We start from the raw sequence: 68,758 nt of genomic DNA on the forward strand, positions 1-68,758 counted from the left end.
ATGGCACTTTCACATGATTTAATTCTGCCTGTCCATGAACATGGGATATCTTTCCATTTTGAAGTGCCTTCTTCAATTTTTTTTCATTGTTTATAATTTTTATTTCAGGGGGTCTTTCACCTCCTTCATTACATTTATTAAAGGATTATTTATTTATTTTCTTGCTTTTTTTTTAGGCTATTGGGAATGGAATTCTTTCCCTATTTTTTTGTTGTTTCCTTTTTTTTAGCAGATTCGTTATTGATGAATAGAAAAGTTACTGATATTTCTTTGCTGATGTTGCATCCTGACACTTGACTAAACTCTAAAAGTCTTTTGGTGGAGTTTTGGGATCTTGTAAGTATAGGATCATATGATCTGCAAACAATGATAATCTGAATTTTCACTTTCCTATTTGTATCCGTGTTATTTCTTCCATGTGCCTAGTTGCTTTGACTAAAATTTCAAGTGCTACATTGAACAAAAATGGTGAGAGTGAACATCCTTGTCTTGTTTCTGATTTTAGAGAATATGCTTTCCATTTTCCCCCACTCACTATGATGGTGGCTTTGGGCTTGTTGTATAGAATAACCTTTGTGATGCTGAAGGAAGATCCTTATATACTTAGTTTTATTCGTGATTTTATCATGACTGGGGGGATGAATTTTCTCCAAAACATTTTCTCTGAGTCTTTTGAGATTAGTATGGGACTTTTGTCCTTAATTCTATTTATTTCATGAATTATATTTATTGATTTGTATATTTGGAACCATCCTTGCATAACAGGAAGGAAACCTACTTAATCATGATGTATAACCCCTTTATTGTGTTGTTGAATGTGATCTGCTTACATTTTATTTAGGAATTTTGTATCTATGTTCATCAGGGATATGGATCTGTAGTGTTCTTTCTTTGATGTGTCCTTATCTAGTTCTGGTTTCAGGGTGATTCTGGCTTCATAGAATAAATTTGGAATTGCTTCTCCTCCTCATTTCTATTTCATAGGATAACTTGGGAAGCACTGTCTTTAATTCTTCTTACAGGCATGGTAGAATTCACAGGATAATCCACGTTTCCTGGGCTGTACTTTTATGGAAGACTTTTAATTACTGCATCAATATCATTGCTTCTCTTGGGTCTGTTTGTTTTCTCTGTTCATGTGGTTCAATTTGGGTAGGCCATGTGTGTTTAGAAACTCAATTTCTTCCCGAGTTTTCAATTTATTGGACTATAAGTTTTCCCAAAGAGTCCATAATGATTGTCAAGATTTCTGCGATATCTTCTTTTTTGGTTATAATTTTATTAATTTATGTCTTCTTTGTCTTTCCTTTGACTGGTTTAGCTTGGGTTTGCTAATTTTATGTATCATGTCAAGGATTCAATTCCCTGTTCATTGATCCTTTGTATTTTCACAATTGATCCTCTGTTGCATGAATTTCAGCTCTGGTCTTAATTATTTCCTTCTGTCTTCTTTCCTTGAATTCATCATAAGGTTGTATATTGGGAATCTTTCTAATTTTCTCATGGAGGCCCTCATGGCTATACCTTTCCCCTCCCAATGGCCTTCACGGAGTCAAAGAGATTCTAATATGAGGCATCTCTGTCTCTTAATTGTAAGAATTTTAAATTCTCCCCTTTTTTAATGGCCCATCCAAATGTGTTTGTGTCATTTCTGTCATTTTATTCTTTCTCCTGAGTTCTAATTTCATTTCATTATGATCTATTACCATACAAGGAATTTCATAGAATGCTACATATTTACAAAACCTTGTTTATGGCCTTAAATATCGTCCATTTTTCAAAAGATTGCAGGGACACATGGAAGAAAATGCATTGAGGTGTTTTTGGATGAAATGCTCTGTGGATATCTGTTAGGTCCATTTTGTCAAAAATATATATTGGGTCCAAAAAGTTTTTACTGTAAAAATCACATTTCTAAGGAGGAGTAATCAGGGAGAGGAGAGGAACAAAAAAGGGGAGAGCAGGATACAGAGCACTGCCTACAGAGAGGGTGACCGTCTCCCCTTCATAAGCCTGGCAACTGAGTACAGGTCAGAGTCAAGCCACAAGAAGCACAGTGTGTCTGTGGTTCTGTCCACACACCTGATCAAGTCGGAACCTCTCAACGTCCTCCCTAGCCACTATCACACACTTCCAGGTGTTACTCAGAAGTCAGAGGGCTGGGTGAGAAACTTACCCAGGCTCTTCTCCCACTCCTCACATCAGGGGAGTGTAACACACACACACACACACACATACACACACACATGTGGGCGGCCATCCTTGCATGTGATTTGAGTTACCTCCTGGCTGGGTGAGAGGCGCTAAGACACAGCTGTGTTAGAACCTTCCCCACCCTTTTCCAGGTCTGAGGGCTTGTCCGTGCAGAGGCGTGCCTGACCATTGTTCTGAAGACCGAATCTTCGCCCCTGACCTTGGGATACTGCCCCCCTTAACCTTCATTGGATGGGATTTTTCCCTTGAATTTTTTGTTCCCCAATAAAAGCCCACTCTCTGGCGTGCTCTCCCTCTCTCACTAGTCTCTTTGTAAACCTCGCCACCACATTAGGTTGCTGGGGAGGAGCTAGGAGAAGCTGTCCCGGAGCTGGTATTAAAGGTAATGAGAGTCTTGTCTCTTTAATTTAAAACTCCCTAGCAATTACTCATGAATCAAACCTTTCATGAAGCCAGCGCTGGTCGTGTGGCAGACAAACACACACACACACACACACTCACGTGCACAAAAAGTAAGAGGGTGGTGTTTGAATAACTTAAGTGTGGGACCTTGCCGCAGTCTGGCTGGGCACAATTCAGAAGCCACTTGTCAAAAGAAACTAACTTTATTTTTAGAACCACACATGCCAAACAAAACAGCTCCTCAGGAAAAACCCTCAGAGCCCAACTGCCACCAGCGGCTTCCCCAAGCCTCTCTCACAACCACAAGCCTTTCCACCTCCCACAATCCTCCTGCTCTTAAGGCCGATTGGCTGGGTCGCATGGGCGGAGCCAAAAAAGTCCTCCAATGAGCAGCTCCGTGGTCTGAAAAGGTATGGAAACAGCCCAATGAGCATCACCGAAGAGGAGCCAATCAGCTAGATGTTGCTGGGGCCGCTGTGAGCCAGTCATCAGCCAGCAGCTGGAAGTTTGCTGGCAGCTGGAAGCCACAGCCGAAGGGGCCACTGTGAGCCAATCATCAGCTGGCAGTCTGAAAGGGCGGGGAAACAGCTCAATGACCATCTCCAATGAGCATCACCACAGAGGAGCCAATCAGCTAGATGTTGCTGGGGCCACTGTGAGCCAATCATCAGCCGGCAGCTGGAAGTTGCTGGCAGCTGGAAGTTTGCTGGGGCCCCTTTGGCTGTGGCTCTCAACATCTCCCCCTCTCTGTTTAAACAACAAGTATGTGGCTTAGGGACCGTGCCTGCCTTAGGTTGTCCAATAGTACATATGGTCCTTACCCATTATCGGATGAGCTGATCTCAAGGTGTCAGCATCCTGTCTTAGGTTGGTACCATTGCAATTGGATCTTACCCGTCACTGACTACCGGTGGAGTATACAGCCACACCTGTGGAGAGGTCTTTGTACCAGCAGTGGGGTGAGGTTCTTTGCCTCACCTCTGTGGGCCCCCAAATTTTAGCTGAACAATCATGACAAGCACCAAGCCAATTGACGGCTCCTTTTGGAAAAATTGTGCCACTGATGACATCATCAGCAAAAATACCCCAATGCTACCACAAGTCGCTGCACCAACAGATAGTTCACAATGCATACAGGTGAGTTCACAATGCATACAAGTCATACATAGTCCAGGCAAGTTCTGCAAGCAGTTCAGTGATGGCTATTGCAGAAGCTGTAGATTGGTTTTATCTTTGTCTTCACCGGCACTAGGATGAAGATAGGAATTCTGGCAATAATGGCTAAAGAAAAAATGATGTAACATTCCAGAAGGCACTAAAAGAAAACAATTTTCTTAACAATTTACATTATCTTGAACAGAATTATTAAATATAATGAAAAGGAAAGGTGAAAGTAAACAAACACATCTGTTAACCTCCTTTTTTGTTCTCATATTAAAACAATCTTCAACAGCTGTTTACCCAATTTAAATGAAACCATTTAAATCACGTGAAAAAAAATTTGCATCCATTTTTTCATGAGTGCTCATCATATATGATATATGGACATACGTACATTCAAACATATAACACAAAACACAAGTGTGCACACATAATATAATATGTACAAAACATAACATAATAGTAAAGGCCTGGTAACTTTTTACAGGTGAAATCTCCATTGCAATGTTTAAAAACTCTATAGTCAAAAAATAGAACTGATCAGCAAAACATTAACATTAAACATTTGAGCTCATTTGTATGAGCTCAAAAAACAAAATAGAACTTCATGATATGGGAAAGGGCAATAATAAAATAGATATTGAAAAAAACATCCTGGTTCTGTCGCAGATGTAAGGATAGCCAAACTGGAGTTTTGGATATCAGCTGTTATGGATTTGGGCCAAATCATCTTCTTTTTGGTCTGTAGAAATCACTTTAGTTAATCTCTCTGGAATCCAAATCAGCTGCTATTCTCCCTGTGGAAATACACAAACAGGCCCCCGACTCCAGACAATCACTGGGTCAGGTCCTTGGTTAATCTCTCTGGAATCCAAATCGGCTGCTGTTCTCCCTGTGGAAAAACACAAACAGACCCCCGACTCCAGACAATTACTGGGTCAGGACCTTTCCATTGTCCTGTTAGAATATCCTTCCAAAGTACCTTGGGCTTATGCACATTTTTTGGACACATATGCCTTTCCGCAGCACTAAGTCCTGATGAATCCAAATTTAAAAAGTTTAGAGTAAAAAGGGTTATTTTAAGTTCATCTTTGGGGGATATATACCCCTTCCCAATTCCCTCTTTTTGCTTTAATAAGTACATTTTAATAGTTTGATGAGCTCTTTCAACTATGCCTTGTCCCTGTGGATTGTATGGGATTCCTGTTATATGAGTAATGCCAAATGATGAGCAAAATTGTTTAAAAGAGGTAGAAGTATAACCAGGGCATTATCTGTTTTTAACTGTTTTGGAACGCCCACAGTGGCAAAATTTTGTAAGCAATGAGCTATAACATCTTTAGTTTTTTCTCCAGCATGAAGGGAGCCCATCAAAAATCCAGAAGAAGTATCAACTGTAACATGCAAATATTTTAATTTTCCAAATTCTGGCAAGTGTGTGATGTTCATCTGCCAAATATGGTTAGGTATCAATCCTCTAGGATTGACTCCAAGATGAACTTGTGGTAAAAAGGTCACACAATTTTGACATTGTTTTATTATTTGTCTAGCTTGTTCCTTAGTTATTTTAAAATGCTTTTGTAAAGTATTAGCATTGACATGAAACTTTTTATGAAAATTTATAGCTTCTTCTAGTGTAGAGAAAATATGTATGTCATGTGTAGTTTTATCTGATAAATCATTGCCCAAACTAAGGGCTCCAGGCAATCCTGTATGTGCCCTGATATGTCCTATAAAGAATGGATCTTTTCTGTCCCAGATTAGACTTTGTATAGTGGAAAGCAAAGAGTAAACAGTAGAGGAAGAGGAAATCCTACCAGCATCTTCCAGGGACACTATAGCATTAACTATATACTGACTATCGGAAAATAAATTAAATACAAAATCTTTAAACATCACAAAAGCTTGTAATACTGCATTAAGCTCTACCTTTTGAGCTGATTGTTTGGGTACTAAAAATGTAAAAGTTTGATCAGGTGTAACTATTGCTGCTGTACCATTATTTGACCCATCAGTGAATATATTTGGAGCATTCATGATAGGTGTTTTTCTTGTCATTTTTGGAAAAATTACAGGATGCAATGACCAAAAAGACAACAAAGGATTAGATGGTAAGTGGTTATCAAAAGAAACATTAGATTTGCACATGATTATTGCCCAAGTATTTAACTCATTAGCTAACTCATCAATTTGATTCATAGTAAATGGAGTAATAATTTTATTGGGAGAAATTCCAAACACTCCCTTTGCTGCTTTTATTCCTTTGAGTATTAATTGTCCTACAGCCTCAGGATACCTAGTAAGAATAGTGTTAGGAGAATAAGATAAATGTATCCACAATAATGGACCTTCTTGCCAAAATACTCCTGTAGGAATATCTAAAGCGTGTTTTACTGCAGCTGCCACAATTTGCCCTTGTTCATTAATTGTCTGTCATCTGAAGCCTGTTTTACTGCAGCTTCCACGACTTGCTCTTGTTCATTAATGTCTCTACATAATTTAATATATGTGTTTAAATCTTCATGTTTCCATTGTCTAATGATATCTCTACACCAACAATTCGCTTGGTCATAAGCCAGTTGTTTTATTAATGGCATTGCTTGTTCTGTATTCCCAAAAACTCTGGTAGCTGTTTGAATAAGCCTATCTACAAATTCAGCGTAAGGTTCATTAGCTCCTTGTATTACCTTAGATAATTGACCTTGTAAACCTCCATGTCCTTGTAAAGTCTTCCATGCCCTAACCACCTCTACAGCAATTTGTGTGTATACTCCAGGATCATATGCAATTTGTTGCTGCTGATCCTCATAAGGTCCCTTTCCTTACAACATATCTAGATTTCTCTGAGGATAACCAGCTGCTGCATTTCGCCTAGCTGTCTCCTTGCAAAATTCCTCATTGGCAACCTTCCACAACAGGTATTGACCTCCATTTAGCACAGCTTTACACATATTAGCCCAATCTGCTGGCGTCATGTTCAAGTTGTTAATGGATTCGACCAAGCTTACAGTGAAGGGTGCTTGAGGACCATAGGTTGTTACAGCCTCTTTTAGCTGCTTCACTATTTTGAAACTTAAAGCATGGTGAATTCACTGCCCTCCTACCTCAAATACAGGGCATGTTAGTATTTGAGATCCTGTCTCAGGATCCCAACTATCAACTGCGGGGGTTGGGGGCCTCCCAGCATATGGAGGTGGCCTTGTTAGTTGGACATTTACGTCCTCTGGTGATAGAGAGGTGTTAGTAGCAGTATCCTGTAGATGTGGCACTGTTGGTTGGACACTTATGCCCCCTGGTGATAGAAAGTTGTTAGTAGCAGTCTCCTTTTGTAACTTTCCCCCTGATGGCTTTTTCTGCTCTAAGCTTTCTTCCTCTATCTTTGTCTGAACTGAAGGCTTTGGACTAAGCAAACCAGATACGAACATCCACAATGGCAATGTGCCAACTGGCAGAGTCCCTGGGCTGTTCCATTGTGATATATTTAACAACTCCTCCTTAAAAAGCCATGGGCTACATTTTTGTATTGTATCAACATATGCCCTGACTGTTCTTGATTTTACTGAGATGCCTCCTTCCTCTAACAATTTACTTAACAGTCTTTCGGTTTGTTTTTTACTAATTTCTGATCCCATATTTCTACTATAATACAACCCAACAAGATGACGCCAAACAAAACCGAGACAGAATGAAATAAAAAAGGAACAACAAAAAGTCATTATAGCCTTTCTATCCTCCTGACATGTACATCCGTCCTTTCTCCCTATCTGTTCCTCAGACGTAAATAATTTTTCCTCAGATGTGAGCGGTTTTTCTTCTGTCTCACTCATCTCCAGGGACGGCAACTTAAAACAAAAGTGAAGCAAAACAAAAGAGGAATCTTAAAATGGCTACCCATCCTCTGGCCCTGCCCTCAGGGGTGAGCAGTTTACCTTATCACTTACCCTCAGTCGCTCCCCATGCGAGCCACCAAATGCTGCAGTCTGGCTGGGCACAATTCAGAAGCCACTTGTCAAAAGAAACTAACTTTATTTTTAGAACCACACACGCCAAACAAAACAGCTCCTCAGGAAAAACCCTCAGAGCCCAACTGCCACCAACGGCTTCCCCCAAGCCTCTCTCACAACCACAAGCCTCTCCACCTCCCACAATCCTCCTGTTCTTGAGGCCGATTGGCTGGGTCGCATGGGTGGAGCCAAAAAAGTCCTCCAATGAGCAGCTCTGTGGTCTGAAAGGGCAGGGAAACAGCCCAATGAGCAGCACTGAAGAGGAGCCAATCAGCTAGATGTTGCTGCGGCCGCTGTGAGCCAATCATCAGCTGGCAGTCTGAAAGGGCGGGGAAACAGCTCAATGACCATCTCCAATGACCATCACCACACAGGAGCCAGTCAGCTAGATGTTGCTGGGGCCGCTGTGAACCAATCATCAGCCGGCAGCTGGAAGTTTGCTGGCAGCTTGAAGTTTGCGGGGGCCCCTTCGGCTGTGGCTCTCAACAGGACCTCCTGACCTATAGTGACTGGACTGAATGTGAAACTGCTGTGAACCATTAATTCAACTTTTGTCTCCAAAGACAGAAGTTGCCTTATTTGGGTCTCTGAAATCTGAGATGTTGTTGAGAGCCACAGCCGAAGGGGACCCAGCAAACTTCCAGCTGCCAGCTGATGATTGGCTCACAGCGGCCCCAGCAAACTTCTAGCTGCCAACTGATTGGTTCCTCTGCGGTGATGCTCATTTGGCTGTTTCCCCACCCTTTCGGACCATGGAACTGCTCATTGGGGGACTTTTTTGGCTCCGCCCATGTGACCCAGCCAATCGGCCTCAAGAGCAGGAGGAGTGGGGGAGGTTGAGAGGCTTGGGGGAAGCCAGTGGTGGCAGTTGGGCTCTGAAGGTTTTTCCTGAGGAGCTGTGTGGTTTGGTGATGTGTTCTAAAAATAAAGTTCATTTCTTTTGACAAGTGGCTCCTGAATTGTGCCCCGCCAGACTGCAGCATTTGGTGGGCCACATGGGGAAGGACTGAGGGTAAGTGATAAGGTAAACTGCTCGCCCCTGAGAGCAGGGTGAGAGGATGGGTAGCCATTTTAAGATTCTTCTTTTGCTTTGTTTCACTTTTGTTTTAAGTTGCCTGTCCCTGGAGATGAGTGAGACGGAAGAAAAACCGCTCACATCTGAGGAAAAACTATTTGCGTCTGAGGAACAGATAAGGAGAAAGGACGGATGGACATTTCAGGAGGATAGAAAGGCTATAATGATTTTGTGTCATTCCATTTTGTCTCGGTTTTGTTTGGCGTCATCTTGTTGGGTTGTATTATAGTAGAAATATGGGATCAGAAATTAGTAAAAAACAAACCGAAAGACTGTTAAGTAAATTGTTAGAGGAAGGAGGCATCTCAGTAAAATCAAGAACAGTCAGGGCATATGTTGATACAATACAAAAATGTAGCCCATGGCTTTTTAAGGAGGAGTTGTTAAATATATCACAATGGAACCATCATGGTGAAGATTTAAAAAGAATAGAAAAGAAAAGCCCAGGGACTCTGCCAGTTGGCACATTGCCATTGTGGATGTTTGTATCTTGTTGCTTAGTCCAAAGCCTTCAGTTCAGACAATGGTAGAGGAAGGAGAAGACATATTGATTCAAGTAAAAGAGAAGGTCTCTCAAGTTAGTCAGACAGAGGAAAAAATTCAAGTGAAAGAGAAGATTTCTCAAGTTAGTTAGACAGAGGAAAAGATTCAAGTAAAAGAGAAGGTCTCTCAAGTTAGTCAGAGGAAAAGATTCAAGTAAAAGAGAAGGTCTCTCGAGCTAGTCAGACAGAGGAAAAGATTCAAGTAAAAGAGAAGGTCTCTCAAACTAGTCAGACAGAGGAAGAAAGTTTAGAGCAGAAAAAGCCATCAGGGGAAAAATTACAACAGGAGACTGCTACTAACACCTTTCTGTCACCAGAGGACGTAAATATCCAACCAACAGCGCTACCTCCATATGATGGGAGGCTCCCAACCCCCGCAGTTGATAGTTGGGATCCTGAGACAGGATCTCAAATATTAACATGCCCTGTATTTGAGCAGGCAGGAGGGCAGCGAATTCACCATGCTTTAAATTTCAAAAAAGCGAAGCAGCTAAAAGAGGCTGTAACAACCTATGATCCTCAAGCACCCTTCACTGTAAGCTTGGTCGAATCCATTAACAACTTGAACATGACGCCAGCAGATTGGGCTAATATGTGTAAAGCTGTGCTAAATGGAGGACAATACCTGTTACGGAAGGTTGTCAATGAGGAATTTTGCAAGGAGACGGCTAGGCGAAATGCAGCAGCTGGTTATCCTCAGAGAAATCTAGATATGTTGTAAGGAAAGGGACCTTATGAGGATCAGCAGCAACAAATTGCATATGATCCTGGCGTATACATACAAATTGCTGTAGAGGCGGTTAGGGCATGGAAGACTTTACAAGGACATGGAGGTTTACAAGGTCAATTATCTAAGGTAATACAAGGAGCTAATGAACCTTACGCTGAATTTGTAGATAGGCTTATTCAAACAGCTACCAGAGTTTTTGGGAATACAGAACAAGCAAAGCCATTAATAAAACAACTGGTTTATGACCAAGCGAATTGTTGGTGCAGAGAAGTCATTAGACCATGGAAACATGAAGATTTAAACACATATATTAAATTATGTAGAGACATTAATGAACAAGAGCAAGTCGTGGCAGCTGCAGTAAAACAGGCTTTAGATGCCAGGCCAAGAACATGATACAATTGTGAACAAACAGGACATTTTAAAAGGAATTGCCCCATAGGAGGAGGGTTTAACAAAACTAGGTATCAAAGGAGTAGAATACCGGGTTGCCCACGATGCCATAGAGGGAGACATTGGGCTAATGAATGCCGTTCTCAAACCACCATAGAGGGTACTCCATTATCAAAAAATGAATAAGGACCAGGTGTTTATTCACGATATCATGGAGAAAGGCATCGGGCTCCATTGCCACAAAATGGACGGGGGGCCCAATGCTCTGGGGCCCACGACCACAAATATAAGGAGCACTGGAGGAACACAGCAATCCCATCAGGGTAGTGCCCAGGACACATTGTCCATTAGATTCCTCATTAGACAAACCAGAGGGAGCGCAGGGGTGGACATCTGCACCTCTGCCAGATCAGTACTAACTCCAGAGATGGGAGTTCAAATCATTCCCACAGGGGTAAAAGGACCTCTTCCCAAAAGGAACAGTAGGCTTATTATTGGGACACAGTTCTTCTACTCTAAAAGGACTTATGATAAGTCCTGGGGTAATTGATCCCGATTATGAAGGTGAAATAAAAATTATAGCCAGTTCTCCAAAGGGTATATCAGTAATTTCACCAGGAGATAGAATAGCACAGTTACTAATAATACCCAGCCTACATGATAAATTTTCCAGGCCTGCTGTAGAAAGAGGTTCCAAGGGATTAGGCTCCACAGGTGTAGATTGGGCTATGCTTTCTTTAAATTTAGATTCTCACCCCATGCTAAAACTAAATATTCAAGGACATGAATTTAATGGGCTACTGGATACAGGTGCAGACCTTAGCATCATCTCTCGTCAAGAATGGCCAAAACACTGGCTATTACAAGAAGCCACTCAAATGCTTCGAGGCCTGGGAGTGGTGACTAATCCCCATAGAAGTGCAATGGTATTAGATTGGAAGGATCCTGAAGGATATGAAGGAACTAATCAACCATATGTATTGGATCATCTCCCTGTAAATTTATGGGGACGAGATGTCCTAGATCAATTAGGTTTGACATTAACAATTAAAATCAATTAAAATGCACCCACTATTATGGCTAGACAAGGTTTTAGGAAAGGAAAAAGATTAGAAAAACAAGAACAAGGTATAGCAGCACCAATACAAATAGATCAAGAAACAGAGAGACATGGGTTGGATTTTCAGAAAGGGCCACTGAGACAATAAAAATTACTTGGAAATCAGAAAGACCAGTATGGGTTCCTCAGTGGCCCCTGACTAAAGAAAAGATACAAGCAGCCCATGACCTGGTCAAACAACAATTAGCGGAAGGACATATACAACCTTCTGTATCTCCCCATAATATTCCCATTTTTGTCATCAAAAAGAAATCTGGTAAATGGAGATCATTGCAAGATTTAAGAGCCATTAATAATGAGATGGTTATTATGGGACCTGCTCAATCGGGGATTCCTCAATTGTCTGCTTTGCCAAAAACATGGTATGTTTTAGTTATAGATATTAAAGATTGTTTTTTTTTTCAATTCCAATTCATCCTGAGGATAGTCCAAGTTTTGCATTTACTATCCCTGCACTGAATCATGAAGGTCCTGATCAAAGATATGAATGGAAAGTACTCCCTCAAGGGAAGGCTAACAGCCCAACTATGTGTCAAATTTATGTTAACAAAGTAATCCAGCCACTTAGAAATCAAAATCCTGAACTACAAATACTTCACTATATGGATAATGTATTATTAGCACACAAAGATAAAAACACATTGCTAGAATGTTATGCCACACTTACAAACTTTTTGAAAATTATAATCTAGAGATAGCAATAGATAAAGTACAATTAAATTTTCCAATTAATTATTTAGGAGTTCTATTATCCTCAACCATGGTCTGTCCACCAAAAATTCAAATACAAGTAGATCAACTCAAATCACTTAACGACTTTAAAAAGTTATTAGGAGACATAAATTGGGTAAGGCCTCATCTAGGCACACCAACAGGAGAGTTGGGATCTTTATTTGATATCCTAAAAGGTCCATCAGATCCAAATTCACCCACAAATGTTAATGCCTGAAGCAAGAAAGGCATTAAAAATCATTGAAACATATATGGAAAATATGCATTTGGATAGAATTGATATACGTTTGCCTTTATTATTTATTGTACTACCAACAAAAAATATACCTACAGGAGTATTTTGGCAAGAAGGTCCATTATTGTGGATACATTTATCTTATTCTCCTAACACTATTCTTACTAGGTATCCTGAGGCTGTAGGACAATTAATACTCAAAGGAATAAAAGCAGCAAATGGAGTGTTTGGAATTTCTCCCAATAAAATTATTACTCCATTTACTATGAATCAAATTGATGAGTTAGCTAATGAGTTAAATACTTGGGCAATAATCATGTGCAAATCTAATGTTTCTTTTGATAACCACTTACCATCTAATCCTTTGTTGTCTTTTTGGTCATTGCATCCTGTAATTTTTCCAAAAATGACAAGAAAAACACCTATCATGAATGCTCCAAATATATTCACTGATGGGTCAAATAATGGTACAGCAGCAATAGTTACACCTGATCAAACTTTTACATTTTTAGTACCCAAACAATCAGCTCAAAAGGTAGAGCTTAATGCAGTATTACAAGCTTTTGTGATGTTTAAAGATTCTGTATTTAATTTATTTTCCGATAGTCAGTATATACTTAATGCTATAGTGTCCCTTGAAGATGCTGGTAGGATTTCCCCTTCCTCTACTGTTTTCTCTTTGCTTTCCACTATACAAAGTCTAATCTGGGACAGAAATGATCCATTCTTTATACGGCATATCAGGGCACATACAGGATTGCCTGGAGCCCTTAGTTTGGGCAATGATTTATCAGATAAAACTACATATGACATACATATTTTCTCTATACTAGAAGAAGCTACAAATTTTCATAAAAGGTTCCATGTCAATGCTAATACTTTACAAAAGCATTTTAAAATAACTAAGGAACAAGCTAGACAAATAATAAACCAATGTCAAAATTGTGTGACCTTTTTACCACAAGTTCATCTTGGAACCAATCCATGAGGACTGATACCTAACCATATTTGGCAGATAGACATCACACACTTGCCAGAATCTGGAAAATTAAAATATTTGCATGTTACAGTTGATACTTCTTCTGGATTTTTGATGGGCTCCCTTCATGCCGGAGAAAAAACTAAAGATGTTATAGCTCATTGCTTATAAAATTTTGCCACTATGGGTGTTCCAAAACACTTAAAAACATATAATGCCCTTGGTTATACTTCTACCACTTTTAAACAATTTTGCTCATCATTTGGCATTACTCATATAACAGGAATCCCATACAGTCCACAGGGACAAGGCATAGTTGAAAGAGCTCATCAAACTATTAAAATGTACTTATTAAAGCAAAAGAGGGAATTGGGAAGGGGTATATATTGCTCAAAGATAAACTTAAAATAACCTTTTTTACTCTAAACTTTTAAAATTTGGATTCATCAGGGTTTAGTGCTGCGGAAAGGCATATATGTCCAAAAAATGTGCATAAGCCCAAGGTACTTTGGAAGGTCCTGACCCAGTAATTGTCTGGAGTCTGGGGTCTGTTTGTGTGTTTCCACAGGGAGAACAGCAGCCGATTTGGATTCCAGAGAGATTAACTAAAGCGATTTCTACAGACCAAAAAGAAGATGATTTGGCTCAAATCCATAACAGCTGATATCCAAAACTCCAGTTTGGCTATCCTTACATCTGCGACAGAACCAGGATGCTTTTTTCAATATCTTTTTTATTATTACCCTTTCCCACATCATGAAGTTCTATTTTGTTTTTTGAGCTCATACAGACCTAGGTTAATGTTTTGCTGATCAGTTCTATTTTTTGACTATAGAGTTTTTAAACATTGCAATGGAGATTTCACCTGTAAAAAGTTACAAGGCCTTTACTATTATGTTATGTGTTGTACATATTATATTATGTGTGCACACTTGTGTTTTATGTTGTATGTTTGTATGTATGTATGTCCATATATCATATATGATGAGCTCTCATGAAAAAATGGATGCAAATATATTTTTTTATTCACGTGATTTAAATGGTTTCATTTAAATTGGGTAAACAGCTGTTGAAGATTGTTTTAATATGAGAACAAAAAAGGAGGTTAACAGATGTGTTTGTTTACTTTCACCTTTCCTTTTCATTATATTTAATAATTCTGTTCAAGATAATGTAAATTGTTAAGAAAATTGTTTTCTTTTAGTGCCTTCTGGAATGTTACATCATTTTTTCTTTAGCCATTATTGCCAGAATTCCTATCTTCATCCTAGTGCCGGTGAAGACAAAGATAAAACCAATCTACAGCTTCTGCAATAGCCATCACTGAACTGCTTGCAGAACTTGCCTGGACTATGTATGACTTGTATGCATTGTGAACTCACCTGTATGCATTGTGAACTATCTGTTGGTGCAGCGACTTGTGGTAGCGTTGGGATATTTTTGCTGATGGTGTCATCGGTGGTACAAGTTTTCCAAAAGGAGCCGTCAATTGGCTTGGTGTATCTTCCTCCCTCCTGCTTGTCATGGTTGTTCAACTAAAATTTGGGGGCCCACAGAGGTGAGGCAAAGAACCTCACACCCCCACTGGCACAAAGACCTATCCACAGGTGTGACTGTATGCTGGATTGGTAGTCAATGACGGGTAAGATCCAATTGCAATGGTACCAACCTAAGACAGGAGGCTGACGCCTTGAGGTCAGCTCATCAGATGAATGGTAAGGACCATATGTACTATTGGACAACCTAAGGCAGGCAGGGTCCCTAAGGTACACGCTTGTTCTTTAAACAGAGAGGGGCAGATGTTGAGAGCCACAGCCGAAGGAGCCCCAGCAAAATTCCAGCTGCCAGCAAACTTCCAGCTGCTGGCTGATGATTGGCTCACAGCAGCCCCAGCAAACTTCTAGCTGCCAACTGATTGGTTCCTCTGCGGTGATGCTCATTTGGCTGTTTCCCCTCCCTTTCAGACCACGGAGCTGCTCATTGGGGGACTTTTTTGGCTCTGCCCACTCGACCCAGCCAATCGGCCTGAAGAGCAGGAGGAGTGGGGGAGGTTGAGAGGCTTGGGGAAAGCTGGTGGTGGCAGTTGGGCTCTGAAGGTTTTTCCTGAGGAGCTGTGTGGTTTGGTGTGTGTGTTCTAAAAATAAAGTTCATTTCTTTTGACAAGTGGCTCCTGAATTGCGCCCAGCCAGACTGTGGTAAGATGTGGCTTGTTTAGAGAAAGTGGGCTTGATGTCCTTGTAATTCAAGGAGCTATGCCCATATCCATAGCTCAGTGTCAGCCCTCCTTCAAATTGAAGTCCTGGGACCTAGGAGACCAGGTAAATGCAATCTGCCTAACTCAGTCCCCAAGCTCCAGAAGTCCTCCTAGAAATAGTATCTAGCACAGCCTCCTCCCTCATAGACCACATGAAAGTTCCAAGGGCACATAGGTGTCCAGAATCTGCAGAAAATTCTGGCCAAGGTTGATTAAGACCTAAGAAGTCAGACATCTAGATCTGAGAATTGTGCCCCCCAGTCACACTTCCTGTAGACATGCATCTGTGTCCTGGGGTCATGAGTAGCTTGGGAGTGGTAAAGTCGACCACCATGGCATCTCAGGTTGTTAGAGTAGGGACTCTTACCGTCACCTATGCTCCATTACCACTGCCCCCCCTCTAGAGGGAAGCTATGAAGTCACTCCAAGCTCTGAGGAAGACAGAGCCCATCTCCAAGCCTCAGCTCAGGACCCATTTCACTTACAATCTCAGTGACCCACCAAGGAACATCATGGCCCCACATATCTATCAGGGTGAGACCTGTCCTGATTCCCACTCTGCCATTCCCTGAGACCCAGGACTACTTACAAGAAACAAGAAAACTCCAAAAACATCAGGCTGGCCAATATGGGATACTGTTTATTATTGGAGAAGGTCCACTAAGAATGGCACATTGCAGAGAGGAAGGACAGAGGGCCCCAGGCAAGGTGGGGCCAGGAGGAGGACGGGAGCCCAGGTGTCCAGGAGGAACGTCTAGGCGGCAGTGGCAAAGCCCACCCTGTTGTTGGCCATGTCAAAGACGGAATAGTAGGACCTGAGGAAGACGTCCCCAAGAATCCAAAAGGGCTGGCCATTTCCTGAGGACACGTAGGTGGCTTCCAGTCCAACCAAGCAATAGCCATTCTCCTGCTCAACAGAGAAAGGCAGAACTCATTCATTCGGTCACACATGGCCTGGACACTGCTAGCCTGAGCCCTGGTCAAGGGTACACATTTGGAGATGAGCAAATCAAGGACTGGCCCTGAAGGCTCATAGAGAAGGTGGTGTTTCACAAGAGGGGCTGGTGGGAGGGATTTTCCCAGTGGTAAACACAGGTTGTAGTGGCCTCTGCAGGGTCACCTAATCCCATGCTGGGTATCTTTTCTTGCTAAAGCTCCCTTCTGTTTCTCATTGGCAAAAGTCAGAATGGTGGTTCAGCTTAGAGTAAAGCTAGATTGCATTCAGACCTTACCTTCACCCTCATCATCTGTGCAGCTGGATCAGCTATTGAACCTCTCTGAACCTCCAGGTTTTCATTTGTAAAACAGAATGAGAATCGCCCCATCAAATGCTGTGACAATTCCTTTCACCTAAAGGGAAGCCTAGGCACTGGGGTTCACACAGGGGCTAGCCCTAGACAGAGCCCCTCTCCACTGATTAAGAGACTGATTGATCATGGGTGACACTCTTCTGGTGGGGATAATCCCAGGTGACATGAGTTGAGGAATGGCACAGGGCCAGGTGGAGCTGTTCTGGCTGCACCTGCTCCTCCACCCCAGTGGCTCAGCCCCAGGGACCAGGACTTACGTTGAGGATGTAGGCAGAGGGCGGCAGAGGGAACTGCACCCCGTTGATGACGAAGGTGAAGGTGGGCAGGTTCTGGACGTCATTACAGTTCACGAAAAACTGCAGAGAAACAGGTTCTTCCAGGTCCCCTCATTGCCCACCCAAGAGCACCTCCTAAACATCCCGGATGCCCAAGACCTCTTTTTGGAGCAGAGGGCGCAGTTCAGGACAAATGCTATGTAGGTACTGCGTGGGTGTCATGTGCACTACTAGAGTGGGTGACATCTGGAGAGACCTGTGAATGTCCCACACCCAAAGACGCTCCTCCTGCCTGAATGGCCCCTCTGAGAGGTTGAATTGATGCCCTTTCCCTGAAGGTGTCCTTTGAAATCACACAGCCATGTGCAAAAAGTGGACCAGGGCTCCCTCCCCTAGTGGGGAGGGCTAATTAGGTGATCCATCTCATTTGCCAGGACACACAGGAGCGAAGGGGCATAGCTGTGTGGAGGACAGGGAGGTGTGGATTGAGAGTTGTCCCTTGTTACTCATTTACTTGGCCCCAAGTTTCACTCACAGGGACCCAGGAAACAACAAACACCACTGGTCAAACACCACTGTTGACCCTGACCTGGCCAGGGCACATCCATGCCACACCCACCTGTCCATACTCGCCCTCCTGGGCCCCTATGGCTTGCAGAAGGGAGCTCAGGTACTGCTGGGGCACGGTGAGCAGAGAGGTTCCTGTGTCCACCATGGCCTGGCAGCCCTGGGAGCACCAGCCAGAAGCCTCTTCCCCAACATAGAACCTGGGTGGCAAGAAGAGGGCAGCCTCAGCCCAACCAGGTCAGGGCAACCAGGGGAGACCTTCCTGTCACTGCGGAGCAGGCATACACGATGGAGATGAGGGCCCCACAGGGCCATTGCAGCTTGTCCCCTGCCTCACATTACTTGTGAGTCTGTGCAGGGTCACCTAAAGGACCCAGGGATGTATTCTGAAAACTTCAAGGAAGTTTTGAGAATACTGAAAACCAAGCTTGTTGCGTTTGGTGTAAGGACGAGGAACAAATTAGTTGTCCCACACACCTCAGGTTCCAAACTGTGGGGTTCTGTGTGATTGGACAAGAGCTTCTCCTGTACTTGGGATTCCATATGTGCGCCCCCTACCCGTTTCTCGAGACCCAGGGTTGATGCCCCTGTGGAGACCGGCTGAGGCTCTGGGGAGGGCAGGCCACAGGAGTCCTCTGTGCCCACAGCTCAGTGGAGCCTGGATGTGTGTGTGCCATGGGTGCCCAGAAGCCAGCTCCAAGCAAGATGCATCCCCAGGGACCCCCACCCCAGACTCACTCCTCAATGCCGATCTGCCAGTAGAGCTCCCGGGTGACAGGAGCCCAGAAGATCTGCCCTGTGTACAGGCTCTCGTCCACACCTCCAAAGATGACCGCTCCTCCGTCCTCAGATCCCTCTTGGCTGCAGGACACACAGAGAAGGGGAAGTGAGGGAGAGGTTAAGGAAGGGGACGCACATATTGAGAAGTCACCTTCACAAGGAACCTTCCCAGGATTCACATGGGGGGTGTCCTGAGGACAAGGCCATGTGTTCCCACAGACTCCTGAATGGTGCTGCCACAACAGCATTCTATAGCAGACCCACACTGTGCTGCCTTCTGCCTATTGCTGGACCGTGTCACCAGGAGCCACACTCAAACCACTTATTTTATTTCCTCTGCAAGTGGACAGGGACAGGGCTTTGGTGGAAGGAAAGGAAATAGGCCATGATTCTTCCAGAAGCCTCCCCTGAGTGGTAGCAGAGTGGGTGGGACCTGGGGTTACGGGTAGAAGTATGAACAGGCCAAAGGAGTCCCCAGGGTTAGTGACAGGGTCAATGTGTTGAAGGCAGGATAAGGAGACCAAGCCACAGCAAGAAGATGGAACTGACTCTAGACAGTAGAGAGGAAGAAAGCTGGAGAGCAAGAGAAAAAAGCCAGGCCCAGGCCCCTCCTGACCTGGCCTGCTGTGGAGGCTGGGAGAACAGTAGGTGAGGAATAGTCGAGGGCATAGAACAGGAGACTCCAAGACCTAGAAAAACACAAGCAGGAGGTGAGGCAGCAGGTCACTGGACAGAGAGGCCTCAGGGAGTAGCACAGGCGAGGCAGGGGGCTCTCGGGGCCCAGAGCAGCAGGCAGGCCCAAGACATGGGGAATTAGAGCAGCGACACCCGGGAGAAGTTGAGACTGAAGAAGGAGACACCATCCTGCCTGGAAAGGCAAAGGGTCGTGAGAGTGGACTGGGGCAGGGGCAGGGGAGCAGGAGAGTCAGAGCCCAGGAACTGAGGCTCTGAACAAGTGTGGCCCAGCCACCCCCTGCTGGGAGGTATCCACACCCCAAGGGATCAGGGCTTGATACAGCGCAGGAGTTAGGGACCCGCAGGGCAGTCTCTCACTTGCTGAGGTAGACGCTGAACATGGGGCTGGACAGGGCGTCCACCTGCAGCATGCCCTGCAGGGCTGTGGTGGCCCCACCCATGGACAGGGCAGGGTAGGCCAGGCCCATGATGCCATCGAACTGCGCATAGACAAAATTGGTTCCCGGCTCTTGCTCACTCAGGCCGAACTCCTGGTTGGGGACCTGGATACTCTGGACCTGTGGGGGGAAGACACATTGGAGTGGAGGTGACACTTCTGAGTGCATCTATGTCCTCCTGCCCCATGCCACCACAGAACCTCCATGGTCTTTCTTCCTCCTCTGGCCCATCTGCCCACTTCTCCACAGGCATCCCAACTGTCACTTCTCTTCCAAGGGCCTCCTTCACTGTAGCCTCCCATCCCCACACCTCTGCCCCCCAGTTCTAAGCTCCTAAAAAAAGGCACTATCTGACTGGTCACTCTGGTGCCCCATCCCTGGACAGGAAAGAACAAGGACATCTAGGTCCCCACCCTCTCACATCCCCTCATCCAGGGTGGGGGTGGCAGCTGGAGCACTCACAGTCAGGGTGTCATAGCCGAAGAAGCCTGTGAGGCTGCCACTGCCATACTGCAGGGAGAAGGTCTGCCCGTTGGTGGAGAAGGTGGAGGACTTGCTGGGGTTGAAGCGAGGGTGTGTGGCTGCAGGAGGGAGCCATGGAGGCCAGGGGTGAGCAGAGGGCTGCCTGGTTCTCAGGCTCATGGGCTGCACCCCTGCCTGGCCCTCAGCCTAAGCTCCCAGCCTGAGGCTTCAGCACCCCCACCTGGTCACCAAGGCAGGAGTGACAGCCTTGGCCCCTGGCTCATAGTAGTTGGAAGGCATTGGCCTGAAAGCCCATGTTTCACAGGTAATTGGATGCCCGGATGATGACCACCCTGTAAGCAGGTGCCCTAGACTCCTCCTCTATCTCTACCCCACCAGAAACCGGCAGAAACCTAGTGGGAAATGCTCATCCAGTGAGGAGTGGGAGGGAGACCTAAGAGGAATCCACTCACCCCAACCTCAATTCACCCAGGAGCTCCGCATAGTGGGATGTGGAGGTGGCATGAGGTGTGCCTATGGTGGACAGATATGTCCACACTCCAGCCCCAAGGTTTTGGAAGGAATTAGGGCAGCCTTAAGAAACTGAAGATCCTCTGTCTCCCTAAATGACTACAGGACAGGGACCACATCCAGCAGAGTTCTAGCCCATCCCTGGAGACACTCAGGGAGAAGCTAGTGGATAGGAGAGTGGAGGGCGAGGCACGGAGTGGACAGTGTCCTGAGGGGAGGAGCAGCACTGCCTGGTGAGCAGGAGAGGGTGGAGCGGAATGAACTGGAGGGGGTGAGGTGGACGGCAGAGATGAAGGGGTCCATCCTGACACGAGGCAAGGCAAGGGGCCACCCTGGAGCAGGGCCAGCCTCCTCCCTCTGGCTTGTTGATGCCCTCAGACCCTAAACAAGTCCCTGTCCTCCTCAGGAGTGAGCAGCCTTCCCTGCCTGCATCCCTGGAGATGCCAGTGCCCGGCCCTGCCCAGGGGCCCTCCCTGCCCAGCCCAGCACTCACTGCAGGCCTGGCTCTGGCAGTAGACCGAGGGCACCCACAGGTTGGAGGAGCCAGTGTCAAACAGGACCAGGAAGTTCTGGGGTGGAGTCCCGATGCTGATCTCACCAAAGTAGGCAGCCTGGGGAGCCATGGGGACGGCTGTGAGCATTAGGGGGACCCAGGGGCCAGGCTTCTCCATGGGAGAGCAGGAAGGGCAGCCCTGCCCTACAGCACCACCAGAAGCCAGGGTCCCAGACACACAGGCCTCAGTCCCAGCCTGCCCAGGGCAGCCACGTGGTCTCTGTGGGTCAGCTGCCAGGTCAGCTGGGGCCCTCCCCATGCTCTGCCCAATGGGCCACTCACAGCAGGGTGGCCCAGGCTGGCAGGACTGGGAGAAGGGAGCAGCCTCAGGGTGGGAGCCCAGGGAGTCCCCAGCTTTGGCAGCAGGGACAGGGACACCTAGAGACTAGGACTCACATCCATGTAGCTCATGGGCTCATAGAGCACGCTGAAGTCGCTGAAGCGGTACTTCTGAGCGGGATCGTACTTGTGGGTCCTCAGGAAGTCCCCCAGCAAGCCCTTTTCCCTCATGGTCTGACGCATAGTCTTCATTTTCTTCAGGGGGACCCTAGGGGAGGCTGGGTGTCAGGGCAGGGCTCCCCTCCTTCCCCTACCTTCTAATTTCTTCTCTCCCTGATGTTCTCCCTCGCCTCCTTCCCTCTTCCTCTTCTTTCTTTCCTTCTCCCCTTCTTTCAACCTCACTCAGCACTTCTCCAAGACTCAGGAAACAATGAACTTCCCTCATGCCTGCCCTCAGCCCCTCTCAGGGGTCCTACTCCTGCCCTGGCCTCTGCTCTCAGAGACCCTGAAAATACTTCCCATGAAGGGGAGAGGGACTTGGGACACTGGGACTTTACACCTTCCAGAGGATGTCTGCTGAGATTTGTTCTTTTGTTTTTTAAGGGTCAGGTCTGGAATGTGACTCAGTGGCACAACATTTACTGAGCATGTGCCTGACCTGGGTGCAGTCACCAGAAACATGAAAACGCAGAAATAAAATAAAACATTTCTCAGAGATAGCAAAGCTCATCCCAAAGTATGTCCCTTCCTGTGATGCACTCAAGCACCTGGTAGTGTCTATGAGACACACCATGGAGTAGGGGAGCAGTAATTGTTCCCTAATATGTTTAATTTGCAGCTGATTGAATGTGTGGCTATAAAGCTACACACAGAAAAGGCCCTCTGCACTCTTCCCTGGTGGCACAGCAGGCAGGTGGCAGGCTGGGAGTCTTAGTGTCCCCTGAGGCAGGACACCTGCTCCATCCTGAATTTTCAACACCTCATGTTATAGAGATTTACAGGAATTGGTGTTTTTGCTAAAATGATTTTGGCTTCTTTCAGCAAATTTGGGGTCCCAGGAAAGTTTTTGGAGGGATTATCTGTCTCCTCTAGTTAGGATGTTATCTTTTGTAGGAAGAAACCACATTCATCATGCAAAGACCTGCGTGGGCATAGTCACCCTACTCTCTGCCTCAGGACCATCTTCTCCCCACAGTCTGGGAAGGACCAAGCTGTTGCCTTGACTAGCAGCTCCTGAGGCCAGGCTCTGCCTGCTCCCAGCTGAGTTCTGCTCAGCTCCAGCAGGGGCAGCCTTCCCTGGCCCAAGAGAGAATCCAACTCAGACCCAGCTGCTGCCCCCTGACTAGCTGCTCCATACAGGGCTGCAGGGTTCCTGAGGTTCCCTGCACCCACAGCCAGGCCCACACTCACTTGACAGGTATAGTTGACGCCTCCAAGGCCAGGAGGCAGACCAAGGCCACCACCATCCACTTCATGATGCCGATTCCCAGCTGGTCACAGAGCAAGCGCCACTCTGAGATCCACGGTCGCACTGGAGTGAAGACTTCAGCACTCCCTCTTTATACCCCCTGGATGTGGCCGAGTCCCTCCCTCCGTGCCCTGGGCAAGCATGACCCCAACCAGGGTGTCCCCTGCACACCAGGTTGCCATTGTTTCTCTGTTTTTCCTCCTGGACCATGGCCACAGCTGACTTTTCAACTTGTTGACTTTTGAATCCAACAGCAGAGACCAGGAGGTACGGGCGATAAGACAGAACAAAGTAGCCATAAGATGGAGGGGCAGAGCTGCTCCTCCTCCAGGAACCAGTGGTTGGTGTGGGCATTTTGGGGTGAGGGCCACAAAGAGGCAGAGACAGAGAGAGGGGCATAGGAACGTAGGAGGGTTTCTTGGCCAGCAAGTCTTGACATTGGGGAATCACAGGATCTTTGTCATAGGCACTCTCCTGTGTGCTGTAGGCAGGTTCACACCAACCTGGTTGTTGCCCCCTGGGTGCTAGGAGCAGTCCCTGAGCTGTAACAATCAGAAATGTGTCTAGGGTTTGCCTCATGTTCCCCAGTAGGGGTGACATCATTGAGAACTGTGTGCTTAAGTGATGCCCTTGGTGGTCTGCCTCAAGTCCTGGCTCCCAGAACACCAACACCTTGGGGATGGAATTGGGATATGTCTGGGGGTCCTGGGTCAATAGGTAGCATGCTGATGAGGACATGTTGGTAACAAGGAATTTTTGATGCTGTAGATAGGGCTGGAGACCAGTGGCAGAAGTCACTGACTGGGGGAGTCTTCTGAGGCTTTCGATATCCATCAGGGGACTTGGAGAAACCCTCAGCACATGCCTAGGTCACACTCACAGGATATGCCATCTGGGCATTGGCAGTGCCTCAGGCAGCAGCAGTGGAGTGGAGCCTGGATCAGGGCATGAGCAGAGGGCCCCCTGTCCTTGTCCCCTTCTTCACTGTCTCTCCCTACACCCCCTGCAACTCTACCCTGACCTAGTTCTCCTGGGAGGCCTCTGTGTCCCCCATTGTCCTTCACCAAGACCTGGTCTGCCCTTCTCTGGCCCTGGTCTGGTTTATCCTGTCCCTCTCTCCATCATGTAGGGCTCCCACAGCCATCCCCCTACCTCCCCTACCCCTCACTGCCACCTCCCCCTCTCCCCATCTACAGGCTTCCCAAGGCTGAGCTGACCTTAAGCTATTCTGCCAACTCTCCATATTGGGGGACTGGAAAAAGTCCCCATGCCAGCACCTTCTCTGCCACTTTGTACCCAGCACTTAGGGCTCCAAACAGATTGGTCATACCTTTGGGCCCCAGGAAGAAGGCCAGGGCCACACCTGCCAACCAAAGGCAGCATCTTGCCAGCAGGGGATTTTCCACTCTGGCCACCATCGCCCACTGCCTATCCAGACCTGGGCATCCTCCCCAGTCCTCATGATGGGGGAGGCAGAGAAGGAATTAGGGTCTGCCCACCCCTCCCAGTGAGGGAGATCCCTGTCTGATGGTTGTCATTGCCAACTCAGATCCCTTCCTCCCTGCAGGCCCCAGAGCCATGTGGGACTCTGAGAGGAATCAAGGTGGGGAGCATTTCCCGTGAGCTGGGCATCCCCACATCCAGAAGAGAAGGAAAAAGAGTCATAGGATCCTTGGATTCCTGCTAAGTCCATGGGATGCCCTGACCTCGGGAGGCCTACTAGAGCCCAGCCTGGGGTTCCAGGGACCCTTCCTCCTGTGGTAGGATGCCAGGGGTCTGACAGTTGTCAGGCTCGCCTTCCCCAGGCCCAGTGACACCACATCCCTTCTGAGTGTCCCTGGCTTCAGCATCAGGATAGGCATCCTGCTCAGCTGCCAGGACCTGAGGATCTGCAGTCCCTCCTACCCCCTGTTCTTCCTGCCAGCTCAGTCATTGTTCAGAAGAAGCCTTAGATTCTTTCCCAATCTACTGTTCCATGAAGTTCTCTCAAACTTTCATGAAATGACAATCTCCAAGTCATTTAATGGAGATCGTTTTTAAAAATTCTAGCAACTAAATTTTATATATATATATATATGACTTTTATATATATATGAGTTTTAAAAACATCAAGGCGGGGCTGAATGTAGCTCCCTGGTAGAGCACATGCATAGCATGCATGAGACCAGGGGTTCCACCCCTAGCACCTCCCCAAAAAATAAATAAATAAAGTTTTTAAAATAGTAAGGACTCTTCAAAGTGCAGTTGCTCGCTCCTTCCTTCATTATCTTGCAGACCTTATTGTGCACACTTAGATTTGAACCTCACTGAGGTCAGTGTGTAAACACAACTCGCTCTTCTGTTATCACACAGGACTGCGGCATGTGCACCTTTCCATGCATTAAGATATGCCACTTCCTTATCACTTAACACTTGCAGAGGTTACCTGGCGCTCTCTAATGCTGGCCCTAGGCACTGGGTTGTTTCCAGTTCTCACTGCTGTCAGCAGCACCTGGGCTCACCCGCTGACACTCATCAAAGAGTGAAGTGCTGAGCTCCTCATGACAGAGACATTCAAGCAGAAGGGGCACCTCTTGAGAGCTCTCCTGACGTAGGTGTGAGTTTGGGCCAGGATTCTCAGTTTCCCTGTGCATTCTAACCCTGAGATTGTGCACTTAGCTCTGGGGACAATTACCCAATAACCTAATTCTTTCTCAGTTATCTAATGCATGTTTAGTTAAGGTTTCAGCTATTTTCTTGGGCTTTTGGATTTTGCTTAAGTGTTGGTGTGTGTTTTATATTTTCACCATTACTTCAACCTGAAAGGTTAATAAAATAGGTACTTGTCACTCCGTTTTTCTATATGCTTAACAAAACACTGTTTGCTAATCTTGTTCCCAGAATGAGCTGTCCCCAACTGCCAAACTACAAAATGTAACTTCTCTCCCTGCCCTCTCCAAGGAAAGTATATAAGCTCTGCTTAAGCTGTTCTCAGTGCTCTATCTCTCTTTGCTATAGAGAGCTCTGGGCCCTAGCATGCTGGTCTCCAAATAAACCCTCCCTTCTGCTGTTGCATAAGACAGTCTCTTGTGGTCTCTTCCTCCGACGTTTCGCAGGACCCTTACAAACCAAACCCACTGGGAACATACCAGACCTGAGATTTTGTTTTTGTCAAGCTCAAGGGTATTCACTGTTAAATGTTGACATACCTCTAGAGTCACAGAGAGCTGTGACATAATGAGGAGTGGTTCCTCCTAGTGTTCATGCAGGACCCTCTAATGATAACTCACAAAAATGTGCCCTGGTCACATTAGGAATTTACCCTGATTTAATGCTATCAAGGACTCTATAGATCTCATCTAAATGTCACCATTTGTACCACAAATGCTCCTTTTCTGGTCCAGGATCCCGACTAGGTTCCCACATTGCTCTTGGTGATCATTTCATTCTCCTTCCATCTGTGCCAGCTCCTTGGTTTTCTGTCCCTTGTGACCTTGTGACTTTTTGTTGTCCTGACCAGACCCTTTGTAGACTGCCCCTGGCTGTAGGTGATGCTGGTGTTTTCTCATGGTGAGATTCTGGGGGGGTGTTTGGAGAATGCTGCAGGGGGAATGAGCCCTCTACGGGCACCCTGTCAGGGTGGCGTGATGTCCAGGTGTCCTGTTCCTGCCCACTTAGACTCCGTCCCTTGGTTAAGGTGGGATCTGGCAGGTTTCTCGCCTCCAACTTACTGTTGTGCTTAGTCATTAATAAGAGTCTTCTGGGGAGATGAGTGGGGACTGTGCAGACCTCCTGCTTCTCCTCATCCTCCTGCTCTGGGTGTAACAGCTGTTAACGGTTTTCCCTAAAACACTCATTACATAGGTGTTTGCCTAGTGGTGATTTTCTATCTCCATCATTCCTTCTGCACTGAAGAGATTTCTACTGTAAGCAAGAACTGGATCTGAGGGTTTAGAATGGGCTCCTGCCCTCCTGGAGAACACCCCATCCCAGAGGGCAGGCCGGGCAGGGTGCTTTGTATTTAATGAATCATGCAACCATCTTGACAATCCCACAGAAAGGCTGACTTGTCTCCTTCTATAGTGGAGTCTATTTTATTTGAACCTGAAACATCTGAAAATAAGTCCCTCTGTGTATAACAAAGAAATAGAAAGACTGGTTGTTTTCCTCTGCTCTATTGATGAACCTCACCTTGCATGAATTTCTGGCTTTGGTGGAAAGGGGGTGCACTGGGTGGATGGAGGCCCCTGAACCCAGCTCCAGCCTCAGCAAGGGTCTGTGGGGGTGGAGCCTGAGGATGGACTGGCCTCTTGTGTGCTCCTAGATGTTTTCTGGTTCTCATGTTTTTATTAGTTGCACATAACAATACAATGATCTTGACATATCATATATTTGAATCAAATGGGGTATAATTTCTCATTTTTCTGGGTGTTCAGGTTGCAGAATCACATTGGTTATACAGTCAGGTATATACATGCAGCAATACTAGTGTCTATTTTATTCTGCTGCCCTTCCTATCCCCCCTTCCCCTCCCCACCCCTCCCATCACTTCTCTCTACCCAATCAAAAGTGACACATTTCTTTTTTTTTCCCCTCACATCATCATACACGTATTTTATATAACAATGAGGGTCTCCTTCCATCTTCCATGCAATTCCCCTTCTCCCTCCCTTTCCCTCCTACCTCTCTTCCCTCTCTAGAGGTAATTTTCTTCTCATGCTCTTCCTCCCTACCCCATTTCCTCCCTACCCTAGCCAATCCCAAAAAACCCAATGCTGAGGTCTGGTATAGTGATGCAACCTGCTTCACTCTTCCTGCTAAGGATTGCTTTAGCTATTCTGGGTCTCTCATTTTTCCAGATGAATTTCATGATTACTTTTTCTATTTCTATGAGGATAGTTATAGGAATTTTGATCAGAATTGCTTCGGAAGTATGGTCATTTTGATCATATTAATTCTGCCTATTCAAGAGGAAGGTAGATCTTTCCATCTTCTAAGGTCTTCTTTGATTTCTTTCTTTAGAATTCTGTAATTTTCATTATATAGATCTTTCACCTCTTTTTGTCATTTATTTTGTTGTTGTTTGTTTGTTTTTGTTTATTTTGTTTGAGAATGGGGTAGTTCTCTTCATTTCCTTTTCTGAGGATTTGTCACTGATATATAGAAATGCCTTTGATTTATGGGTGTTGATTTTATATCCTGCAACTTTGCTGAATTCGTTTACTAGTTCTAGGAGTTTTCTGGTGGAACTTTTAGGGTCTTCCAGGTATAGAATCATATCATCATCAAATAGTGCCAATTTGAGTTCTTCTATTCCTGTGTGTATAGCCAATCCCCCAAAACCAAATGCTGAATGTTTTCTTTGATATAAGGAGGCTGATTCATAGTGGGATAGGGAGGGGGAGCATGGGAGGAAGAGACAAACTATAGATAGGGCAAAGGGGTTGGAGGGGAAGGGAGGGGGCATGGGGTAATTAATGATGGTGGGATGTGATGATCATTACTATCCAAAGTACATGTATGAAGACACGAATTGGTGTAAATATACTATGTATACAACCAGAGATATGAAAAATTGTGCTCTATATATGTAATAAGAACTGTAATGTATTCTCCTGTCAAATATATATATATAAAAGAGAATGTTATTTGGAGTTTTGGTGGGGAGTGCACTACCTCTGTGGATTGCATTTGGTAACATGGCCACTTTCACATTATTAATTCTGCTATCCATGAACATGGGAGTTCTTTCTATCATAAAGTGTCTTCTCCAATTTATTTTTTCAGTGTTTATAATTTTTGTTGTAGGGGATCTTTCACCTCTTTGGTTCGATTTGTTAAAGGATTATTTGCTTATTTACTTCCAACTTACTTGCTTGCCTATTTTTAAAAAATATTTATTCTTAAGTTTTAGATGGACACAATATCTCCATTTTACATTTTTGTGGTGCTGAAGATTGAACCCAGTGCCTCGTGCATGCTAGGGGAGCGCTCTACCACTGAGCCACAACCCCAGCCCCTTGCCTATTATTTGTAGGCTATTGTGAATGGAATTGTGTCCCGAGGTGATTTCTTTTAGCAGATTCATTACTGGTGTACAGGAAAGCTACTGATGATTGTGAGTTGATGTTGCCTCCTGACATTTTGCTCAATTTGATTATTAATTCTAGAAGTCCTTTGGTGGAATTTTTTGGATCTTCTAAGTATAGGATCATATCATCTGCAAACAGTGGTAATCTGAATTCTCACCTTCCTATTTGTATTCATTTTATTTCCTTCACTTGCCTAATTGCTTTGACTAAAATTCCAAGTGCCAAATTGAAAAGGAGTGGTGAGAGTGAACATCCTTGTCTTGTTCCAGATTTTAGAAGATATGCTTTCAGTTGTTCCCCACTCACTATGATGGTGGCTTTGGGCTTGTTGTATAGAATAACCTTTATGGTGCTGAAAAAGTTCCTTCTATCCCTAGTTTCATCAGTGCTTTTATCATGAGTGGGTGATAAATATCCTAAGCTTTTTCTCTGTGTCCATTCAGATGCTTATGTGACTTTTTTTCTTAATACCATTTATGTGGCAAATTATACTTATTGATTTGCATATTTGGAATCACCTGTGCATCACAGGAATGAAACCAACTGGACCATGAAGTACAATCTCTTTACTGTGTTGTTGAATATGATCTGCTAATATTGTATTAAGGAATTTTGCGTCTATGTTCATCAGGGATATTGTTCTGTAGTTTTCTTTCACTGATGTCTCTTTAACTGGTTCAGGAATCAGGGTGGTGATACTGACTTCATAAAATTAATTGAGAACTGCTCCCCCTCCCCCTTTCTGTTTTACAGAATAATTTGAGAAGCGTTGGCATTAGTTCTTCTTTAGAGATATGTAAGTATTCAGTGGAGAATCCACCTGGTCCTGGGCTTTCTGTGGTGGAAGGCTTTTAATTACAACATCAATATCATTGTTTTTTATGGCTATGTTTTTGTTTTCTATATTCACTTGGTTCAATTCTGGTATTTCAGGTATATTTAGAAACTCATCTATCTACTCCTTCTTGATTTTCCACTTTATGAGGGAATAAGTTTTCTAAATAGTTTATAATGATTGTCCAGATTTCTGTGATGTCTGTGATGATATCTCCATTTTGTCTCTATTTTTTTTTTTTTTGTGAAGGGGGGAGGGTATCAGGGATTGAACTCAGGGGCACTTGACCACCGAGCCATGTCCCCCATCCTATTTTGTATTTTATTTAGAGACAGAGTCTCACTGAGTTGCTTAGCATCTTGTTGTTGCTGAGACTGGCTGACTGTCTCTGAATTCAAGATCTTCCTGCCTCAATCTCCTGAGCCACTGTGATTACAGACATACACCACTGCACCCGGCCACAATCCTTTGTATTGAAAAAAAAAATATTCTCTGTTTCATAAATTTCAGTTCTAACCTTAATTATTTCCTTCCTTCTACAGGTTTTTGATTCATCCTTATATTGTTTATTGAGAATCTTTCTGATTTTCTTTTTTTTTTAATTTTGACTCAATCTTTTAAAAATATTTTAATTTCTTTTAGTTATACATGACAGTAGAATGTATTTTGACATATTATATATAATGAAGTATAACTTCCCATTTGTGGTTGTACATGATGTGGAGATATACTAGTCATATATTCATATATGAACATAGGAAAGTTATGTTCAATTCATCCTACTGTCTTTTCTATTCCCATCCCTCCTCCCTTCCCTTCATTTCCCTTTGTCTAATCCAAAGTGCTTCTAGTCTTCCCCCCCCCTCCATTGTGTGTTAGCATCCTCAAATCAGAGAGAACATTCAGCTTCTGCTTTTGGGGGATTGGCTTATTGCACTTAACAAGATAATCTACAGTTCCATCCATTTACCTGCAAACTTCGCTCTTCTTTAAGGCTGAGTACTATTTCATAATGTATATATACCATATTTTCTTCTTCTATTCATCTGCTGATAGGCCACCGAGGTTGATTCCACAGTTTAGCTATTGTGAATTGAGCTGATAAACATGATGTGGATGTGTTACTGTAATATGCTGATTTTAATTCCTTTGAGTATATACTGAGGAGTGGGATAACTGGGTCAAATGATGGTTTCATTCTATGTTTTCTGAGGAATCTCCATACTGCTTTCCAGAGAGATTGCACCAATTTACAGTCCCACGAGCAATGTATGAGTGTGCCTTTCCCCCCACATCCTCACCAAGACTTATTGTTACTTGTATTCTTGATGATTGCCATTCTGACAGGAGTAAGATGAAATCTCAGTGTAGTTTTAATTTGCTTCTCTCATTGCTAGAGATGTTTAAATTTTTTCATACATTTGTTGAAAATCATATTTCTTCTTCTTTGAAGTATATATTCAGTTCCCTTGCCCTTTTATTGGTTGGATTATTTTTTTGTCTTCTTTTGTGTTGGTGTTAAGTTTTTTGAGTTCATTATACATCATGGAGATTAATGCTCTGAGGTGCAAGTGACAAAGATTTTCTCCCATTCTGTAGGCTCTCTCTTCACATTCTTGATAGTTTGCTGTGAAGAAGTTTTTAGTTTGATAGCATCCCATTTATTGATTTTTGATTTTATTTTGTATGCTTTAGGAATTCCTTGTTGAGGAATTTGGTTCCTAAGTGACATGATGGAGATTTGATCTACTTTTTATTCTAATAGGTGCAGGGTCTCTGGTCTGATGCCTAGGTCCACGATCCACTTTGAGTTGAGTTTTGTGCAGGATGAGAGGGGGTAAATTTTATTTTGCTACCTGTGCATTTAAAGTGTATCCCAGCACCATTTGTTGAAGAGGCAATTTTTTTTCTCCAATGGATGTTAATGCCACCTTGGTCTAGTATGAGATACCTGCATTTATGTGGGTTTGTCTCAGTGTCTTCTATTCTGTACCATTGGTCTTCATGTCTGTTTTGTTGCCCATACCATGCCATTTTGTTACTATAGCTCTGTGGTATAATTTAAGTCTGGAATTGTGATGCCTCCTGCTTCACTTTTCTCACTGAGGGTTGCTTTGGCTATTCTGGGACTCTTCTTTTCCCAAATTTATATCATGACTGCTTTTTTTGTTTCTATGAAGAACATCTGTGGGAAGCCATCTATGAGCCACGTGTGGACTGAGCAACATTCAAGCCATTAGGCAGGAAAGCCTGATTCTGGGAACTCCCAGTCGTAATCCATTGGTTCCAGAATGCTGGATTCACGTGGTGCCCTGTCCTAGCTCACTGCTGGAGTTCAAGCTTAACCCTGGAGATGGGAGTGACCCACTAGAGCCAAACTGCCTCCCAGAGATGTGTGTAGCTTGCTCGATGCCAATCAACCTGTTTCCTGCAAGACCCGGTACTGAGACAAGATTCCTCCCACTGAAAACTTATCCCTGGCTTTGATGTACTCCCCCTTCAATAAAGGATTAAGGCCTTTTTCAGTTGTTTAGTCCTGATAGGAACTGGAAGACCCTTCATACACTCCACATTTTAAATCTAACCCTTTGTCTTTGTCTTAGTCTTATTTCAGACTTTTTATTTTCCTAGGTGGCTCACACCTCCTGGTCAGGAACCTGCTCTGTTGGGGTGCTGGCAACAACATCAAACATCTTTGAAATTTTAAAAAGAACTGCATTAAATCCATGTAGAGCTTTTTTGTAGTATAGCCATTTGGACAATACTAATTCAGCCTATCCAAGAACATGGGAGATCTTTCCATTCTCAAAGGTCTTCTTCAATTTCTTTTTTAGTGTTCTGTAGTTTTAAATGAGGGGGTATTCCACCTGCGTTGTCAGATTGATACCCAAATATTTTAATTTTTTTCAAGCTATTGTGAATGCGATAGTTTTCCTAATTTCTCTTTCAGTTGATCCATCAGTGAATGATAGGAATGCAATTGATTTCTGGGTGTTAGTTTTATATCCTACTACTTTGCTGAATTTGTTTATGAGTTCTTGAAGTTTTCTGGTGGAATTTTTTGGGGTCTTCTAAATACAGAATCATGTTGTTGGCCATAGAAATAGTAATAGAAATAGTTTGAGTTCTTCTTTTCCTTTTCTTATCCCTTTAATTTATTTCTTTTATCTAGTTGCTCTGGCTAGTGTCTCAAGGACTCTTGTTGAATAAAGTGATGAAAGAGAGCATCCTTGTCTTGTTCTTCCAGTTTTCAGAGGGAATTCTTTGGAATTCTTTTATTTTTTTCCTCCATTTAGAAAGATGTTGGCTTTGAGTTTAGCATATATAGCTTCTACAATGTTGAGCTATGTTCCTACTATCCGTCGTGTTTTGTACATAAATGGATGCCGTATTTTGTCCAATTCTTTTTCTGTATCTATTGGGATAATCATGTGATTCTTGTCTTTCAGTCTATTGTTGCATTTAATTACATTTAATGATTCCTATAGGTTGAACCAACCTTGCATTCCTGGGAGGAACCCTACTTGATAATGCACTGTCTTTTTAATATGTCTTTTTAATAGGCTTTCTAGTATTTTATTAAGAATTTTTGCATCTGTGTTCATCATGGATATTGGTGTGAAGATTTCTTCCCATGATGTTCTTTGTCTGGATTTTGTCAGGGTGATAGAATGAGTTTAAAAGGGTTTCCTCCTTTTCTGTTTTATGGAATAATTTGAGGACAATTGGTGTTAGTTCATCTTTAAGGGTCTGGAGAACTCAGCTGAGAATCCTTCTAGTCCTGGGCTTTTTGTTGTTGGTAGGGTTTTGATGGTGTCTTCAATTTCATTGCTTAAAATTGATTTACTTAAATTTTCTATGTTCTCCTGATTTGATTTGGGTAGGTCATATGTCTAGAAATTTGTTAATGTCTTCACTATTTTTTATTTTGGTAGAGTATAAATTTTCAAAATAGTTTCTGATTATCAACTCTATTTCATTAGTGTCCATCGTGATATTTTCTTTTTCATCATCAAGAATTCATTAATTTGAGTTTTCTCTCTCTCTCTTTGTTAGCTTGGCTAAGGGTTTATCAATTTTATTTATTTTTTCAAAGAATCAACTTTTTGTTTCTTCAACTGTTTTGGATTTTTTTTCAATTTCTTTGATTTCAGCTATGATTTTAATTATTTCCCATCTTCTACGGCTTTTAATGTTGATTTCTTCTTCTTTATCCAGGTCTTGAATTGTAATGTTAGGTTATTTATTTGTTGGCTTTCTATCCTTTTAACGAATGAGCTCAATGCAATGAATTTTCCTCTCAGAACAGCCTTCTGAGTGTCCCAGAGATTTTGATTTGTTGTATTGCTATTCTCATGTACCTCTAAGAATTTTTTCTCTTCTCCCTGATTTCTTCTGCTATCCACTGGTCATTCAATAGCATATTATTTAGTGCCCAGGTGTTAGAATAGCTTCTATTTTTTATTTTATCAATGATTTCTAATTTCATTCCATAATGATCTGATAGAATGCAATATATTATCTCTATATTTTTGTATTTGCCAAGAGTTGCTTTTTGACCTAAGACATGGTCTATTTTAGAGAAGGATCCATGTGTGCTGGCAAGAAAGTGTATTCAGTCGCTGATGGATGAAATAGTCTATATATGTCTGTTAAGTAAAAATTATTAATTGATTTTTAGTTCTATAGCTTCTTTATTTAGTTTTGTTTGGAAGATCTATCCAGTGGTGAGAGAGGTGTCATTTTTGTGTCATTTTCTATTTGATTCTTCAAATTGAGAAGGGTTTGTTTGATGTATGCAGATGCTCCATTGTTTGGGGAATAAATATTAATGATTGTTATGTCGTGTTGATGTAAGATTCCCTTAAGCAGTATGAAATGTCCTTCTTGGTCCCTTTTGATTAACTTTGACTTGAAGTCTACTTTGTCTGATACAGGATGGAAACCTCTACTTATTTATGAGTCCATGTGAATAATGTGTTTTTTTCCTATCCTCTTACCTTCATTCTGTCTGTGGATGTCTTTGCCTATGAGGTGAGTCTCTTGCAGATAGTATATTGTTGGGTCTTGATTTTTAATCCAACTGGCCAGTCTGTCTTTTGATTGGTGAGATTAGGCTATTTACATTCAGTGTTATTATTGAGAAATGATTTTTATTCCCTCTCATTTTGATTTCTTATGTTCTTATGTAGGCCCTCATATCTGTAACTTCACTGTCCCAGTGGCCTTCATGGAGACCAGGAGATTCTGATATGCTGCACCTCTATTATAGTGTGATTGTAAGAATTTTAAAATTTTTCTCCTGATTTTTTCCTAGAACCCACTGATCAGTCAAAAGTGTAATAGTCAGTCTAGATGTGTTTATGTTGTTTGTCACTTTATATTTTCTCATGATTTCTAATTTCATTTCATTATGATCTGTTGCAATACAAGCAATTTCATGGAATGTGATATATTTACTAAGACTTGGATGTGGCCTTAAATCTTGTCCAGTTTGCAAAAGATTGCAGGAAGACACGAAAAAGAAAATACATTGAGGTCTTTTGGGATGAAATGCTCTGTAGATATCTGTTAGGTCCATTTGTATTAATAATATGTTTAGGTCTGAAGAGTTTTTACTGGTAAAAATCACATTCGTAAAGAAGAATAAGAAACGAGAGGAGGTGAAAAAGGAGTGGGAGAGAAGAAGGATAGGGAGCACTGCTTGTGGGTGGCCCTCTCCCCTTGGTAAGCCTGGCAAATGAATACAGGTCAGAGGTCAAGCCACAAGAAGCACTCTGTGTCTGTGGCTCTGTCCCCACATCTGAACAAGTTAGTATCTCTCAGTATCCTCCCTAGCCACTGTCCCTCACCACCAGTGATGGTACTATACACAAGTCAGAGAGCTGGGTGTGAAACTTGCCCACCCTCTTCTCCCACCTCTCACATCAGGGTAGTGTGAGTAGTAGCCACACAAACACAGGGCAAAGAGAAGGAGGGTAGGGTTGGAACTATTTAAGTTTAGGACCTCCTGACCTATGATGTCTGGACTGAATTGAAACTGCTGTGAACTATTGGTTCAACTACCTGTTTTGTCTCCAAAGACAGAAGTTGCATTCTTTGGGTCTCTGAGATCTGAGATCTGGCTTGGTTAGACAAAGTGGGCTTGATGTCCATGTAATTCAAGGAGCTATGCTCTGTCCATAGCTCAGCATCAGCCCTCTTTCAAATGAAAGACCTGGGACTTAGGAGTCCAGGTAAATGCAATCTGCCTGACTCAGCCCAGAGGCTCCAGAAGCCCTCCTAGAAGTAGTTTCTAGCACAGTCTCCTCCCTCTAGGACTCCATGAAGGTTGCAAGTGCACACAGGTGTCTAGAATCTTCAGAAAATTCTGGCCAATGTTGATTAAGAGCTGAGAGGACAGACATCTAGATCTGGGAATTGGGCCCCCAGTCACACTCTGAGAGGACATACATGTGGGTCCTAGGGTTGGTGGTACCCCAGGTTGTGGACAAGTGGACCTACAGAGCATCTCAGGTCGTTAGAGATGGGACCCTTTACCACGGTCAGCCTCTCTAGAGGGAAGCTGTGCAGACACTCCAGGCTCTGAGGGGTCAGGGCCTCTCCCAAGCCTCAGCTCAGGCTCTCCTTCTCTTATCATCTCAGTGACCCACCAGGGAACCTCATGGCCACACAGGTCCTCCAGAGGGAGACTTGTCCTGATTCCTACTCTCCTCATTCCCCGAGGCCAAGACCACACCACAAGAAAGCTCCAAAAACAACAGGTTGGTAACATGGGAAACTATTTATTATTAGAGAAGGTCCACAGAAGGCAGAATGCAGAGAGGACCCACAGAGGGCCCCAGGGAACATGGGGCCGAGAGGAGGACGGGAGCCCAGGTGTCCAGGAGGAAAGTCTAGGCGAGAGTGGCAAAGCCCACCCTGTTGTTGGCCAGGTCAAAGATGGAATAGTAGGACCTGAGGAAGACGTCCCCAAGAATCCAAAAGGGCTGGCCATCCTCCAAGGACATGTCGATGGATTGCAGTCCCACAGAGCAGTAGCCATCCTCCTGCTCCACAGAGAAAGGCATTTGGTCACACCTGGCCTGGGCACTACTCAGCCCTCAGCCCTGGGTCACTGGCACACTTTTAGAGATGAGCAGAGAAAGAACTGCCCCTGAGGACTCAAAGCCCAGCTGATTCACCAGAGCAGGGGCTGTTGGGAGGGGTTCTCAAATCGGTAAATTCAGGCTGCCTTGGCCTGTCCCCATGGGGGGAAACTCTTCTTCCCCCAAGACCCTTCCTGCACATGATTTATAGCAGGTCTTCAGGGTCATTAAGGCTTGGAGGAAGACGAACTTGATTGAAACTTTGCCCTCACCCTCATCATCTGTGCAGCTGGATCAGCTATTGAACCTCTATGAAACTCCAGGTTTCCATTTGTAAAAGAGAAAGAGAATCTTCCCCATCAAACGCTGTGACAATCATGTGGGAAGCCTGGGCACCAGGCTGCACACAGTGAGTAGCCCTAGAGAGAGCCCCTCTCCACTGATTAAGAGAATAACTGATCATGGGTGACACTCTTCTGGTGGGGATAATCCCAGGTGGCATGAGTTGGGAAATGGCACAGGGCCAGGTGGAGCTTCTCTGGCTGCACCTGCTCCTCCACCCCAGTGGCCCAGCCCCAGGGACCAGGACTTACATTGAGGATGTAGGCAGAGGGCGGCAGAGGGAACTGCACCCCGTTGATGACGAAGGTGAAGGTGGGCAGGTTCTGGACGTCGTTACAGTTCACGAAAAACTGCAGAGAAACAGGTTCTTCCAGGTCCCCTCATTCCCCACCCAAGAGCACCTGCTAAGCCTCCCAGATGCCCAAGACCTCTTTTTGGAGCAGAGGGCACAGTTCAGGGCAAATGCTATGTAGGTACTGCGTGGGTGTCACGTGCACTGCTAGAGTGGGTGACATCTGGAGAGACCTGAGAATGTCCCACACCCAAAGACACTCGTCCTGCCTGAATGACCCTTCTGAGAGGTTGAATCACTGCCCTTTCCCTAAAGGTGTCCTTTGAAATCCCACAGCCCTGTGCAGAAAGTGGACCAGGGCTTCCTCCCCTAGTGGGGAGGGCTAATTAGGTGATCCATTTCATTTGCCAGGACACACAGGAGCGAGGGGACATAGCTGTGTGGAGGAGAGGGAGATGTGGACTGAAGGTTTGTCCCTTGTAGCTCCCTTTGTTGCCCCAACATTCCAGTTACATTGTTCTAACTCAAAAACCCAATCAGCGATCAATCTGATTTCCTGAGTGGACGGTAGCACAGAAGAAATTCGTGCCTGACAGTGACTTCCCATGTCCCTCAGCACCCACATATGGCTCCACCTTAACCACCCTCCAGCCTCATCCTGTCCCAGGGCCTGGTGTTGGGTACCCCACATTCAGTACGTTGGGCAGCAAAACCATGGAGCCCATGCTAGTCTGGTGTCCCATGTGGAACTAGAAATGGCTCTGAGTGGACTCTCCTGGCCAGGGGACATCCATGACACACCCACCTGTCCATACTCATCCTCCTGGGCCCCAATGGTCTGCAGAAGGGAGCTCAGGTGCTTCTTGGGCACAACAAGCAGAGAGGTTCCTGTGTCCACCATGGCCTGGCAGCCCTGGGAGCACCAGCCAGAAGCCTCTTCCCCAACATAGAACCTGGGTGGCAAGAAGAGGGCAGCCTCAGCCCGACCAGGTCAGGCCAGCCAGGGGAGACCTTCCCGACACTGGGGAGCAAGCAAACCTGAGGCCAGTGCAACTACACCCTGCCTCACATTCCCACTAGGTCTATGCAGGGTCACCTAAATGGCCCAGGGGTCTATTTCTTATAACTTCAAGGAAGTTTCGAGAAGCACTGAAAACCAGGGACCTCAGTTTTGAATCTGTGGTGTCCTGTGTGATTGGACAGGAGCTTCTCCAATACTTGGGATTCCACATGTGCCCCCCTACCCCTTTCTGTAGACCCAACCTTGATGCCCCTGCAGAGGCCAGCTGAGACTCTAGGGAGGCCAGGCCACAGGAGTCCTTGGTGACCACACCTCAGTGGAGCCTGGATGAGTGCATGCTACGGGTGCCCAGAAGCCAACTCCAAGGAAGGAGCGTCCCCAGGGACCCCACCCCAGACTCACTCCTGGATGCTGATCTGCCAGTAGAGCTCCCGGGTGACAGGAGCCCAGAAGATCTGCCCTGTGTACAGGCTCTCGTCCACACCTCCAAAGATGACCGCTCCTCCGTCCTCAGATCCCTCTTGGCTGCAGGACACACAGGCAAAGGAGTGAAGGAATGGCCAATGAGTGGACACCCATGCTAAACAGTCACCTTCACAGGGAAAGAGCTCCTTCCCTGGTTGCCAAAGGGTTTTTCTGAAGACAGGGCCATGGGTCCCCTCAGACTTCTGAATGGCACTGTCCCACAATGCCCTATGACAAGGACAGCCCCAACTCTGTAGACCCCACCCACACTGTGTTGTCTTCTGCTTTTCATTTCATGCCTTTGCTGCGCCCTGTCACCAGGAGCCTCACCAATACCCAACTTTTTCTTTTCCTTTGCAAGTGGACATGGACAGGGCTTTGGTGGAGGGGAGGGAAAGACAGGCCCGGTTTCTTCCAGAAGATTCCCCTTAATGGTAGCAGAGTGGCTCGTTCCTAGAGTTTCATGTAGAGGTTTAAATAGGCAAAAGGAGTCCCCAGGGTTAGTGACAGGGTCAGTGTGTTGAAAGCAGGATAAGGAGACCAAGCCACAGCAAGAAGATGGAACTGACTCTAGACGGTAGAGAGGAAGAAAGCTGGACAGCAAGAGAGAAAAGCCAGGACCAGGACCTTCTTGTCTGGCCTGCTGTGGGGGCTGGGGGACAGTGGGTGAGGAGTCAGCCGAGGGCCTAGACCAGGAGACTCCAAGACCTAGAAGGACACAAGCAGGAGGTGAGGCAGCAGGTCACTGGACAGAGAGGCCTCAGGGAGAAGCACAGGCGAGGCAGGGGGCTCTCTGGGCCCAGAGCAGCAGGCAGGCCCAAGACGTGGGGAATTAGAGCAGCGACACCCGGGAGAAGTTGAGACTGAAGAAGGAGACACCATCCTGTGTCCTGAGAGTGGACTGGGGCAGGGGCAGGGGAGCAGGAGAGTCAGAGCCCAGGAGCTGAGGCTCTGAACAAGTGTGGCCCAGCCACCCCCTGCTGGGAGGTCTCCACACCCCAAGGGATCAGGGCTTGGTACAGGGCAGGACTTAGGGACCCGCAGGGCAGTCTCTCACTTGCTGAGGTAGACGCTGAACATGGGGCTGGACAGGGCGTTCACCCGCAGCATGCCCTGCAGGGCTGTGGTGGCACCACCCGCGGACAGGGCAGGGTAGGCCAGGCCCATGATGCCATCGAACTGCATATACACAAAAAAGGTTCCCGGCTCTTGCTCACTCAGGCCGAACTCCTGGTTGGGGACCTGGATACTCTGGACCTGTGGGGGGAAGACACATTGGAGTGGAGGTGACACTTCTGAGTGCATCTATGTCCTCCTGCCCCATGCCACCAGAGACCCGCCATGGTTTTCCTTCCTCCTCTGGCCCATCTGCCCACTTCTCCACAGGCATCCCAACTGTCACTTCTCTTCCAAGGGCCTCCTCCACTGTAGCCTCCCATCCCCACACCTCTGCCCCCAGTTCTAAGCTCCTGAAAAAAGGCACTATCTGACTGGTCACTCTGGTGCTCCATCCCTGGACAGGAAAGAACAAGGACATCTAGGTCCCCACCCTCTCACACCCCCCATCCAGGGTGGGGGTGGCAGCTGGAGCACTCACAGTCAGGGTGTCATAGCCGAAGAAGCCTGTGAGGCTGCCGGTACCATACTGCATGGAGAAGGTCTGCCCGTTGGTGGAGAAGGTGGAGGACTTGCTGGGGTTGAAGCGAGGGTGTGTGGCTACAGGAGGGAGCCATGTAGGACAGGGGTGAGCAGAGGGCTGCCTGGCTCTCAGGCTCATGGGCTGCACTCCTGCCTGGCCCTCAGCCTAAGCTCCCAGCCTGAGGCTTCAGCACCCCCACCTGGTCACCAAGGAGGAACTGACAGCCTTGGCCCCTGGCTCATAGGAGTTGGAAGGCATTGGCCTGAAAGCCCATGTTTCACAGGTAATTGGATGCCTGGATGATTACCACCCTGTAAGCAGGTGCGCTAGACTCCACCTCTATCGCTACCCCACCAGAAATTGGCACAAAGCCTAGTGGGAAATGCTCATTCAGTGAGGAGTGGGAGGGAGGCCTAGAGAGGAATCCACTCACCCCAACCCCGATTCACCCAGGAGCTGGACATACTGGGATGTGGAGATGGCATGGGGTGTGCCCATGGTGGACAGAGATGTCCGTATTCCAGCAGAGTTCTAGCCCATCCCTGGAGACACTCAGGGAGAAGCTAGTGGATAGGAGAGTGGAGGGCGAGGCACGGAGTGGACAGTGTCCTGAGGGGAGGAGCAGCACTGCCCGGTGAGCAGGAGAGGGTGGAGCGGAATGAACTGGAGGGGGTGAGGTGGACGGCAGAGATGAAGGGGTCCATCCTGACACGAGGCAAGGCAAGGGGCCACCCTGGAGCAGGGCCAGCCTCCTCCCTCTGGCTTGTTGATGCCCTCAGACCCTAAACAAGTCCCTGTTCTCCTCAGGAGTGAGCACCCTTCCCTGCCTGCATCCCTGGAGATGCCAGTGCCCGGCCCTGCCCAGGGGCCCTCCCTGCCCAGCCCAGCACTCACTGCAGGCCTGGCTCTGGCAGTAGACCGAGGGCACCCACAGGTTGGAGGAGCCAGTGTCAAACAGGACCAGGAAGTTCTGGGGTGGAGTCCCGATGCTGATCTCACCAAAGTAGGCAGCCTGGGGAGCCATGGGGACGGCTGTGAGCATTAGGGGGACCCAGGGGCCAGGCTTCTCCATGGGAGAGCAGGAAGGGCAGCCCTGCCCTACAGCACCACCAGAGGCCAGGGTCCCAGACACACAGGCCTCAGTCCCAGCCTGCCCAGGGCAGCCACGTGGCCTCTGTGGGTCAGCTGCCAGGTCAGCTGGGGCCCTCCCCATGCTCTGCCCAATGGGACACTCACAGCAGGGTGGCCCAGGCTGGCAGGACTGGGAGAAGGGAGCAGCCTCAGGGTGGGAGCCCAGGGAGTCCCCAGCTTTGGCAGCAGGGACAGGGACACCTAGAGACTAGGACTCACATCCATGTAGCTCATGGGCTCATAGAGCACGCTGAAGTCGCTGAAGCGGTACTTCTGAGCGGGGTCGTACTTGTGGGTCCTCAGGAAGTCCCCCAGCAAGCCCTTTTCCCTCATGGTCTGACGCACAGTCTTCATTTTCTTCAGGGGGACCCTAGGGGAGGCTGGGTGTCAGGGCAGGGCTCCCCTCCTTCCTCTACCTTCTCATTTCTTCTCTCCCTGATGTTCTCCCTCACCTCCTTCCCCTTCCTCTTCTTTCTTTCCTTCTCCCCTTCTTTCAACCTCACTCAGCACTTCTCCAAGACTCAGGAAACAATGAACTTCCCTCATGCCTGCCCTCAGCCCCTCTCAGGCGTCCTGCTCCTGCCCTGGCCTCTGCTCTCAGAGACCCTGAAAATACTTCCCATGAAGGGGAGAGGGACTTGGGACGCTGGGACTTTACACCTTCCAGAGGATGTCTGCTGAGATTTGTTCTTTTGTTTTTTAAGGTTCAGGTCTGGGATGTGACTCAGTGGGAAAACATTTGCTGAGCATGTGCCTGACCTGGGTGCAGTCACCAGCAACATAAAAACGTAGAAATAAAATAAAATAGATCTCAGAAATAGCAAAACTCACACCAAAGGTTGTCCCTTCCTATGGTGCACTATGGTACCTGGTACTGCCTATGAGACACACCATGGAGTAGGGGAGCAGCAATAATCCCCTAATATGTTTAGTCTGCAGCTGATTGAATGTGTGGCTATAACTTCACAAAGGAAAGGCCCTCTGCACTCTTCCCAGGTGGCACAGCAGGCAGGGTGGCAGGCAGGGAGCCCTATGGTCTCCTGAAGCTGATCACCTGCTCCATCCTGTATTTTCAACACCTCATGTTATAGTGATTTACAGGAATTAGTGTTTTTGCTAAAATGACTTTGGCTTCTTTCAACCAATTTGGGGTCTCAGGAAATTTTTGGAGAGACTATCTGTCTCCTCTAGAAAGGACTGTTATTTTCTGTAGGAAGAAACCACACCCTTCTTGTAAAGACCTGCGTGGGCATAGTCACCCTACTCTCTGCTTCAGGACCATCTTCTCCCCTAAGTCTGGGAGGCTCCAGCAGGGGCAGCCTTCCCTGACCCAACAGGGAATCCCACCCAGACCCAGCTGCTGTCCCCTGACTAGCTGGTCCATACAGGGCTGCAGGTTCCTGAGGTTCCCTGCACCCACAGCCAGGCCCACACTCACCTGACAAGTGTAGTGGATGCCTCCAAGGCCAGGAGGCAGACCAAGGCCACCACCATCCACTTCATGATGCCGATTCCCAGCTGGTCACAGAGCAAGTGCCACTCTGAGATCCACGGTCGCACTGGAGTGAAGACCTCAACACTCCCTCTTTATACCCCCTGGATGTGGCTGAGTCCCTCCCTCCGTCCCCTGCACACCAGGTTGCCATTGTTTCTCTGTTTTTCCCCTGGACCATGGCCACAGCTGACTTTTCAACTTGTTGACTTTTGAATCCAACAGCAGAGGCCAGGAGGTACGGGCGATAAGACAGAACAAAGTAGCCATAAGATGGAGGGGCAGAGCTGCTCCTCCTCCAGGAACCAGTGGTTTGTGTGTGCATTTTGGGGTGAGGGCCACAAAGAGGCAGAGACAGAGAGAGGGGCATAGGAACGTAGGAGGGTTTCTTGACCAGCAAGTCTTGACATGGGGGATCACAGGATCTTTGTCATGGGCACTCTCCTGTGTGCTGTAGGCAGCTTCACACCATCCTGGTGGCTTCCCCCAGGGTGCCAGGAGCAGTCCCTGAGCTGTAACAATCAGAAATGTTTCTAGGGGTTAACTAACGTCCCCCAGCAGGGGTGACATCATTGAGAACTGTGTTCTTAAGTGTGCCCCTGGTGGTCTGGCTCAAGTACTGGCTCCCAGCACCCCACATCCTTGGGATGGAATTGGGGTATGTGTGGGGGTCCCGGATGAGTAGGTAGTATAGTGAGGAGGACATGTTGGTAACAAGGCAGTTCTGATGCTAGGGTTGGGGCTGGAGACCAGTGGCAGAAGTCACTGACTGGGGGAGTCTTCAGAGGCTTTTCAGATCCATCAGGGGACTTGGAGAAACCCTCAGCACATGCCCAGGTCACACTCACAGGGTACACTATCTGGGCATTGGCCGTGCCTCGGGCAACAGAATGGAGAGGAGCCGGGAACAGGGCACAAGCAGAGAGCCACCCTTGTCCTTGTCCCCTTCTTCACTGTCTCTCCCTACACCCCCTGCAACTCTGTCCTGACCTAGTTCCCCTGAGAGGCCTCTGTGTCCCCCATTGTCCTTTACCAAGCCCTGGTCTGCCCCCCTCTGGCCCAGGTCTGGTTTTTCATGTCCCTCTCTCCATCATCTGGGGCCCCCCCACACCCATACCCCCACCTCCCCTACCCCTCACTGCCACCTCCCCCTCTTCCCATCTACAATCTTCCCAAGGCTGAGCTGACCTGAAGCTGGACTGCCAGGAAAAAGTCCCCATGCCAGCACCCTCTCTGCCACTTTGTACCCAGCGCTCAGGGCTCCAAACAGACTGGTCACACCTTTGGGCCCCAGGCAGAAGGCCAGGGCCACACCTGTCTACCAAAGATAGCATCTGGCCAGCAGGGGATTTTCCACTCTGGCCACCACCGCCCACTGCCTTCCAGATCTAGGCATCCCCTACAGGCCTCATGATGGGGGGAAGCAGGGAAGGAACTAGAGTGTGCCCACCCCTCCCAGTGAGGGAGGTCCCTGCCTGATGGTTGTCAATGCCAACCCACGTCTCTTCCTCCCTGCAGGCCCCAGAGCCATGTGGGACTCTGAGAGGAAACAAGGTGGGGAGCATTTCCCCTGAGCTGGGCATCCCCACATCCAGAAGAGAAGGAAAAAGAGTCATAGGATCCTTGGATTCCTGCTAAGTCCATGGGATGCCCTGACCTCGGGAGGCCTACTAGAGCCCAGCCTGGGGTTCCAGGGACCCTTCCTCCTGTGGTAGGATGCCAGGGGTCTGACAGTTGTCAGGCTCGCCTTCCCCAGGCCCAGTGACACCACATCCCTTCTGAGTGTCCCTGGCTTCAGCATCAGGATAGGCATCCTGCTCAGCTGCCAGGACCTGAGGATCTGCAGTCCCTCCTACCCCCTGCTCCTTCCTGTCAGTCTCATGGGAGACCCAGGTGGTCTACTTCCTCCCCTCCCCTGTCCTGTCCCACCACCCACCCTCCATACACAGAAGACTCACTCTTTGACATGACTGGCATCTGCAGTGTCCGAAGGCACCTGAGAAGTCCTCCTGGGCCACCTCAGGAGGCCTGACCTGCTGGCTTCCAACCAAGATCATCTTCTCCCCCAGACACCACACAGCAGCGCCATGGTGCTGGGTCTCCAGTGTCTAGCCATGGGCCTCCACTCCATGGACCAGATGCACCCAAGTGCAGAGACTGGGCCTTCCACTTCTCTGTGTCCAGGTCTGGGCTTAGGAAATCAGTAGAGTTGATGGATCCCAGGGACTTGTTCTCATTGAAGCTCTGCTACACCCCACACCCCATTATCCCAGGTGCACACTTCCTCCTAATGACCCAAACTGCTCTCCTGGGAGACCTTGACCCAGGGGGGATCTCAGGGCTACAGGCTGCTGGTGTCCAGGAAAGAGGCAATTGTTATGCATGCCCATTTCTCATTTCCTTTCTGCCTCACCTTCCTCAAAGTTTGTCATAAGATGTGTGCAGTGTCACATGGCTGTAATCCTAGCATCTCAGGAGACTGAGGTAGGAGGATTGCAATTTTGAAGCCAGACTCACCAGTGTAATGAAGCCTTATGCAACTAGTGACATCCACTTTCAAAATAAATATCAAATAATAATTTTTAAAAGCTCAGGGGATGTTGCTCATTGGCAAATCACCATGCATTCAATCCACAAAAAAAAAAAAAAAAGTTATAGTCCCCTGTGGCTACCTACATGAAATCCAAGCTTGACACTCAACCATGCAGAAAGTTCTCCATTTCCTGCCAAGTGTCCAAGCTCTTCTTCCACTGTGCATACTCCTTTCTCACAAGAAGGGGTGGTATATTCTTGCCTCCATGCTCTGTCCTCCATATGAAAGACCCTTCCCAAATGCACTCACATGAAAACTTGCTTCACCTTTCAAGACCCAAGCCTTCCCCATGTGCCCACCTACCCCTACATTGACCCCCCAAAAGTGGAGAATGTTGATTGTCTTCCCCGTGGTGTCTACTTCATAACAGCTGATATCCACTTCTCTTGCCCCCAATCCTACAACATGTGCCTCAAAGAGGCCTTTTTCTGCTATGACCCCTTTACCAGCTCAAAGACATCTTTTAAAATGACACTGAGAGCTCAGAGTCTCTCTTAAAGAGTGACATATGTAGCATGGAAACTATCACTACCCATCCTTCACCCAAGCCAGACATCACTAATCAATTGTGTTGCTCTAACCCCATTGTTCAGACCAAGGCTTAGAGTCTTTTTTATTTTTATTTTTATTTATTTTTTTTTATCATTGTAGGTGGACAGCATGCCCTTCTTGGTTTAGTTTTGTGTATGCAGTGCTTAGAATTGAACCCAGTGCCTCACGCATACTAGGCAAGCCCTCTGCCACTGAGATACAGCCCCAGCCCTAGAATATTTTTAATATATTTTTAATTCGTTCTAGTTAGTTACACATGACAGTAAAATGAATTTTGACACATCATGTATAAATGGAATATAACTTCTCATTCATCTGTTTGTACATGACGTACACAGGTCATGTAAACCATCTACACACATATGGTAATAAAGTCCAATCCATTCTACTATCATTTCTACCCCTGCCTGCTCCCCTCCCTTCACTCCTCTCTGTCTAGTCCAAATACCTCTATGCTTCCCCACCCCATTGTGAATTAGCATCTGCGTATCAGGGAAAATATTCGGCCTTTGGTTCTATGGGATTGGCTTATTTGGCTTAGCATGATATTCTCCAGGTCCTTCCATTTACCCACAAATGCCATAATTTCATTCTTCTATAAGCAAGTCTTAGAATCTTTCCCCATTTGGTGTTCCATGCCGGTCTTTCAATCCCTAATGAAATGACAATCCCCAAATCTTTTCATGGAGGATTTTAAAAAATTATTGATGCTAATTTTCATTTAGATCATATATATATTAATTGTATATCAAGGCAGGGCTAGGGCTGGATGTAGCTCCATTTGAGAGCACAGGCATAGCATGCTTGATGCCATGGGTTCCACCCCCAGCACCTCCCCAAAAAATAAATAAATAAATAAAGTTTTTAAAATAGTAAGGACTCTTCAAAGTGCAGTTGCCTGCTCCTTCCTTCATTATCTTGCAGACCTTATTGTGCACACTTAGATTTGAACCTCACTGAGGTCAGTGTGTAAACACAACTCGCTCTGCTCTTATCACAGAGGACTGCGGCATGTGCACCTTTCCATGCATTAAGATATGCCACTTCCTTATCACTTAACACTTGCAGAGGTTACCTGGCGCTCTCTCATGCTGGCCCTAGGCACTGGGTTGTTTCCAGTTCTCACTGCTGTCAGCAGCACCTGGGCTCACCCATTCGTTCATCAAAGGAGTAAAGTGCTGAGCTCCCCGTGTCAGAGACATCCAAGCAGAGGCTGAAAGGGCACTTTTTTTTTTTTTTTAGTACTAGGGATGGATCCAGGAGCACTTAACCACTGAGACACATATCAGCACTTTTTATGCGTTTTTTTGAGACAGGATCTCCCTAAGTTGCTCAGAGATATGCTAAGTTGCTGAAACTGACTTTGAACTCTGAACACTCCTGCCTCAGCCTCCCAAGTCGCTAGGATTACAGGTGTGTGCCACCATGCCGAGCCAAACGGGGAACTTCTTAAGGAGCACTGGTAGAGGGCTCTCTTGCAGTAGGCTTGAGTTTGGACCTGAATTCTCAGTTTCCCTGTGCATTCTAACCGTGATACTGTCCACTCAGCTCTGGGGACAATTACTCTATAACCTTAAGTCTTTCTCAGTTATCTATGTGCATTTTTAGTCAAGGTTTCAGCTATTTTCTTGGGCTTTTGGATTTTGCTTAAGTGTTGGTGTGTGTTTTGTATTTTCACCATTACTCCAACCAAACCCACTGGGAACACACTGGACCTGATGTTTGTTTTTCTCAAGCTCAGGGGTATACACTGTTAAATGTTGACATAACTCGAGAGTCACAGAGAGTTGTGACATAGTGAGGAGTGGTCCCTCCTAATTTTCATGCAGGACCCCTTAATGTTAACTCACACAAAAAGCATCCTACCCTGGACACATCAGGAATTTACCCTGATATAATGCTATCAAGGACTCTATAGACCTCATCTAAATGTCACCATTTGTACCACAAATGGTCTTTTTCTGGTCCAGGATCCCGTCTAGGTTCCCACATTGCTCTTGGTGATCATTTCATTCTCCTTCCATCTGTGCCAGCTCCTTGGTTTTCTGTCCCTTGTGACCCTGTGACTTTTTGCCCCTGGCTGTAGGTGATGCTGGTGTTTTCAATGGTGAGGTGGAGGGTGGTGTTTGGAGAATGCTGCAGGGGGGATGAGCCCTCTACGGGCACCCTGTCAGGGTGGCGTGATGTCCAGGTGTCCTGTTCCTGTCCACTTAGACTCCGTCCCTTGGTTAAGGTGGGATCTGGCAGGTTTCTCGCCTCCAACTTACTGTTGTGCTTAGTTATTAATAAGAGTCTTCTGGGGAGATGAGTGGGGACTGTGCAGACCTCCTGCTTCTCCTCATCCTCCTGCTCTGGGTGTAACAGCTGTTAACGGTTTTCCCTAAAACACTCATTACAAAGGTGTTTGCCTAGTGGTGATTTTCTATCTCCATCATTCCTTCTGCACTGAAGAGATTTCTACTGTAAGCAAGAACTGGACCTGAGGGTTTAGAATGGGCTCCTGCCCTCCTGGAAAACACCCCATCCCAGAGGGCAGGCCAGGCAGGGTGCTTTGTATTTAAAGAATCATGCAACCATCTTGACAAACCCACAGAAAGGCCGACTTGTCTCCTTCTATAGAGGAGTCTGGTTTTTGTTTTGTTTTTAGGTACAGGGGATTGAACTCAAGGCACTCTCCCACTGGGCCACATCCCCAGCCCTATTTTGTATTTTATTTAGAGACACAGGCTCACTGAGTTGCTGAGCTCCTCCCCATTTCTGAGGCTGGCTTTTGACCTTGTAATCCTCCTGCCTCAGCCTCCCGAGCTGCTGGGATTACAGGCATGAACCCCACCCAGTGTAGAGGAGTCTGATTTATGTGCACCTCAAACATCTGAAAATAAATCTCTGTGTGTATAACCAAGTAATAGAAAGACTGGTTGTTTTCCTCTGCTCTATTGATTTCATCTTCTTGCATGAATTTCTGGCTTTGTGGAAAGGGGGTACACTAGATGGATGGAGGCCCATGAACCCAGCTCCAGCCCCTGCCCCAGGAAGGGTAGATGGGGGTGAAGCCTGAAGATGGACTAGTATCTCGAATGCTCCCTAGATGTTTTCTCTGGTTCTCAATCCTGGCTTTCTCTATGGAACTAAACAATAACAACTGAGTTTCTTGTTTCTAGAGAAAAGAATGAAATCAAAATTCTTCAGAAATTTCTCTGGCTCAGATGGAGAAGCACATGCGTATATCCAGCAGGTCAGGAGACTGAGGCTGGAGATGACAAGTTCCAGATCAGCCTCAGCAATTAAATGAGATAATCTCAAAAACATAAATTAAAAGTACTCTGGATGTAATGAAGTGGTAGAGCATCACTGGGTTAAATCCTTACTGCCATTAATATATATATCTCAGATGGACTTTTCTTGGAGGCACCCAGTCCTGGCCCATCAGTCATGGGCAACAGATACAATCAGGCAAGAACTTGGTGGCTCCTTCAGGGAGCATTTGAAGCATATTACTCAAAGAAATATGTCCTAGAAGAATGAAGGGTGTTCCTGGACAGTGTCAGAGATGTGCACACAGATTGATTTCTGATGACACATGGAGCCTACTTCTCTTTGCTGAGACCTCTCAGCACATATGGAAGGACTTGAGTGTGACATGGGAGGAACTTGACTTAGAAGACCCATCTCCACCACTTGAGGCTTCTTTGACCTTGACAGCCTCTTGCCCTTTCCCACCCTGTGTGTGCTGGTGTGTCAAAAGGGATAACTGTCTGTGCCTGCAGCACTGCTGTCCAACCCAGTGAGGCCCTGCCCACGGTCGTGCCTGTCCGTAGCCCTGGCTGTCAGCTGAGTCTGGGTCTTCAGATTGGGCAGGGGCTGGGGAGGCAAAGGCTAAAGGACTTAGGTGAGACTGAGAGTATTCATTCTGGTTCCTTTTCTTCTTTTTGATGTGTGTGTGTGTGTGTGTGTGTGTGTGTGTGTGTGTGTGTGTGTCCCAGGATTGAACCCTGTGGTGCTTTACTACTTAATTACACCCCCAGTCCTTTTTACTAGTGACTCTGAGACACGGTCTTGCTGGGTTTCTGAGGGGCTTGCTAAGTTGCTGTGCCTGGACCTGTCAATCCTCCTGCCTCAGTGTCCCAAATTGCTAGGATTACAGGTGTGCTCCACCCTGCCCGGCAGTATTCCACTTCCTGATTCAGGTGGGAGTGAGGTGGAGTCCTCTGGCTCATGAGAAGTCAGTGTGCTCTACTCCTGATAGCTCATCTGTTTTCATGTTCATTTTACTTCATCAAAAAGAGTGAAAAACTGGCAATTTTTCCTTTTTTAATGTAAATTCTATTTGGGCATTATTTGTACACAATGGTAGAACACATTTTGTCATTCTCATGCATGCATGTATCACAAATTTGTCAATTTATTCCCCAGTACCTCCCCTGTCCCTCCCTGCCTCCCTGGTCCCCTTCGTCTATCCTACTGGTCTCCCTTTGATTCACAACCCCAGCCCCAGGTGACTCCCTCCTTACTCCCCCCCCCACTTTTCTCTCTAGCTTCTACACATAAGAGAAAACGTACCACCCTTGGCTGTCTGAATCTGGCACAATTTGCTTAACACCCACTTTCCTGAAGTGACATAATTTCATCTTCTTTCCGACTGAATAAGTTCCACTGTGCACATAAACCACATTGCTGTATCCACTCCTCTGTTCATGGACAACAAGGCTGGCTCCATACCTTGGCTCCTGGGAGTCACACTGCTATAAACCTGTGTGCGCGTGATTCCCACAGTGCGCCAACTTTAATGTTTGGATGAACTACGAGGAGCAGCCAGGAGTAGCACAGCTGGGTCATACTGTGGCTCCGTAACAGTACTTTTGTTGGTTTGAGATTTGTTGTTTGTTTTTGTGTTTGTGTTTGGGAACTGGGAATTCAATCAAAGAGAGCTTTAACACTGAGCTACATCCCCAGACCTTTTCAGTTTTTATGTTGAGATAGGGTCTCACTAGGTTACTGAGGCTGATCTTGAACCTGTGATCCTCTTGCCTCAGCCTCTTGAGTAGCATGTGCTCAGGAATACAGGCATGTGCTACCACCCAGGATCATTCCAAGATTTTGAGGATCCTTCATACTTATTTCCATAGTGGTTTTATGATTTTACAATTTCACAAACAGCATATTAGAAAACGTTCCTTTTCCCTCACATCCTTGCCATTCTTCACTATTATTTGTATTCTTGATGTTTGTCATTCTGATTGGAGAAAAACATAATATCCATGTAGATTGTGTTTTTCTTTTTTTTCTTTTTTTTATTGGTTGTTCACAACATTACAAAGCTCTTGACATATCATATTTCATACATTAGATTGAAGTGGGTTATGAACCCCCAATTTTACCCCAAATGCAGATTGCAGAATCACGTCGGTTACACATCCACAATTTTACATAATGCCCTATTAGTAATTGTTGTATTCTGCTACCTTTCCTATCCCCTACTATCCCCCCTCCCCTCTCTTCCCATCTTAGATTGTGTTTTTCTTCTTTCTTTTTTCCTTTTTGATATTGGGGATTTAACCCAGGGATGCCTAACCACTGAACCACATCCCCAGCACTTTTTGTTTTTTATTAAAAGACCGGGTGTCACTAAGTTGTTGAGGTCCTTTCTGAGTTGCTGAGGCTGGGCTCAACTTGCAATCCTTCTGTCTCAGCCTCCTGAGGCACTGGAAATACAGTCCTGTGCCAACAGACCCCATCTCAGTATAGTTTTGATTTGCATTCTTTTTTTTTTTGGAGTGGGGAGCAAACCAGGGATTGAACTCAGGGGCACTCAACCACTGCGCCACATCCCCAGCCCTATTTTGTATTTTATTTAGAGACAGGGTCTCACTGAGTTGTTTACTATATCACTTTTGCTGATGTTAGATTTGAACTTGCGATCCTCCTGCCTCAGCCTCCCAAGCTGCGGGCATTACAGACCTGTGCCACTGTGCCCAGCTTGCATTTCTTCATTAATAAAGATGTTGAACATTTTTCATGATTTACGGACCATTTGTCTTTTTCTGTTGAGAAATGTCTATTTGGTTGTTTGCCCCATTTGTTGATTGGGTTATTTGCTTGCTTAGTTTTAAGCATTTTGGGTTCTTTATATATTCTGGATATTAATCCTCTGTCAGAAGAGTAGCTGGAAAATATTGTCTCCCATTCTGTAGGCTCTCTCTTCACACTCTTCACACCATTTCTTTTGCAGCACAGAATCTGTTGGATTTGATGCCATCCACTTATTAACAATTGGTATGATTTCCTGAGCTTTAGGAGTCCTAATAAAGAAGTCCCATACCTATTTATCAGTATTGACCCTGTGATTTCTTACAGGGTACAAAGTCTCTGGTCGGCTTCCTAGATATCTGATCCATTGTGAGTTGCCTCCTGTGCAGGTTGAGAGAGAGACACCTGGCTTCACTCTCCCGCACATGATATCCACTTTGCCCAGGTTCAGTTGTTTAAAAGTTTGTTTTTTCTCCACCATAGGTTTTTGGTGCCTTTGTCAAGGATCAGATGACAAAATCTGAGTGGGTTTGTCTCTGGGTCTTCTATTCCACCCCTTAGGCTATGTGTCTGTTTTTATGCCAGTGTCATGCTCTTTCTGTTGATGTGGCTCTGTAGGATAATTTGAAACCAGATATTGTGAACTTCCGGCATATGTCTTTTGGGTTACCATTGCTAAGCAGGCTATTCTAGGTCTTTTATTCTTCTACATGAATTTTAGGGCTGTGTTTTGTTGTCGTCGTTGTTGTTTGTGTGTGTGTGTGTGTGTGTGTGTGTGTGTGAAGATTGTCGTTGGTATTTGGAGATTGCACTGGCTCTGTGAATTGCATCTGGTAATATGGCACTTTCACATGATTTAATTCTGCCTGTCCATGAACATGGGATATCTTTCCATTTTGAAGTGCCTTCTTCAATTTTTTTTCATTGTTTATAATTTTTATTTCAGGGGGTCTTTCACCTCCTTCATTACATTTATTAAAGGATTATTTATTTATTTTCTTGCTTTTTTTTTAGGCTATTGGGAATGGAATTCTTTCCCTATTTTTTTGTTGTTTCCTTTTTTTTAGCAGATTCGTTATTGATGAATAGAAAAGTTACTGATATTTCTTTGCTGATGTTGCATCCTGACACTTGACTAAACTCTAAAAGTCTTTTGGTGGAGTTTTGGGATCTTGTAAGTATAGGATCATATGATCTGCAAACAATGATAATCTGAATTTTTACTTTCCTATTTGTATCCGTGTTATTTCTTCCATGTGCCTAGTTGCTTTGACTAAAATTTCAAGTGCTACATTGAACAAAAATGGTGAGAGTGAACATCCTTGTCTTGTTTCTGATTTTAGAGAATATGCTTTCCGTTTTCCCCCACTCACTATGATGGTGGCTTTGGGCTTGTTGTATAGAATAACCTTTGTGATGCTGAAGGAAGATCCTTATATACTTAGTTTTATTCGTGATTTTATCATGACTGGGGGGATGAATTTTCTCCAAAACATTTTCTCTGAGTCTTTTGAGATTAGTATGGGACTTTTGTCCTTAATTCTATTTATTTCATGAATTATATTTATTGATTTGTATATTTGGAACCATCCTTGCATAACAGGAAGGAAACCTACTTAATCATGATGTATAACCCCTTTATTGTGTTGTTGAATGTGATCTGCTTACATTTTATTTAGGAATTTTGTATCTATGTTCATCAGGGATATGGATCTGTAGTGTTCTTTCTTTGATGTGTCCTTATCTAGTTCTGGTTTCAGGGTGATTCTGGCTTCATAGAATAAATTTGGAATTGCTTCTCCTCCTCATTTCTATTTCATAGGATAACTTGGGAAGCACTGTCTTTAATTCTTCTTACAGGCATGGTAGAATTCACAGGATAATCCACGTTTCCTGGGCTGTACTTTTATGGAAGACTTTTAATTACTGCATCAATATCATTGCTTCTCTTGGGTCTGTTTGTTTTCTCTGTTCATGTGGTTCAATTTGGGTAGGCCATGTGTGTTTAGAAACTCAATTTCTTCCCGAGTTTTCAATTTATTGGACTATAAGTTTTCCCAAAGAGTCCATAATGATTGTCAAGATTTCTGCGATATCTTCTTTTTTGGTTATAATTTTATTAATTTATGTCTTCTTTGTCTTTCCTTTGACTGGTTTAGCTTGGGTTTGCTAATTTTATGTATCATGTCAAGGATTCAATTCCCTGTTCATTGATCCTTTGTATTTTCACAATTGATCCTCTGTTGCATGAATTTCAGCTCTGGTCTTAATTATTTCCTTCTGTCTTCTTTCCTTGAATTCATCATAAGGTTGTATATTGGGAATCTTTCTAATTTTCTCATGGAGGCCCTCATGGCTATACCTTTCCCCTCCCAATGGCCTTCACGGAGTCAAAGAGATTCTAATATGAGGCATCTCTGTCTCTTAATTGTAAGAATTTTAAATTCTCCCCTTTTTTAATGGCCCATCCAGATGTGTTTGTGTCATTTCTGTCATTTTATTCTTTCTCCTGAGTTCTAATTTCATTTCATTATGATCTATTACCATACAAGGAATTTCATAGAATGCTACATATTTACAAAACCTTGTTTATGGCCTTAAATATCGTCCATTTTTCAAAAGATTGCAGGGACACATGGAAGAAAATGCATTGAGGTGTTTTTGGATGAAATGCTCTGTGGATATCTGTTAGGTCCATTTTGTCAAAAATATATATTGGGTCCAAAAAGTTTTTACTGTAAAAATCACATTTCTAAGGAGGAGTAATCAGGGAGAGGAGAGGAACAAAAAAGGGGAGAGCAGGATACAGAGCACTGCCTACAGAGAGGGTGACCGTCTCCCCTTCATAAGCCTGGCAACTGAGTACAGGTCAGAGTCAAGCCACAAGAAGCACAGTGTGTCTGTGGTTCTGTCCACACACCTGATCAAGTCGGAACCTCTCAACGTCCTCCCTAGCCACTATCACACACTTCCAGGTGTTACTCAGAAGTCAGAGGGCTGGGTGAGAAACTTACCCAGGCTCTTCTCCCACTCCTCACATCAGGGGAGTGTAACACACACACACACACACACACACATACACACACACATGTGGGCGGCCATCCTTGCATGTGATTTGAGTTACCTCCTGGCTGGGTGAGAGGCGCTTAGACACAGCTGTGTTAGAACCTTCCCCACCCTTTTCCAGGTCTGAGGGCTTGTCCGTGCAGAGGCGTGCCTGACCATTGTTCTGAAGACCGAATCTTCGCCCCTGACCTTGGGATACTGCCCCCCTTAACCTTCATTGGATGGGATTTTTCCCTTGAATTTTTTGTTCCCCAATAAAAGCCCACTCTCTGGCGTGCTCTCCCTCTCTCACTAGTCTCTTTGTAAACCTCGCCACCACATTAGGTTGCTGGGGAGGAGCTAGGAGAAGCTGTCCCGGAGCTGGTATTAAAGGTAATGAGAGTCTTGTCTCTTTAATTTAAAACTCCCTAGCAATTACTCATGAATCAAACCTTTCATGAAGCCAGCGCTGGTCGTGTGGCAGACAAACACACACACACACACACACTCACGTGCGCAAAAAGTAAGAGGGTGGTGTTTGAATAACTTAAGTGTGGGACCTTGCCGCAGTCTGGCTGGGCACAATTCAGAAGCCACTTGTTAAAAGAAACTAACTTTATTTTTAGAACCACACATGCCAAACAAAACAGCTCCTCAGGAAAAACCCTCAGAGCCCAACTGCCACCAGCGGCTTCCCCAAGCCTCTCTCACAACCACAAGCCTCTCCACCTCCCACAATCCTCCTGCTCTTAAGGCCGATTGGCTGGGTCGCATGGGCGGAGCCAAAAAAGTCCTCCAATGAGCAGCTCCGTGGTCTGAAAAGGTATGGAAACAGCCCAATGAGCATCACCGAAGAGGAGCCAATCAGCTAGATGTTGCTGGGGCCGCTGTGAGCCAATCATCAGCCAGCAGCTGGAAGTTTGCTGGCAGCTGGAAGCCACAGCCGAAGGGGCCACTGTGAGCCAATCATCAGCTGGCAGTCTGAAAGGGCGGGGAAACAGCTCAATGACCATCTCCAATGAGCATCACCACAGAGGAGCCAATCAGCTAGATGTTGCTGGGGCCACTGTGAGCCAATCATCAGCCGGCAGCTGGAAGTTTGCTGGCAGCTGGAAGTTTGCTGGGGCCCCTTTGGCTGTGGCTCTCAACATCTCCCCCTCTCTGTTTAAACAACAAGTATGTGGCTTAGGGACCGTGCCTGCCTTAGGTTGTCCAATAGTACATATGGTCCTTACCCATTATCGGATGAGCTGATCTCAAGGTGTCAGCATCCTGTCTTAGGTTGGTACCATTGCAATTGGATCTTACCCGTCACTGACTACCGGTGGAGTATACAGCCACACCTGTGGAGAGGTCTTTGTACCAGCAGTGGGGTGAGGTTCTTTGCCTCACCTCTGTGGGCCCCCAAATTTTAGCTGAACAATCATGACAAGCACCAAGCCAATTGACGGCTCCTTTTGGAAAAATTGTGCCACTGATGACATCATCAGCAAAAATACCCCAATGCTACCACAAGTCGCTGCACCAACAGATAGTTCACAATGCATACAGGTGAGTTCACAATGCATACAAGTCATACATAGTCCAGGCAAGTTCTGCAAGCAGTTCAGTGATGGCTACTGCAGAAGCTGTAGATTGGTTTTATCTTTGTCTTCACCGGCACTAGGATGAAGATAGGAATTCTGGCAATAATGGCTAAAGAAAAAATGATGTAACATTCCAGAAGGCACTAAAAGAAAACAATTTTCTTAACAATTTACATTATCTTGAACAGAATTATTAAATATAATGAAAAGGAAAGGTGAAAGTAAACAAACACATCTGTTAACCTCCTTTTTTGTTCACATATTAAAACAATCTTCAACAGCTGTTTACCCAATTTAAATGAAACCATTTAAATCACGTGAAAAAAAATTTGCATCCATTTTTTCATGAGTGCTCATCATATATGATATATGGACATACGTACATTCAAACATATAACACAAAACACAAGTGTGCACACATAATATAATATGTACAAAACATAACATAATAGTAAAGGCCTGGTAACTTTTTACAGGTGAAATCTCCATTGCAATGTTTAAAAACTCTATAGTCAAAAAATAGAACTGATCAGCAAAACATTAACATTAAACATTTGAGCTCATTTGTATGAGCTCAAAAAACAAAATAGAACTTCATGATATGGGAAAGGGCAATAATAAAATAGATATTGAAAAAAACATCCTGGTTCTGTCGCAGATGTAAGGATAGCCAAACTGGAGTTTTGGATATCAGCTGTTATGGATTTGGGCCAAATCATCTTCTTTTTGGTCTGTAGAAATCACTTTAGTTAATCTCTCTGGAATCCAAATCAGCTGCTATTCTCCCTGTGGAAATACACAAACAGGCCCCCGACTCCAGACAATCACTGGGTCAGGTCCTTGGTTAATCTCTCTGGAATCCAAATCGGCTGCTGTTCTCCCTGTGGAAAAACACAAACAGACCCCCGACTCCAGACAATTACTGGGTCAGGACCTTTCCATTGTCCTGTTAGAATATCCTTCCAAAGTACCTTGGGCTTATGCACATTTTTTGGACACATATGCCTTTCCGCAGCACTAAGTCCTGATGAATCCAAATTTAAAAAGTTTAGAGTAAAAAGGGTTATTTTAAGTTCATCTTTGGGGGATATATACCCCTTCCCAATTCCCTCTTTTTGCTTTAATAAGTACATTTTAATAGTTTGATGAGCTCTTTCAACTATGCCTTGTCCCTGTGGATTGTATGGGATTCCTGTTATATGAGTAATGCCAAATGATGAGCAAAATTGTTTAAAAGAGGTAGAAGTATAACCAGGGCATTATCTGTTTTTAACTGTTTTGGAACGCCCACAGTGGCAAAATTTTGTAAGCAATGAGCTATAACATCTTTAGTTTTTTCTCCAGCATGAAGGGAGCCCATCAAAAATCCAGAAGAAGTATCAACTCTAACATGCAAATATTTTAATTTTCCAAATTCTGGCAAGTGTGTGATGTTCATCTGCCAAATATGGTTAGGTATCAATCCTCTAGGATTGACTCCAAGATGAACTTGTGGTAAAAAGGTCACACAATTTTGACATTGTTTTATTATTTGTCTAGCTTGTTCCTTAGTTATTTTAAAATGCTTTTGTAAAGTATTAGCATTGACATGAAACTTTTTATGAAAATTTATAGCTTCTTCTAGTGTAGAGAAAATATGTATGTCATGTGTAGTTTTATCTGATAAATCATTGCCCAAACTAAGGGCTCCAGGCAATCCTGTATGTGCCCTGATATGTCCTATAAAGAATGGATCTTTTCTGTCCCAGATTAGACTTTGTATAGTGGAAAGCAAAGAGTAAACAGTAGAGGAAGAGGAAATCCTACCAGCATCTTCCAGGGACACTATAGCATTAACTATATACTGACTATCGGAAAATAAATTAAATACAAAATCTTTAAACATCACAAAAGCTTGTAATACTGCATTAAGCTCTACCTTTTGAGCTGATTGTTTGGGTACTAAAAATGTAAAAGTTTGATCAGGTGTAACTATTGCTGCTGTACCATTATTTGACCCATCAGTGAATATATTTGGAGCATTCATGATAGGTGTTTTTCTTGTCATTTTTGGAAAAATTACAGGATGCAATGACCAAAAAGACAACAAAGGATTAGATGGTAAGTGGTTATCAAAAGAAACATTAGATTTGCACATGATTATTGCCCAAGTATTTAACTCATTAGCTAACTCATCAATTTGATTCATAGTAAATGGAGTAATAATTTTATTGGGAGAAATTCCAAACACTCCCTTTGCTGCTTTTATTCCTTTGAGTATTAATTGTCCTACAGCCTCAGGATACCTAGTAAGAATAGTGTTAGGAGAATAAGATAAATGTATCCACAATAATGGACCTTCTTGCCAAAATACTCCTGTAGGAATATCTAAAGCGTGTTTTACTGCAGCTGCCACAATTTGCCCTTGTTCATTAATTGTCTGTCATCTGAAGCCTGTTTTACTGCAGCTTCCACGACTTGCTCTTGTTCATTAATGTCTCTACATAATTTAATATATGTGTTTAAATCTTCATGTTTCCATTGTCTAATGATATCTCTACACCAACAATTCGCTTGGTCATAAGCCAGTTGTTTTATTAATGGCATTGCTTGTTCTGTATTCCCAAAAACTCTGGTAGCTGTTTGAATAAGCCTATCTACAAATTCAGCGTAAGGTTCATTAGCTCCTTGTATTACCTTAGATAATTGACCTTGTAAACCTCCATGTCCTTGTAAAGTCTTCCATGCCCTAACCACCTCTACAGCAATTTGTGTGTATACTCCAGGATCATATGCAATTTGTTGCTGCTGATCCTCATAAGGTCCCTTTCCTTACAACATATCTAGATTTCTCTGAGGATAACCAGCTGCTGCATTTCGCCTAGCTGTCTCCTTGCAAAATTCCTCATTGGCAACCTTCCACAACAGGTATTGACCTCCATTTAGCACAGCTTTACACATATTAGCCCAATCTGCTGGCGTCATGTTCAAGTTGTTAATGGATTCGACCAAGCTTACAGTGAAGGGTGCTTGAGGACCATAGGTTGTTACAGCCTCTTTTAGCTGCTTCACTATTTTGAAACTTAAAGCATGGTGAATTCACTGCCCTCCTACCTCAAATACAGGGCATGTTAGTATTTGAGATCCTGTCTCAGGATCCCAACTATCAACTGCGGGGGTTGGGGGCCTCCCAGCATATGGAGGTGGCCTTGTTAGTTGGACATTTACGTCCTCTGGTGATAGAGAGGTGTTAGTAGCAGTATCCTGTAGATGTGGCACTGTTGGTTGGACACTTATGCCCCCTGGTGATAGAAAGTTGTTAGTAGCAGTCTCCTTTTGTAACTTTCCCCCTGATGGCTTTTTCTGCTCTAAGCTTTCTTCCTCTATCTTTGTCTGAACTGAAGGCTTTGGACTAAGCAAACCAGATACGAACATCCACAATGGCAATGTGCCAACTGGCAGAGTCCCTGGGCTGTTCCATTGTGATATATTTAACAACTCCTCCTTAAAAAGCCATGGGCTACATTTTTGTATTGTATCAACATATGCCCTGACTGTTCTTGATTTTACTGAGATGCCTCCTTCCTCTAACAATTTACTTAACAGTCTTTCGGTTTGTTTTTTACTAATTTCTGATCCCATATTTCTACTATAATACAACCCAACAAGATGACGCCAAACAAAACCGAGACAGAATGAAATAAAAAAGGAACAACAAAAAGTCATTATAGCCTTTCTATCCTCCTGACATGTACATCCGTCCTTTCTCCCTATCTGTTCCTCAGACGTAAATAATTTTTCCTCAGATGTGAGCGGTTTTTCTTCTGTCTCACTCATCTCCAGGGACGGCAACTTAAAACAAAAGTGAAGCAAAACAAAAGAGGAATCTTAAAATGGCTACCCATCCTCTGGCCCTGCCCTCAGGGGTGAGCAGTTTACCTTATCACTTACCCTCAGTCGCTCCCCATGCGAGCCACCAAATGCTGCAGTCTGGCTGGGCACAATTCAGAAGCCACTTGTCAAAAGAAACTAACTTTATTTTTAGAACCACACACGCCAAACAAAACAGCTCCTCAGGAAAAACCCTCAGAGCCCAACTGCCACCAACGGCTTCCCCCAAGCCTCTCTCACAACCACAAGCCTCTCCACCTCCCACAATCCTCCTGTTCTTGAGGCCGATTGGCTGGGTCGCATGGGTGGAGCCAAAAAAGTCCTCCAATGAGCAGCTCTGTGGTCTGAAAGGGCAGGGAAACAGCCCAATGAGCAGCACTGAAGAGGAGCCAATCAGCTAGATGTTGCTGCGGCCGCTGTGAGCCAATCATCAGCTGGCAGTCTGAAAGGGCGGGGAAACAGCTCAATGACCATCTCCAATGACCATCACCACACAGGAGCCAGTCAGCTAGATGTTGCTGGGGCCGCTGTGAACCAATCATCAGCCGGCAGCTGGAAGTTTGCTGGCAGCTTGAAGTTTGCGGGGGCCCCTTCGGCTGTGGCTCTCAACAGGACCTCCTGACCTATAGTGACTGGACTGAATGTGAAACTGCTGTGAACCATTAATTCAACTTTTGTCTCCAAAGACAGAAGTTGCCTTATTTGGGTCTCTGAAATCTGAGATGTTGTTGAGAGCCACAGCCGAAGGGGACCCAGCAAACTTCCAGCTGCCAGCTGATGATTGGCTCACAGCGGCCCCAGCAAACTTCTAGCTGCCAACTGATTGGTTCCTCTGCGGTGATGCTCATTTGGCTGTTTCCCCACCCTTTCGGACCATGGAACTGCTCATTGGGGGACTTTTTTGGCTCCGCCCATGTGACCCAGCCAATCGGCCTCAAGAGCAGGAGGAGTGGGGGAGGTTGAGAGGCTTGGGGGAAGCCAGTGGTGGCAGTTGGGCTCTGAAGGTTTTTCCTGAGGAGCTGTGTGGTTTGGTGATGTGTTCTAAAAATAAAGTTCATTTCTTTTGACAAGTGGCTCCTGAATTGTGCCCCGCCAGACTGCAGCATTTGGTGGGCCACATGGGGAAGGACTGAGGGTAAGTGATAAGGTAAACTGCTCGCCCCTGAGAGCAGGGTGAGAGGATGGGTAGCCATTTTAAGATTCTTCTTTTGCTTTGTTTCACTTTTGTTTTAAGTTGCCTGTCCCTGGAGATGAGTGAGACGGAAGAAAAACCGCTCACATCTGAGGAAAAACTATTTGCGTCTGAGGAACAGATAAGGAGAAAGGACGGATGGACATTTCAGGAGGATAGAAAGGCTATAATGATTTTGTGTCATTCCATTTTGTCTCGGTTTTGTTTGGCGTCATCTTGTTGGGTTGTATTATAGTAGAAATATGGGATCAGAAATTAGTAAAAAACAAACCGAAAGACTGTTAAGTAAATTGTTAGAGGAAGGAGGCATCTCAGTAAAATCAAGAACAGTCAGGGCATATGTTGATACAATACAAAAATGTAGCCCATGGCTTTTTAAGGAGGAGTTGTTAAATATATCACAATGGAACCATCATGGTGAAGATTTAAAAAGAATAGAAAAGAAAAGCCCAGGGACTCTGCCAGTTGGCACATTGCCATTGTGGATGTTTGTATCTTGTTGCTTAGTCCAAAGCCTTCAGTTCAGACAATGGTAGAGGAAGGAGAAGACATATTGATTCAAGTAAAAGAGAAGGTCTCTCAAGTTAGTCAGACAGAGGAAAAAATTCAAGTGAAAGAGAAGATTTCTCAAGTTAGTTAGACAGAGGAAAAGATTCAAGTAAAAGAGAAGGTCTCTCAAGTTAGTCAGAGGAAAAGATTCAAGTAAAAGAGAAGGTCTCTCGAGCTAGTCAGACAGAGGAAGAGATTCAAGTAAAAGAGAAGGTCTCTCAAACTAGTCAGACAGAGGAAGAAAGTTTAGAGCAGAAAAAGCCATCAGGGGAAAAATTACAACAGGAGACTGCTACTAACACCTTTCTGTCACCAGAGGACGTAAATATCCAACCAACAGCGCTACCTCCATATGATGGGAGGCTCCCAACCCCCGCAGTTGATAGTTGGGATCCTGAGACAGGATCTCAAATATTAACATGCCCTGTATTTGAGCAGGCAGGAGGGCAGCGAATTCACCATGCTTTAAATTTCAAAAAAGCGAAGCAGCTAAAAGAGGCTGTAACAACCTATGATCCTCAAGCACCCTTCACTGTAAGCTTGGTCGAATCCATTAACAACTTGAACATGACGCCAGCAGATTGGGCTAATATGTGTAAAGCTGTGCTAAATGGAGGACAATACCTGTTACGGAAGGTTGTCAATGAGGAATTTTGCAAGGAGACGGCTAGGCGAAATGCAGCAGCTGGTTATCCTCAGAGAAATCTAGATATGTTGTAAGGAAAGGGACCTTATGAGGATCAGCAGCAACAAATTGCATATGATCCTGGCGTATACATACAAATTGCTGTAGAGGCGGTTAGGGCATGGAAGACTTTACAAGGACATGGAGGTTTACAAGGTCAATTATCTAAGGTAATACAAGGAGCTAATGAACCTTACGCTGAATTTGTAGATAGGCTTATTCAAACAGCTACCAGAGTTTTTGGGAATACAGAACAAGCAAAGCCATTAATAAAACAACTGGTTTATGACCAAGCGAATTGTTGGTGCAGAGAAGTCATTAGACCATGGAAACATGAAGATTTAAACACATATATTAAATTATGTAGAGACATTAATGAACAAGAGCAAGTCGTGGCAGCTGCAGTAAAACAGGCTTTAGATGCCAGGCCAAGAACATGATACAATTGTGAACAAACAGGACATTTTAAAAGGAATTGCCCCATAGGAGGAGGGTTTAACAAAACTAGGTATCAAAGGAGTAGAATACCGGGTTGCCCACGATGCCATAGAGGGAGACATTGGGCTAATGAATGCCGTTCTCAAACCACCATAGAGGGTACTCCATTATCAAAAAATGAATAAGGACCAGGTGTTTATTCACGATATCATGGAGAAAGGCATCGGGCTCCATTGCCACAAAATGGACGGGGGGCCCAATGCTCTGGGGCCCACGACCACAAATATAAGGAGCACTGGAGGAACACAGCAATCCCATCAGGGTAGTGCCCAGGACACATTGTCCATTAGATTCCTCATTAGACAAACCAGAGGGAGCGCAGGGGTGGACATCTGCACCTCTGCCAGATCAGTACTAACTCCAGAGATGGGAGTTCAAATCATTCCCACAGGGGTAAAAGGACCTCTTCCCAAAAGGAACAGTAGGCTTATTATTGGGACACAGTTCTTCTACTCTAAAAGGACTTATGATAAGTCCTGGGGTAATTGATCCCGATTATGAAGGTGAAATAAAAATTATAGCCAGTTCTCCAAAGGGTATATCAGTAATTTCACCAGGAGATAGAATAGCACAGTTACTAATAATACCCAGCCTACATGATAAATTTTCCAGGCCTGCTGTAGAAAGAGGTTCCAAGGGATTAGGCTCCACAGGTGTAGATTGGGCTATGCTTTCTTTAAATTTAGATTCTCACCCCATGCTAAAACTAAATATTCAAGGACATGAATTTAATGGGCTACTGGATACAGGTGCAGACCTTAGCATCATCTCTCGTCAAGAATGGCCAAAACACTGGCTATTACAAGAAGCCACTCAAATGCTTCGAGGCCTGGGAGTGGTGACTAATCCCCATAGAAGTGCAATGGTATTAGATTGGAAGGATCCTGAAGGATATGAAGGAACTAATCAACCATATGTATTGGATCATCTCCCTGTAAATTTATGGGGACGAGATGTCCTAGATCAATTAGGTTTGACATTAACAATTAAAATCAATTAAAATGCACCCACTATTATGGCTAGACAAGGTTTTAGGAAAGGAAAAAGATTAGAAAAACAAGAACAAGGTATAGCAGCACCAATACAAATAGATCAAGAAACAGAGAGACATGGGTTGGATTTTCAGAAAGGGCCACTGAGACAATAAAAATTACTTGGAAATCAGAAAGACCAGTATGGGTTCCTCAGTGGCCCCTGACTAAAGAAAAGATACAAGCAGCCCATGACCTGGTCAAACAACAATTAGCGGAAGGACATATACAACCTTCTGTATCTCCCCATAATATTCCCATTTTTGTCATCAAAAAGAAATCTGGTAAATGGAGATCATTGCAAGATTTAAGAGCCATTAATAATGAGATGGTTATTATGGGACCTGCTCAATCGGGGATTCCTCAATTGTCTGCTTTGCCAAAAACATGGTATGTTTTAGTTATAGATATTAAAGATTGTTTTTTTTTTCAATTCCAATTCATCCTGAGGATAGTCCAAGTTTTGCATTTACTATCCCTGCACTGAATCATGAAGGTCCTGATCAAAGATATGAATGGAAAGTACTCCCTCAAGGGAAGGCTAACAGCCCAACTATGTGTCAAATTTATGTTAACAAAGTAATCCAGCCACTTAGAAATCAAAATCCTGAACTACAAATACTTCACTATATGGATAATGTATTATTAGCACACAAAGATAAAAACACATTGCTAGAATGTTATGCCACACTTACAAACTTTTTGAAAATTATAATCTAGAGATAGCAATAGATAAAGTACAATTAAATTTTCCAATTAATTATTTAGGAGTTCTATTATCCTCAACCATGGTCTGTCCACCAAAAATTCAAATACAAGTAGATCAACTCAAATCACTTAACGACTTTAAAAAGTTATTAGGAGACATAAATTGGGTAAGGCCTCATCTAGGCACACCAACAGGAGAGTTGGGATCTTTATTTGATATCCTAAAAGGTCCATCAGATCCAAATTCACCCACAAATGTTAATGCCTGAAGCAAGAAAGGCATTAAAAATCATTGAAACATATATGGAAAATATGCATTTGGATAGAATTGATATACGTTTGCCTTTATTATTTATTGTACTACCAACAAAAAATATACCTACAGGAGTATTTTGGCAAGAAGGTCCATTATTGTGGATACATTTATCTTATTCTCCTAACACTATTCTTACTAGGTATCCTGAGGCTGTAGGACAATTAATACTCAAAGGAATAAAAGCAGCAAAGGGAGTGTTTGGAATTTCTCCCAATAAAATTATTACTCCATTTACTATGAATCAAATTGATGAGTTAGCTAATGAGTTAAATACTTGGGCAATAATCATGTGCAAATCTAATGTTTCTTTTGATAACCACTTACCATCTAATCCTTTGTTGTCTTTTTGGTCATTGCATCCTGTAATTTTTCCAAAAATGACAAGAAAAACACCTATCATGAATGCTCCAAATATATTCACTGATGGGTCAAATAATGGTACAGCAGCAATAGTTACACCTGATCAAACTTTTACATTTTTAGTACCCAAACAATCAGCTCAAAAGGTAGAGCTTAATGCAGTATTACAAGCTTTTGTGATGTTTAAAGATTCTGTATTTAATTTATTTTCCGATAGTCAGTATATACTTAATGCTATAGTGTCCCTTGAAGATGCTGGTAGGATTTCCCCTTCCTCTACTGTTTTCTCTTTGCTTTCCACTATACAAAGTCTAATCTGGGACAGAAATGATCCATTCTTTATACGGCATATCAGGGCACATACAGGATTGCCTGGAGCCCTTAGTTTGGGCAATGATTTATCAGATAAAACTACATATGACATACATATTTTCTCTATACTAGAAGAAGCTACAAATTTTCATAAAAGGTTCCATGTCAATGCTAATACTTTACAAAAGCATTTTAAAATAACTAAGGAACAAGCTAGACAAATAATAAACCAATGTCAAAATTGTGTGACCTTTTTACCACAAGTTCATCTTGGAACCAATCCATGAGGACTGATACCTAACCATATTTGGCAGATAGACATCACACACTTGCCAGAATCTGGAAAATTAAAATATTTGCATGTTACAGTTGATACTTCTTCTGGATTTTTGATGGGCTCCCTTCATGCCGGAGAAAAAACTAAAGATGTTATAGCTCATTGCTTATAAAATTTTGCCACTATGGGTGTTCCAAAACACTTAAAAACATATAATGCCCTTGGTTATACTTCTACCACTTTTAAACAATTTTGCTCATCATTTGGCATTACTCATATAACAGGAATCCCATACAGTCCACAGGGACAAGGCATAGTTGAAAGAGCTCATCAAACTATTAAAATGTACTTATTAAAGCAAAAGAGGGAATTGGGAAGGGGTATATATTGCTCAAAGATAAACTTAAAATAACCTTTTTTACTCTAAACTTTTAAAATTTGGATTCATCAGGGTTTAGTGCTGCGGAAAGGCATATATGTCCAAAAAATGTGCATAAGCCCAAGGTACTTTGGAAGGTCCTGACCCAGTAATTGTCTGGAGTCTGGGGTCTGTTTGTGTGTTTCCACAGGGAGAACAGCAGCCGATTTGGATTCCAGAGAGATTAACTAAAGCGATTTCTACAGACCAAAAAGAAGATGATTTGGCTCAAATCCATAACAGCTGATATCCAAAACTCCAGTTTGGCTATCCTTACATCTGCGACAGAACCAGGATGCTTTTTTCAATATCTTTTTTATTATTACCCTTTCCCACATCATGAAGTTCTATTTTGTTTTTTGAGCTCATACAGACCTAGGTTAATGTTTTGCTGATCAGTTCTATTTTTTGACTATAGAGTTTTTAAACATTGCAATGGAGATTTCACCTGTAAAAAGTTACAAGGCCTTTACTATTATGTTATGTGTTGTACATATTATATTATGTGTGCACACTTGTGTTTTATGTTGTATGTTTGTATGTATGTATGTCCATATATCATATATGATGAGCTCTCATGAAAAAATGGATGCAAATATATTTTTTTATTCACGTGATTTAAATGGTTTCATTTAAATTGGGTAAACAGCTGTTGAAGATTGTTTTAATATGAGAACAAAAAAGGAGGTTAACAGATGTGTTTGTTTACTTTCACCTTTCCTTTTCATTATATTTAATAATTCTGTTCAAGATAATGTAAATTGTTAAGAAAATTGTTTTCTTTTAGTGCCTTCTGGAATGTTACATCATTTTTTCTTTAGCCATTATTGCCAGAATTCCTATCTTCATCCTAGTGCCGGTGAAGACAAAGATAAAACCAATCTACAGCTTCTGCAATAGCCATCACTGAACTGCTTGCAGAACTTGCCTGGACTATGTATGACTTGTATGCATTGTGAACTCACCTGTATGCATTGTGAACTATCTGTTGGTGCAGCGACTTGTGGTAGCGTTGGGATATTTTTGCTGATGGTGTCATCGGTGGTACAAGTTTTCCAAAAGGAGCCGTCAATTGGCTTGGTGTATCTTCCTCCCTCCTGCTTGTCATGGTTGTTCAACTAAAATTTGGGGGCCCACAGAGGTGAGGCAAAGAACCTCACACCC

General features: G+C 44.7%; 2 protein-coding genes across 2 annotated transcripts; both read right to left on the reverse strand.

Moving 5' to 3' along the window:
• Positions 1 to 16,595: 16,595 nt before the first annotated feature.
• LOC308650058 (gastricsin-like) lies at positions 16,596 to 23,209 on the reverse strand (the record flags this gene model as incomplete). The annotated part of the gene is made up of 9 exons (XM_081295975.1): positions 23,142 to 23,209; positions 21,849 to 21,999; positions 21,393 to 21,510; positions 20,369 to 20,487; positions 19,827 to 20,026; positions 18,732 to 18,854; positions 18,046 to 18,193; positions 17,409 to 17,507; positions 16,596 to 16,748 (listed from the first exon to the last, which is right to left on the reverse strand). The coding sequence occupies exons 1-9, from the start codon at positions 23,204 to 23,206 to the stop codon at positions 16,596 to 16,598; spliced, it is 1,176 nt and encodes a 391-aa protein (XP_081152101.1). The 5' UTR covers positions 23,207 to 23,209.
• Positions 23,210 to 37,001: 13,792 nt separating this feature from the next.
• On the reverse strand, positions 37,002 to 43,589 carry LOC308650057 (gastricsin-like; the record flags this gene model as incomplete). The annotated part of the gene is made up of 9 exons (XM_081295974.1): positions 43,522 to 43,589; positions 42,303 to 42,453; positions 41,847 to 41,964; positions 40,911 to 41,029; positions 40,371 to 40,570; positions 39,251 to 39,373; positions 38,633 to 38,780; positions 37,787 to 37,885; positions 37,002 to 37,154 (listed from the first exon to the last, which is right to left on the reverse strand). The coding sequence occupies exons 1-9, from the start codon at positions 43,584 to 43,586 to the stop codon at positions 37,002 to 37,004; spliced, it is 1,176 nt and encodes a 391-aa protein (XP_081152100.1). The 5' UTR covers positions 43,587 to 43,589.
• Between the last annotated feature and the right edge of the window lie 25,169 nt (positions 43,590 to 68,758).

The sequence above is a fragment of the Spermophilus citellus genome, assembly GCF_964194105.1.
Source record: "Spermophilus citellus genome assembly, chromosome: 5".
In the NCBI taxonomy this organism is placed as follows: Eukaryota; Metazoa; Chordata; class Mammalia; order Rodentia; family Sciuridae; genus Spermophilus; species Spermophilus citellus.